Here is a 72,089-nt window from a genome sequence, read left to right as displayed (position 1 = left end):
CTCGCCAGACTAGGTTACAACCATCAGAAACGTTTCAAACATCAGCATAACTATACTTTTGTGAAAAGTAAACCAATGACTTCTGTCAGTTAAACCGAATTCTCAATCGCATGCGTTAATAATTGCCCATGCCAGCACTGAGAGGTTAGACGGAATTATGCACTGGTGCAGCATGCCTTTCTCGTCCATGATTCTCCTTTGTCGTGAGAAACTCAACACAAAATGCACTTCTAGTAACATCTGTGCACAGCAGGTTAGTACTGACACTCACTCACCTTTGTGAAAAGAGTATTCCAAATCCAGAGTAATAACCACCACAGCCACAGCGCTAACAAAATTGTGGCGTGCACTATGACTGCTGTTGACACGCGAGGCGAATCGCGAGAGGAATCTGAAGCAGAAAAGTATGTAGGCACAACATGCTATGACGTTATAGCAAATTTGCGCACTGCAGCGATAGTTCCTCCACTCAAGTAATAGAGCTACCGCGACGCCAACAGCCACTGTCATAGCTCGCGAAAAAATACCGTTCGATGCGAGGTCATCGCTTATATCTCTCGCAAGATCCGCGTTGTAACGGACGTATACACTGCTAGGACGGTTGTTACCGCATCAAAAACATTGTCATTGAAGGGCTAGTGGTGTGCTGTATCCATGGCTAATGGTCATACTTGTGGTAAGCACGTAAAAAGAACATAAACAAACGTTAACACGAAACAAGTTAACGAGGTTGACGTGACCACAGAACACCTACCACGACGCAGACTAAGTCTGTTCTGCATACTGCGCCCTCTCCGAATAACAAGAAGAAGAATAAAAAAAAAGACGTGACCTCCAAAATGGCTAGTGCGCGGGAAGCCTTTGCAATCTCGGAGGCATCAAGAAAAAAATAACTGTGGCAGTGGTCAAGAGATGGCGCAGCGTTCGGAATGCCGTGGGCATTCTATGCTTGGGGGTAATCGTTTTCTTGAAAACAAGATAAGCTCTAGTAATTATTCCGTTGATTATTGTGCAACTATTGATAAACTTCCGTTTGTCTAAGCATCAGATACAACATATTTACGTGTGAGCATGTTGTGGTATTGCCACAAAACGTAAAGAAAAGTGTACGAAAACTTACTTGTAACTTGTGCCACTACGGTCAGTCGAAATTAATCGCTATATAAGCTTGTGCGCTTTCGTAGTAGGGTGTGAGTAAACACGTGAAAGTGCAATAAAGAAAAAAAAGTAAACACGTGAAAGTGTGTGCCGCTGTTGTGAATGATGGATTGTGCTCGTGTTCATTGAGTGCGCCCTATATGCGTACTATGTGTAGTATGCGTCCTTGTGTGCATGTGTAGCTATATGCAGTGCATCAGCACATATTACGCGTCCGTTGTCAATGAGTAATCCTGCATGGGCTGAGGCGTAAACTATCCGCAAGGGAGCCGTGATGGTGGGTAACAACGTACGTCACAGCAGGCGGACTTTTTTTTTTTTGTATCGTTCAGTCCTCGAGATGGCGCCAGCTACACCTATTTCACGTCTATGGCACTCTCACACCTCCAGCTACTTATATAACGTTAAACATCTATCTATCAAAGCTGCACTACTGAGTCGGAATGGTTTCGCTGCGATCGAGTCTACGGTTTGGAGGCACATCTCGTGACCTGTGGCCTCGTAAGCGCATGAATAACGTCACTACACTATGGGAATCAGTGAGAAATAAATACAGCAAGCCTAGCGTGCTCTCTTTAGGTGAGGACTCTGCAGTATCCATGTTTTTCAGAGTGAACGTCACCACGCTGGCCGAACGAAACCTACTTGCTCCGTCGTTCTCTTTCGCTATGTTTTCATCACCACAGGTTTATCTGCTTGTTTTTATAATCATTTCGTTCGATATCAAGCTCAGCGGTACCATATATTGTAACTTTCAGTGTCGTGTACTTTTTATCAGTCGAGAATCGATGCATTTGCTAAGCCTACTCGCTTCGCTAACCTGGGGCATGACCTACTGTACTCCTGACCTGCCCAGCTGGCGGCGGTCTACGGAGCTGCCTGCGCCAGCTCGGATTCCGAATTTCACCGCCTAGGAGGCGCTCGAGTTACCCCAGCTGAGCGCCGGTGGATGCATGGAAATGCATGGGATGCCGCCAGTTAGAGAAGAGTTTCATCACGCATTGAGTAAATGTGGGGACTATCTTGAATCATTTCATTTTATGTGGCTTTGAGAATCTTCTTTTGCATTTTAGCTGACATATCAGTGCATTAATTTTCAAATAGAATCGCAAATCAGGTACAAACACATGTATCAGCCTGCAAAAGAAGAAAGAGTGACGCTGGAGACAGGTTGTAAAAAGCGCTGGCTACCAAATGTTTACTTAACTCAAAAACCAGGTATATGTGTATACTATGGTAGACTTGTCATCGGAGTACACACATCTGGCTTGCATTTACTGTCTGGGCAAGAAAGGGCAAGGACTGTGACATTTGACAGTGTCCGCGGCATCCGAGACGCACAGAAAACAACCAAATAGAGATAATTTAGCGCGTAAATACCTTCGTCTCAAATGGCTGATTTAAATCGCAGGTACATGAATAATCAATGAAAGACACTCTGCAACTGTTTCGAAACGAAACAGCACTTAAAAGCAGTTATTCAACACTAATTCTTCACACAATGGGTGTGTTTCAAAACCTTGTTGCATAGCCACATGTAGGGACATGGTTTCCATATTTGCACTCTTCTCGTCTTTTCTTTTTTTTTGCTAATAAACAGTTGTGAGTATAGCGCATCGTAAATTACTTTCTTGAGGGTCTCGTTTTTTTTTCACTATTATGCGTTTCTGTCTGTCATGCACCACCAACCAGCCCAGCAACTCACTCTTTTAGAGACATGTAGTCTTTTACAACACATATATCACCTTGATCCATTTTTCACGTACCTCGCTCACTGGAAACTCATGAAAAGTCACATCAGGAGTCTTCCCTTGCCTTGATTCGCAGAAAGGCACGCGGCTTATCACCATCGTGTTGGTTAATTTGCACCAAGAAACCTCGCTTCACTGGTGTACAAACAGCACCGACCTGCACTCTTCTGTCGCAGCTCGGCACGAGCAGACGGTAGCAAAAGATCGTCATTATACTTTTAGGTTATTCAAGAAGAGGCATTTATTCATTTTAATCGTCCAGAGTGTATGCACGCGTGAACATTGCTGCTTTTTTCCCATCGTCACGCGAGCAGACGACAAAAAAAAAGCGCGGCGACTCATGTTTTGGCCGCCAGCAACGGGTGCGGATAAGGTAAGTTCCAGCGCCACAGGGCGCATAGCGGCAGGTGCCAACACCAGAAAGGGCGTGCTGGCGCTTCGCTCGCTGGGCAGGTCAGTAAAATACAGTAGGCCGCGACCTGGGTTTAGCCTTGTTGGTTTTCATACAGAGGAACATGTTTCTCCGTGGCAAAGGGAGCAACGTTTCTTTATTTAAAGACGAACATTCCGGACATCACCGTTGCGGACATCACATCCCTAAATGTAGAGAACGTCACTCCATTTTTAAGAGTGTATAGCAACCTGGTAATTTCTACACCTTGGTTTTCTTCATGAGACTGATTTATAAACATAATTAGGGGGGCAACCACCCCTTAGTCACTGAAGAGAGAGGGGGGGCGCAATGCCAACTCCAAAGAATATTATAAGAGGGAGGGGGGCGCTAAGGCAGCCCCTACATTGACATAATAACAAGGGGGGCACTGTGGTGATCATCTCCCTCCCTCCTTAAGGAGAACCCTGGACACGCCTACGATAGACGCACAGTATCCTAGGCTTAAATTCTCGTGGCTATCTTGTTGACGGGACACAGTTTTTTTTTTCAGCCAACGATTTTCACAGTGCTTACGTTCAAATCTCGGTATACGTGAGTACCAGTAAACCCCAACAAAATCGGAAGTGGTGACCATGACCTGGTGTGCGTAATTATCTGGACACGCACTAGAGCATCATTTGTATTTCTCGTAGTTTGAAGATTGGTCCCGCATTTGACTAGACATCCGGCCTTGCAGGTTTCGTACGCCGTAAGGAATCCTTAACATGTGTTTAAGCACAATGAAACCGCGTATACAATAGCGCACCGGAGGCATATCCGCCGGAACGAAGGCACCACCGCTAAAGCAAACTGACAATGCTGAAGACGCCGTAAGAATCTCGCTGGCAGTGGCCACGTCTCCTTTCCTACTCGCAAAAATCCCGTGCACAATAGCAGACAGAACCACGTGAACCTCTGGGATTGGGCACAAACTAATGCGGCTACAGGTGGTCCTTACCCGTCGTTACTTTTCCTCGCGACGACCCCATGATTTCCGGCCCATCCATTTTCTGTGGCTTGTCGAGACCGAGGCAATCATGCGGGGACAGACATTGTCCGGAACCCTCTATTGACGTCACAGCAAATAGCCTCCAGAATCGACCGTTTTACCTGGCTATTCAGCGACGCAATTCCATCAATTTTAGATGCGGAGCATCTAATACTCGAGGCTTGTAGTGCGGCGCCGTCCGCAAGCTTCCTCCTCCTTCTTTCACCATCTGTGCATCCCTTCCTCCTCTACACACCGCGCGCGCTTCACTCCTCCACCATCTGTGCACCCTTCCTCCTCTACACACCGCGTGCGCTTCTCCTCTTCACGAACATTCGCTAGCTGTATAATGTAGCGCGCATGCGTCGTCACGCTTCGAGAACATCGGCAGCTGACGCGCGCGCATGCGCCGTCGCGCTTCGAGCACATCGGCAGCTGACGCGCGCGCATGCGCCGTTGCGCTTCTCCCCCTTCTCGAACATTCGACAGCTGACGCGCGCATGCACCGTCACCCACCATCTGTGCCGCGCGCGCTTCTCCCCTTCGAGAACATTCTACAATTCTCCTGATTCTCCAGTGGACGCGCATGCGCCGTCGCGATTCGAGAACATTCAACAGCTGACAGTGCATGCGCCGTCGCGCTGTATATATACTCAAGGTCGGCGCTCGCTCGCTCAGTTGCCGCTCGTCGGTTAGTTTGTACGGCGCGTCGACGTCCAAGGTCGCGGTGAAATGAATTCCAACGAATCCACAAACACAATGATCGACGTCCCTTCGACCAGCACCGCCCTTTCGCATACGTGTGTACGTGTTCACTCATTTAACACCCCCTCCTACAACCACGTTAACCGATTTAGCCATCGACCTAAGTAAGTCGCAATTTAACACCCCATTTCACAACCACGTTAACCAATTTAGCCATCGACCCAAGTAAGTCGCACTTTAACACCCCGTTAACCAATTATATGCTCCGAATCCTCCTCAGTGTTCCCCCGAGGGAAGCTGCGGGCAATTTTTTTGGTCATCAGCGTTCTTTTATCGCACCGCTTATGCTCTGGTTGTTCGCAAGAAGTGGTTTCTTGGCTCGTGTCCTTAAAATAAGTGAATCGGCATACAGAATGAAAAACGCAGCGTTTTTCTTCTTTTGATGACGCCATGATGTGATGGCCGTATACCTTTTCAACGTGAAACTATAAACTTAATATTCTCCTATTACCTAACCTATATATGATAGTGAAATTAATGACGTTGGTATTGTCACAGTACGATTCGTCAATCCAAAGTCATTCTTTGTTTTTCCTTAAAGTTCCCTGAATGTAACTGGCATTCTGTTTTATTAACGCAAAAGCATTTTATTAATGCAAAAGCCTTATATGGCTTACGAGGACGAATAACATCGTCGTATTGTGACGTGAGCCATACAATGATACGAAAACAAAGGTGCAGCGATCTCGGAGGTATAGTTTGGTACCCGCTGACGTGCTTAAGGTTACATGGAATGGGTGAGACATTATGTAGTCAGGGTATACCAAGTAATTAAAACTATACATTACGCACAGTGCGAGTCACACAAGAATTGGGGTAAAGTAAAGAAACCTTAGGGTCAACTGAAGTAAGTTAAGAAGAAGACAATTAGAATCGCTCCAAGCTAAAGAACTAAGACTTGGCTAGTGAGAGAATTGTTAAAGTCAGTAAATGTTACTCTAATGTTACGGAGCATCGAAGTGAATTCGAATGAATAGACGGTCGATGAACTGTGAATTAACAGCTCTGTGACTTGTGCTTCGTGTGTGGAAGCAGTGGTTGCTTCAAGGTAAACGGAAGATAACTAGTTATGCGTTGTAACTATGTGATCAGTCAAGAACATTTCCGTACTGCAATGACTGTCTCGTGAGATCCTATGAATCCCTCTTCGCAGGTTTTCACTATGGCAGCAGCTGTACTCGTCTGGAGGCGAAGCAAAATGCGCTATGCTTGCATCAACCCCCTTGCGGCGGGAGGGTAGCGGCAATGACTTTCCCGATAATAATAAAGAGTTTCGACCCTATGGTCACAGGACACTGCCAGCACTCTGGGGATGTGGCAGACACCTACCACATGGTGTGGGCCTGCCAATATAACGCAGACATTACTCCTAACCCCAAGTGCAGGTGAGTTCACTGTGAGGCGGCCCTGCTTGGCTGCTCAGATCTTCAGGCCCAGCAGACGTTGGTCCAGAGAGCCAGGACAGCGGCTTTAACCAACGGTGTCCCGAAATAGAGCAAGGAGCATTTCAAAAATTTTTGAGAGAATCCATATTGTCTGTAGGGACGTCTAAACTCGTCCGACTCCACTTTTTTGTAAATAAATGCTTTTCCCCACCGCCACCATTGCAGTGTTGCCTAAGAAGTCTGATAGTTGTAAGTTTTAAATGCAAAGCATTTTTTTGCGCACTGCGAGCACTTTTGGCGTCTATCTATCTATCTATCTATCTATCTATCTATCTATCTATCTATCTATCTATCTATCTATCTATCTATCTATGTATATATCTGTCTGTCGGTCTGTCTGTCTATCTATCTATCTATCTATCTATCTATCTATCTATCTATCTATCTAGCCACCTACGTCTTGGTGCCTTCATGATCAACCCCTTAACTTGCGATACACCAAAATTAGTACGGGAGGGTAAAATGGTTTGACCAATACGACTTACTGGTCATGACATGAATAATGTCACAATCTCGTCGCATACGTCGTCAAACACTTTCCAAAAACAGTGGCACATACAAGGGGACGGGTATGTGCCACAGGTGGGTGGGTATGTGGCACAGGTGATTCACGCTTAGTATCTACCTAGGAACGGCGAGAACACTCATGGGTAACTTAAACACTTGAACGCTAAGAAAAAGCTGCCATAGGCAGCATTGACAGGACGAACGCAAACAATAAATGACAGTGTCTGAGCAGAAATCGAACCGTAAAATTCTGCAAGGCAATAATGAAGTGTTCTACTACAGACACACACCATGCCTCGGATATACTTTTCAAATGGAACCTAATTTTTGCGTGACTGCTTTTGTGGTTCATGTACTGGCTATCAAATATTATGAACGATACATATGTACTCTTATGATACAGCCATCATGTCGGGTTGGCATAAATTGTAGTTGAGTACCATTCGCGGAAGTTAATTCGTATCACAGTGTTGAGGGCTACCGTCCTCGCGTGCACCAGTGGAAACACCATTGCTTCATTTCAGCTTACTGCTTTAGGTGTTGCTAATGCCCATGTTGTTGTTGGCATCGTCGAGCAACTGTAAACAACTGCTAATTTAAAACATATGTGCCCGTTTAACGTGTGCGTGTGCGTAGATTTGTAATTATGTTAGCGCCACTTCATAACGTCTCACTCGATAAAAAAAATAAAGCACATTCCCCCTCCTATCGTAACCTTCGCATAACATTAATTCTCCAGGTACGTGGGATCTGCTGTTTTTTTTTTTTTTGCTCTCGACCATGTTTTGCCTAAGAGGTATTTATGTATGAAGTTTCAGAGAGTGCGAGGGTGTTAGTCGGTCTCGTTTACTTGTATTTTGTTCCGTTGATAGAGTAGATTATGTGCAAAGTTGTTCGTGCTGCAAACATTGCTACGTTGTTAGTTAAAAGGGCAAGGAGATCCAGTGGTGCGAGTGTGCATAGAATGAATGGAATGAACCAATTGATTCATGACCGTTTTTTTTTTCAAAAAGATCTAGTTATGCTTCACAGATATCGGTGGCGGTGTCGTGCGTGTGAAATCGCGTTGAAGCTCGCAGACAGAACTCCCGTTCTGAAAGGGGCAGCAATCACATGCTTCAATGATACTTATAAAGGTGTACAAAACCTTTTTTGGAATGTAAATACAACCGAAACCAATGGTCCTGACGACATTCTGAACATTTTTCCTAAACATTACTCTGAGTGGAATGCATGCCAGCAACCATCTTTAGCAAGTCACTTGAGTAAGTGGTTGGCGTACGCACTAGGGACAGTATATCGCTGTCAACTCTTAAAAGCGAAGCTTAATAAATCTCATTTTTTTGTTTTTGTTTTTTATTGACTCTTGCCCGCTGTATTGTTGCCTTGTTTGCGATCAGCTGTTTCTCACATGCTATCAGGTCTTTCGTCGAGTTGATTTGTTATTTGAAGTTGTGCCATTTCATTGGTGCTTAAATGTGAAGGTATGGCTATCATCGTTGCATATAACTGGTTCAAGTGCACAGATTCCCTCATACAGCTAATGATAAAAAGTGACCTTCCCTTCCCGTAACGCGTAGGCAGATAATCAGCTTCGATTTCCTACAATCGCTAATTAATCGTGAATTATCTATAGACCATGTGTTATATGTAACAGCTCTGTCCACAAGGCCTAAATGTCACGATCACATATATGCATTAACCCCTCATTTAGCCAGAACAGACCCTTACAAATATTCATTTTTTTCCAAGGACGACGTTGGGGTGGAATTCTAGGCATGTAGTGAACGAACTTTCTTAAGTTACTTCGCTACCCACATTCAGTGTTTTGTTTTAAGTTTGTTAATTATTTTGACCAATATTGTTCAACCTACAACCTTGTATTTATATTTATGTACGTCATACTTGTGCTTTCCTGGGTTGTGAGGGTAAGTTCGCACATTATTTGTTCTAATTGTTTTATATTTTGGTATTGCATTTTCTTTTCGCGCTTATTATGAGTGCCCTTCCTGCATGAACCGAATGCTGGCCTGCAGTAGAGTATAAAATGTGTCCCGCTTAAGTGCGTGGGTGTAAGATTGATGATATGATACGTGGGGTTTAACGTCCCGAAACCACCTTATGATTACTAGAGGAGCCGTAGTGGAGGGCTCCGAAAATTTCGACCGCCTGCAGTTTCTTAACGTGCACCCAAATCTGAGCACACGGGCGCGTGTATCAAAGTCCCATTCCCGATGCGGGAGAAGGAAGGCTTAGCAAGGATCGCTGCGCGCCGAGAAAGAAATAAATAAATAAAGAAAGAAAGAAAGAAAGAAAGAAAGAAAGAAAGAAAGAAAGAAAGAAAGAAAGAAAGAAAGAAAGTAAGTAATGTAGGGAAAAGTGCGAGACAACGACGAAGCAGCAAGCAAGGCAAGACACTGCGTTGGTGATCAACACGCGCGACCCGAGCTTGCGCTTGCGTGATTTCGGACTGCTGACGTTCTTCGCTCTGCTCATGTTCCTCGGCCTTCCAGTTCGTCTGTACGTGAATAAATCACGTAAAATGTGGTGTAGGTGTGCGGAACATTGAAGATGTGTTGCATATATGCCACCACATCAGCTCTGCCATGCCTGGTAAAGAAAATATTAGGCACATTTTGAAACGTATCGGGTACGGCACCTTTGAGATGTTGCTCGCGAGAAATCCACCCACAATCGCTTTGCACGTCTCTCTCTGTCAGAGCTTCGACGAGTTGTGTAGGCAGCGCGCAATGGTTCGTCAGGCCCTCACGACGCCAGACACGCTCGCAAGCTGGCACCTACCTGCCCGTCCTGCTGATCAGCAGCCGCTGCTTTCGACAATTAAAGAGTTCGTCCGCGAAGAGGTAGCGCGCTAGCTGTCACTGCTGCCATTGACACATGAGCCCGCGCATGCTTTGGCTCCGGACCTCCAACACGCCATTCGGACCCAAGTTGCTGAGGCCCTTCCACCGATGCATCAGCAACTACCTGTCACTGCGCCTCTCACGTACGCCGCCGTCATTGCTCGGCCTACGCAACAGCGTATGCCTTTTATGCTCAACCTACCATGTCGTGCCTACAGCCCTGATTGCTGTGCCGTATCTTTTCGCGCGATCTTCAGCTCCATTTTACCGTAGCTCAGACGCTTGGAGGACGCCGGACAATTGGCCCATCTGTTTCACCTGTAGTATCGCTGGAAACGTCGCCCGCCACTGTCACCAAGCTCCTTTATTTGACACCTTGGGCAGGCCAGTTGCGTAATCGTCAAGGACGCCATCAAGGTACACCCCTGACGTTCAACGACCCTACGCGAACCATCGGTCATCATCTCCCCGACGACGCTCCCCGTCACCTATGCGCCGCCGACTTGCTACAAAAGAGGTAAACTGATCGCTGCAGCTCTGGGGGCAACAGCTGCGTACAAGTCGAACTGCTCAAGGCCACCATTTTTTTCGCTGGTAAACGTTATCGACGTCAATGTTTGGGGGACCACCACACAAGTGCTTATCGACACAGGGGCCGCTGTTTCCATAATCTACGAGACCTTATGCCGCAAGTTGAAAAAGGTGACGACATCTCTCTAGGGCCTTATTCTCCGCACGGCCAACTCGCAGTGCATAGAAGCTTCAGCTGTGTGCACTGCACGTGTCGCTTTTCAAGGTGAACTGTATGTCATTGAATTTTTGTGCTAGAATCTTGCACCCAAGAAGTCATTCTTGGATGCGACTTTCTTTCGTGTCATCGGGCCATCATAGACTGTTCACGTGCACAAGTTAATCCTACATCACTACCAACTTATCGTTTGGTGGATTTCCTTCCCTAAGCTTGCATACTTGTTGTTGCTGCAGACATGGCAAAGCACCGAACACATCTAGCCTTGTAGCCCCGACCTTTACGGCTGCCCTTGCCGGAATTTCCTTTACTCCGTCTGACGTATTTCTCCAATGCCGTAGCCTACACCTGCTCTTCGTCGTACTCACCGTGGAATGCGGTGCTCTAGCATCTTCATTGCGAATTCGCTATCGTCGCCAGTCACCTTACTTTGCGGAAAATGTTTGGGCAGGATACAAGGCGTTGACTTCCTGTGCCCTCTTCAGTTTACCGAAAGCCAACCGCACCTCCAACTCAATGCAATGATGCCATCGGTGGCCGAACTGGCCACACCAGATTCAATCCATCCTTCTGTTGCCGCTGAGATATCACCGACTCAACGACGCAAACTCTTGTTTTTTCTTCGAGACCTCCGCTCTTTGTTCGATTGCACTCAGCCAACTTTGGGTCGCACAGCGAACATCACGCACCACATTGACACCAGTTTTCATGCTCCCTTAAGCCAACGACTATATCGAGTGTCAGCGGATGTCATAAACCGAGCGCTCAAAAAAGCGCGCGCCGCCAAATTCTCGCGACGAAGCGCCGACAGGTCAACGATAAAAAAAAGAAAACAAGCATCCAAAGACTCCATGGGCGCGCGTCCCTCTCCCCTCGGAAGCGTAGGTTCGCGTCGAACCTCCTCGCGTCGGCGGCCGAGCAAACCCTAGAACGTTCTCGATGGAAAGGGGCGTGGTGATGCAGGGTTGCGTCATCCGTCGCGGACGGCCCACTTAACGTCTCGCCCTTTCCCCCAGCTTTCGCTGCGTATCGCGCCGACGAAATGATGAGAATTTTCTGGAATCTCGCGCGGAAGGCATTTAATCGAGCAGCCGAGATGGGAGATCAGGAGAAGAAGGAAGTTAGCGCCAGAGTGCGTAGGGTGTTCCGCCGCGTCTGTCAGTGAAGGTTTTGTCCTTAGTGACAAAGCAGGAGAAGAAGAAAGTATGCGCCAGAGTACGTAGGGTGTTCCGCCTTGTGGGCGAAGCCTTTTGTCTTCCGTGACAAAGGAGGAGAAGAAGACTTCCACCTGAGAGGTGAAGACTCGAGCTACAGGCAAGAGTGTGTGTCTGCCACTATCGAGCGAAGACGCATGGCAACAGCTGCGTGTGTGAAGCCGACGTGTTTCCGGCGAAGAAGTTTGAAGCCTGGAGAACGGCCAATAGAAGACGCGAGGTTTCCTGGAAGAGAAACTTCGGGGCCAGCGGAACGACGACAACGCTGGACTTTGAGTCAGTGATTCTCGGAAGAGTGTCATCCAGACTTTTGTTCCGAAAACTTTGCACTGAATAAGTTTCCTAACTCTTTAGTCTTTAAGTGCCTTGGTTGTTCGATGCATGCGACTGCATTGTAGTGTGTATTGTTGTCCATGTCCGTTGTTTCGAGTGTGGATGATTGTACTGTGTAGTACGTTGTTTGATTGGTGACGTATTGTATTAAAATATTGTCTATTGTGCATACTTGTGTATCGTTTTGATCAGCCATAATTCAGAATGTAATTTGGTGTTGTTTATCAACTCTCGGCTCTGACTTGTTCTTTGGGCCACAGCCGGCGTCCCCTGGCACGCCAAATAGGACCACTTCTAAATTGTCCACGCTTTCGTGATGCGGTCCGGGGGGGTCGATACTTCGGCCCGGCAATCGCCTCCCAAATTACCGGGACCTGTGACAATTAATCTGGCATCCGTGACAAGGACCTTTTGGTGCACAGTGTGTCCAAAGTAGTGAGAAAGAGCCTCGAGTTGTGTATAGTGCTATCGGAACAATTTTGTGTGTTGCTCAGTGTTCTCGTTAACGAGTGCAGGGGAGTGTTCCGATAGACTGATTTAGGCAGATACTTTTTGCACGCGACAAGACTTTATTTGCGAGACACCATGGATCTCGAAAAGTTGGTAGCTCTTGGTGAGAAGATGGGTCTTTCTGGCACCGAACTACGGAATTGGGTAAGCCAGAAGGAGAAAGAGGCGGTGGAGAAAGAGAGATTGGCAGCTGAAAGGGCCAAGGAAGAAAAAGCAGCTTAGTTGGAACGAGAGAGGTTGGCAGCTGAGAGGGCCAAGGAAGAAAAAGCAGCTGAGTTGAAGAGAGAAACTCGAGCCGCTTAAATTGCCAACGAAGAAAGAGAGGCAAAGGAGCGACAGCTGAAAGAAGAAAGAGAGCAGCAATTGAAGTTTGAGCTGGAGAGGGAAAAGTTAGCAGCTAAGAGAGCGAAAGAAGAAAGAGAGCAGCAAATGAAGTTGGATCTGGGGAGAGAAAAGCTGGCCGCTGAGAGGGTGAGAGAAGAACGAGAGGCAAAGGAGCAACAGCTGAAAGAAAAAAGAGAGGAAAGAGAACGGCAGCGGCAGCACGAGATGGAACTCGAGTGGCTCCGTTTGCCACAGCGAAGTGAAACTCCGGTCCAAGCTAGAGTTGAAAGCAGCAAACGAGAAGATTATGGCTTCCGTTTGAACCCAAGCAAGCTGCTCGTAGCGTTTGATGAAAGGAAGGACGACCTCGACGCGTACCTTCACAGATTTGAGACAATTGCGAGGAGCCAGAATTGGCCGGAACATCAAAGGACAACTGCTTTGAGTACTTGCTTGAGTGGTGAAGCGCTCAGTGTGTACGGCCGGCTGACGCCGACCAATGCAGCCAACTATGCAAAGGTGAAAGCTGCTTTGCTGAAGTGATTTAGATTTACTGTGGAAGGATTCCGGGACAGATTTCGGACAGAAAAGCCAGCTGATGGTGAGATGGTTACGCAGTATGCCGCCCGACTTTGCCATTATTTCGACAGATGGATTGAACTTTCAGGGACAGCGCAGGAGTACGATGAGCTTAGAGAGCTCCTTATTAGAGAGCAATTTCTTACTAGTTGCCACCCAAGCCTGTCGCTGTACTTGAAAGAGGGGAAGGCTGAGTCACTTGAAGGCATGCTTGAATTGGATTATCAATTCTCGGAAGCGCAAGGTGGAACGAATTTGGCCAAGGTCAAGAAGGAGTGTCCCGAAGATTCGAAAAATTCGGCACCCGAACAAAAGAAAGTGCACCGCAAAGTGTTCCGCGATGTTTTTTGTGTAACCGATTGGGTCATCGCGCGAACAACTGTCGAACGATCTTTACGAGCCCTACGGTATTAAAATTTTTCAAGTGTGGTCAGACTGGGCACAAACAGACGCATGTCGTAACGGAGCGAGTCAAACTCACCAGGTATCCTGTGTGCTAGCAGCACCAAAATCCGGTGATAATGCCGTCACCGATGGATTCGTAGAGTTGAAAACTGGGGAGAAACTTCCTATTGTAGGTGCTGTAATGACAAAACAGCCAACTGGTCTTACGAAAGGAATGCCAACGCTGCCTGGAAAAGTATCGGGCAAGAAGGTTACGGTTTTAAGAGATACCAGTAGCTCCACTGTTATCGTGCGGAGGAATTTGGTATGGGAAAATAAGTTAACAGGTAAAACGAAACCAGCTTGCCTAACTGACAGTACGGTTCGGATGCTTCCCGAAGCAGAGATTGAGGTTGAAACCCCGTACTTCGGCGGGAAGGTTACCGCTCTATGCATGACGACCCCCCTGTACGACCTCGTCATCGGAAACATCGACGGGGCGCGAGGGCCGAACGAACCAGGACGTTTGGGGAAAGACCCGAAGATGGAGCCCCCGCCGACACAGGGACCACGAGATACAGCAGAGAACAATCCCGTGAAGGATTTCACTCGAGCTCAAGGTGTAGCCTGGGCGCAAGAGACAGTGAATGCGAACATGATCGTATTGAATGAGTTCACGTGCTGGGCAGCTGGACTTACATCGGCACGACCGCAACCGACCGACAGTGTAAAGGTGACGGAGTCGGCCAGCCAGGCCCAATGTGACATCAACGAGCGGGTGACAGGATCGGTTGAACGTTATGAACCGTTAACGATGTCCAAAAAGACAACGATGGCTAAGACGCCGCCTCAGATACCGTCGTTGGTAAGGGCTCGCCGGAATAGAACGAGGAAAAACAAGAAGAGATCGAGCGAGCACCGGAAGAAATGGCGCAAGCGCCGCTCAAAGTACACGGGATAGGTGTTGAGGTCGAATCGGAATGTGTTTGACAGCGCTGAGTGCAATATGTTAAGTTAATGTGGTTGTTATCCTGGGTCACAACTGTATGTCGAGCGAGTCAAAATGTTTGTTACGGTGATTTGATGTATAGTATTGTACCATTGTTGTAATGAGAGAACTTTGTACAATTGTACTGTTTGGAATATGTGATGGAGTGTTATACTCATTCACCTGTGGTTATATTTCATGTGTTGTGAGATTGAATTACAATGTACGATATCATTGAGTGATCTATTGTGAATGTGACGTGTCATGAGCTACGGACTATGCTACAGTCTCTGAGGGCGTGGGGACTGTTCGCGCTCGTTTGTGTGGTTTTGAATATTATGAGATAATATTCTTGAAGTGGGGGGCAGTGTCACAAACCGAGCGCTCAAAAAAGGGCGCGCTGCCAAATTTTCGCAACGAAGCGCCGAGAGATCAACAATAAAAAAAGAAAACAAGCATCCAAAGACTCCCCAGGCACGCGTCCCTCTCCCCTCGGAAGCGTAAGTTCGCGTCGAACCTCCTCGCATCGGCGGCCGAGCAAGCCCTAGAACGTTCTCGATGGAAAGGGGCGTGGTGATGCAGGGTTGCGTCCTCCGTCGCGGACGGCCTTCATACTGTCTCGCCTTGTCCCCCAGCTTTCCCTGCGTATCGCGCCGACGAAATGATGAGAACTTTCTGGAATCTCGCGCGGAAAGTATTTAATCGAGCAGCCGAGATGGGAGGTCAGGAGAAGAAGAAAGTTAGCGCCAGAGTGCGTAGGGTGTTCCGCCGTGTCTGTCGGTGAAGGTTTTGTCCTTAGTGATAAAGCAGGAAATGAAGAAAGAATGCGCCAGAGTGCGTAGGGTGTTCTGCCTTGTGGGCAAAGCCTTTTGTCTTCCGTGACAAAGGAGGAGAAGAAGAGGATTTCCACCTGAGGGGTGAAGACTCGAGCTACGGGCAAGAGTGTGTGTCTACCGCTATCGAGCGAAGACGCGTGGCAACAGCTGCGTGTGTGAAGCCGACGTGTTTCCGGCGAAGAAGTTTGAAGCCTGGAGAACGGCCAATAGAAGACGCGAGGTTTCCTGGAAGAGAAACTTCGGGGCCAGCGGAATGACAACAACGCTAGACTTTGAGTGAGTGATTCTCGGAAGAGTGTCATCCAGACTTTTGTTCCTAGAACTTTCGACTGAATAAGTTTCCTAACTCTTTAGTCTTCAAGCGTCTTGGTTGTTTGACGCATGCGACTGCATTGTAGTGCGTATTGTCCGTGTCCGCTGTTTCAAGTGTGGCTGATTGTACTGTGTAGTACGTTGTTTGATTGGTGACGTATTGTATTCAACTATTGTCGAGTGTGCATACTTGTGTATCGTTTTGATCTGCCATAATTCAGAATATAATTTTGTTTTGTTTATCAACTCTCGGCTCTGACTTGTTCTTTGGGCCACAGCCGGCGTCCACTGGCGCGCCAAACAGGAACACATTTAAAATGTCCACGCTTTCGTGGTGCGGTTCGGGGGGCCGATACTTCGGCCCTTGGAATTAGCCCGGCGATCGCCTCCGAAATTAACGGGATTTGTGACTGCGAAAGAGCGGCGTATTATTAACGAACAAGTCGATGATATGCTCAAGCGCGGTGTAATCCAGCCATCGCAGAGCCCTAGGTTGTCCCCTGTTGTGCTTGTGCGCAAAAAAAAAGATGGGTCTATTCGATTCTGTGTCGACTACCACCGGCTCAACAAGATAACACGGAGGACATGTACATGTACCTACTGCCACGCTTCGATGAAGCTCTTGATTGCTTACAAGGAGCAGAATATTTCTCCTCTTTGGATTTACGCTCAGGTTATTGGTAAGTTTCATTGGCTGACTCTACCAATCGAAGACTGCGTTTGTCACAACTGACGGGCTGTACGAGTTTAACGTCACGCCTTTAGGACTCTGCGATGCTCCAGCTACCTTCTAACGGATGGTGAACACTACCCTTCGCGGCTACAGGTGGAACACCTGCCTCTGCTACCTTGACGACATCGTCGTTTTTTCTCCCGACTTTTCGACTCACCTTGTTCGTCTTCGTGCCATTCTCACGTGTCTCACATGTGCTGGCCTTCAACCTAATATGAAGAAGTGCCATTTTGCCACATGCTAGTTAACTATACTTGGTCACGTCGTCTGCAACGAAGGTGTTTTCCCGGATCCGGTGAAACTCCGTGCGTGACCGACTATCCGAAGCCCAATTTCATGAAGGCGCTTTGAAGTTTTATTGGGCTGTGCACTTAATTTCCTCGATTTGTGCATGACTTCTCTAACATTATCGCGCCTCTTACCAACCTGCTGACAACTTTCAAAGTCATTTCTGCTTGGTCAAAAGAGTGCAATGAATGCTTTATCGCGCTTCGGCGGTTAATATTATCACCTTACTTTAATGTTATCATTCGTTATTATTATCATTTTGACCCTGAGGTGCCTACGAAAGTCCTCCCCGACGCCAATGGTGTCAGTCTTGGCGCAGTATTGGCTCAACAAAACCAGGATACCAAGAATACGTGGTTGCTTACACGAGTCGAACTATCAATATAACCGAGTGTAATTATTCCGTCACTGAGAAAGAGTGCCTCAGAATTATCTGGACTTTGTTGAAGTTCCGCTTATACCTTTATGGCCGCCCTTTCAAAGTCGTCACGGACCACCACGCTCTATGTTGGCTATCGTCGCTCAAAGATCCGTCGGGACGCTTTGGTCGTTGGACATTTCGCCTACAGGAATACGACATTCGTGCTGTGTACCAATCCGGCCTTAAGCACTCCACCGGCTGACCCAACCTCTTCGTCACCTTCTTCATCAGTCATGACACCAACTGACTTTGTAGACATGGCAATGGAGCAACGCAAGGGTGCGTGGATTTCCCAACCCCTTGCTTTTCTCACTGATTCGTTGGCTCAGCCGGTCTCAAGATTTATCCGCCATCAAGCCACACATTTCGCTCTTCGAGACGACCTCCTCAATCAGCGGAATTACACGTCTAAAGGTCGGAAATGACTGTTACTGATACACAACCACATGCACTCAAAAATCTGTCCTGCTTCCAACAACGAGCCTCAACGCGCTCACGCCGGCGCTCTCAAAACGTACAACCGTCTGCGTCAGTGATACTACTGACGCGGCATGTACACATTTGTTCCCAAGTGCGAACATGCTTGTACTGCATACCAGCGACTTAAAGTCCCACCTCAACGCCCGGCTGGCATACTTCAGCCTCTGCCTTGTCCAGCGCATCCATTTGACCGCGTAGGTATCGACCTATACGGACCACTTCCCTCGCCATGTTCTGGAAATAGGTGGATAATTGTCGGCGTGGACCATCTAACACGTTACGCGGCGACCGCAGCAATACCCGCCGCAACCGCAAGAGAAGTTGCGTTTTTCATCTCGCGCAACTTTGTTCTTCGCCACGGTGCTTTCCGCGAACTTTTGAGTACCAGGGAACATGTTTTCCTGTCCGACGCCATTTAGGCCTTGCTCATTCAGTGCAGCATGGTTAATCGCATGACGAGCGCATATCACCCGCAGACAAATGACCTCGCAGAATGATTTAATCGCACTCTCGGTGATATGTTGACAATGTACACAGCTTCAGACCAGACCAGTTGGAACACTGTCCTTTCATTCGTCACGTATGCGTATTATAGCGCTACGCAAGTGACCACGGGGCTTTCTCTGTTTTTTCTGTTGTATGGACGTGAACCATCGTGCATGATCCACACTGTTCTCCCCTGCACACCTGACTCATCTGAGTACACCTCAATTTCTGATGTTTCCAGATACGCTGAAGATTGGAGACTATTGTCCCGGTCACTGACACCCGAGGACCAACGCCACCAGAAGCTACGGCGTGACACTGACCGACCTCTCCCTACTTTCATGACTGGTGCAGTAGTTTGACTCTAGATTCCGCCGAGTCTCCTGACCTTTCTTCAAAATTACTTGTGTGATATCACGGGCCCTACCACATTCTCGCCCGTACGTCACCAGTCAATTATGAGATTGAGCCTTTAACACCGTATGATGACTTATGTCATCGTGGCAGAGAAATTGTGCATGTTAATCATCTGAAGCCGTATTATAATCCTCCTACAGAAACAACCCCTTAATTCGCCAAGATGGCTACGCTCCTCACCTGGGGCCAGTGTAGGGAACAATGCGAGACTACGATGAAGCAGCAAGCAAGGCAAGCCACATCGTTGGTGATCTACAGGCGCAACCTGATCTTGTGCTTGCTTGGTTTTCGAGCTGCTGATGTTCTTCGCTCGGCTGACGTTTCTAGGCCTTCCAGTGTCTCTGTACATAAATAAATCACGTGACAGAAAGAAAGAGACAAAGAAAGAGACAAATAAATAAGAAATAAAAAAGGAAGAAACAAAGGAAGAATGAAAAAATACAGGGGTCAGTTTGACTTTCTCTCATTTTCTGATAGGACAAGGAGTACTACATTTTCTCTGCTTCTTCACAAATAGCGTCGGTGAGTGCATGCAGCTCCACACTCGTGCACACAATCAAGACGCTACCATGAGAGCACCTTGAACAAAAACGTTGCCAGGTAGGCGTACACATAGGGCTTCGCCACTTATGGCTGCCATACTCCTGAACTGCATAAGGAAGGCTTGACCTAATGAACAACGCTTATGGACAACGTTAACAGCACTTTCTTCCAGTGATAGTACACGTTGGTAGTGGGGAACCATGCAGTGATGCAGAAGGAAAAGCCGTGAACGTGTTCTGGGCACCCTTACTTACATGCCAGAAGGACATTTACGATGGAGTCCGCTGAGTGAGAACGCCTCTTACGTTCGTGTTCAGGTGAAAGTAGGTTGCCTTGCTTAGTTGAGTTATCCATGACAGTATTTGATCCAGTATGGAGTAAACAATTAAACAGAATCTATATAGCCTTATTTCAATAAATGTTGGGACACTGCTACCTGCTTTTCTTAAGTTTTATTGATAAATTGTCAATAATATTAATTCCCGAAGCTTTATATTCGTTACCGGCGCACGGGCCAGACACGCTGCGTAGTGAGCTGCAGTCGTACAAAAATATAGATAAACAGAAGTTGGTGTGACTTCGCCCAAGTGGGATCCAAGCTAAAAGAAAATCGCAGTATGGTGCCGGTGTTGAGGAGTTTTTACTCCGGAATTGAAATGACTCCGGAATAATTCCACTTTTTCGCGACCCCGGAATGGAATGTGAATAGATGGGGGACAATACTATGAGGAATGAAATAGTAATGGAATGAAGCGTCTTTTGCACTGAATGGAATGGGAACGAAATTACTGCTTTTTTTTCGGTAATAGAGTACGCTTTTTTTTCTTTGTGCTTTTTTTGAAACCTCATACGTGGCTAATTGGGAGCTTAGAATTTAAAAATAAAACAGCATCTTTTTAAACGGCTTGGCTGATTACAAGGCATTCTTAAACAACGCACCTACTTCAATTCTGCTCTTATATACACTGCGTTTCTCCAAATTTACCCCTATACATCGCTTGACCGCGGTTGTATGCCCTTGGTATATATTCGTCGGCCGGAACTACGGTGGTGCTACTTGCGGTTCTTAACGCATCTCATCCCATCATGTTCGGTAATCTCCCTTTTTATTGTACAGAGACAAACTCAACACATCACATACGCAGAGTGCTGACGAACAACTATTTATTCCCAGACATTTTCCTCACATATATACACAACGGAAGGCATCGCAAGGAAAATCCGAAGTATAAGGTAAAAATATTCACTCGGGCATGCGCATGATAAAAGCTAATTTGTTTTTATGAAGTTTCTTACTGTTGAAGAAATGTCAATTGATGTTGCGCTGGTACTGTCGTCGGCTTAGACCTGTGGTATCATATAAGATCCGGTTATGACACTTTCCATTTATCATCAAACTGTGAAGAAGTTGTGTGTGTGTGTGTGTGTGTGTGTGTGTGTGTGTGTGTGTGTGTGTGTGTGTGTGTGTGTGTGTGTGTGTGTGTGTGTGTGTGTGTATGTGTGTGTGTGTGTGTGTGTGTGTGTGTTTGTGTGTGTGTGTGTTTGAAAAGTGGTCTACATTACACTGTGATAGATCTTTTGGGGGATTGACTGTATGCGTGATTAGCTGACAATTACTTCAATGCACGTATCTCCTACTGCATGTCCAGAGAGTGTTGTAAACTACTTCCGTTATGCAATCTACAAGCATTCTAACGTAATTGTTACTACAGTTGTTACTCTCGCTTCTTTCCTTGCAGGCGTTTACCATTCGACAAGTTCAAGTAAGTTTTTTTTTCGGAGCCAATAAAATCAGTTCGACGTTCTGAGCGATTGCAAATTTTGTTTGGATTAAGTGAAATTGTGTGGATACCTAGCATAGCCAATGGCCTCGTTTTTTAGGTAGCCAATTCTACCCTTTTAGTAATTTTTTGGCGTCAATTGCCTTTAAAAACATCTTTTCTGGCACTGGCGGAATCACAAAATTGGGAAATGCACGGTATTAACCACGTTAAAAAGTTTGTGAATTGCCAAAAGAAAGTAACCTTCAGCATTCCTTTTGACGTGCGGTCGGAGGTATGTCGGACACACGGAAGCATGTTTAACTGCAAGACTAAGAGATTAACAAAATATTTTTCAAGTAATGACGCGTTTGGACAATCCAGCAACACACATATCGCCGTGTCAATGTACGCTGCTTTTCGATCAATAACACTACCATCTTGTCACAGGTTCATAATAAACTGGAACAAGTCATAACGTAATATTGTATGATGACACACGCCCATATCGACGAATGTGTCGGCCCACCATTTGTTATACTTTCTACAAAATTCTGTTCATATGGATTGATATGAAGCCTTTGTGTTCTGCACAAGCTGCAAATAATTTTTTTTCTAAACAAAAGAACCTCACTTTTTTTTTCAGGCGCAGACCCATACCCATGTGATTATTTTTATCTAGCCTCAGGCGTGAGGTGCCTTCATTTGTGTATATATGCAAGGAAAACGTATGGTAATAAAACGGTTGTTAGTCAGTGCTCTGGCTCCGCCGCGGTGGTCTAGTGGCTAAGGTACTCCGCTTCTGACCCGAAGGTCACGGGATCGAATCCCGGCTGCGGTGGCTGCATGTCCGATTGAGGCGGAAATGTTGTAGACCCATGTGCTCAGATTTGGGTACAAGTTACAGAACCCCAGGTGGTCGAAATTTCTGAAGCCCTCCACTAAGGCGTCTCTGATAATCGCATGGTGGTTTCAGGGTGTTAAACCTAACATATCAGTCACCGCTCTGGGTTTGGGGTGCGTTCGGTCCATCTCTGTGCGATAAAAAGCGCGATTACCCAAGATACATCACCAACTTGCTCCTGTATGTGATGACAGTAGCTTTATGGAACGTTGTTTCTTAACTCGATCGAACTATTACGATGCGATTCCTACAATGAGGAAATAAACTAATGGAATTGAACAGTCCGGTCGTTCCCGGAGCGGCAATAGGCTAAGTTTTTACATTCCGAGGAATTGAAATGAATACAATGGTGACAAGTTCCGAATCCCCGGAGTGGAATTCGAATGAAATGACGGTAACCATTCCGCAACACTACATGGTACAAGCCATGTTTTACCTAGATAGAGCAATATAAACATATATATAGTCACACAGCACAGAGAAGGGCACCTAAGTCTTGGAAAACCAAGTTCAGGCTCTATCTCTCTCATTCTTTGTCTCCTTATTTCTCATTTCGTTTAGCATCTTGTTCATGTTAGCCTTTTAACGGCAGCGCATACCAACTGTCGGGCATTGGCCAAGAATTGAGTGGTTTTTTAAAACATCATAGGTTTTAGAATAACAAAGGTTATGTGATTAACAAACTACAGATTCCCTAGAAAATTATAGTGCTTGATTTAATGTAAATGTAAACTTTTAAAAAGATTTTTTTCTTAAGAGCTAATAAAATAAAACAATACTCTTATTTTTATACGTATATAATGTTGTACACATGTTAGGGTAATAATAAGGATTAGTTAGTCAACCAATTGGTTGCATTATTATAGTCCCTGACATCCATGCTTACCTTCACAATAGAAAACCCAGAAATCATTATGATGATGAGTAGTTTTTAGTGGCGCAAGGGCCAATCGATGGCCAAAGAGCGCCATTTCAATTGACTACAGATATGAACAATGATATGGTGCGTGGCTGCAAAGGGGCCTTAAAATTCCTCGCTCTAACGCGGGTTAAAACATGAGAGTAATAAAATCATGACAGTGGCGTGACATATGTGTAGTGATAGCCGATGGCAAAATGTCATGATTATAAAACCATGATGAAGATGTAGTCACCGCAGCCACGATCATTCCATAGAGGTCGTGCTACGGATGACCTCGAAATATCGGGTGAAAGCTTTGCACATCTTTTAAAAACGTAAAAAGTGTTTGTAGGTTAACAAGCGGATCCCTACCGATGAGTATCCCATGGTGTAGAGGGAGCTGCTGTCGGTAGGGCAGTAAAAAGTGCTTTTTTCTTGGAGCATCTAGCTCATTGCACTGGACGAGAATGTGGAGAACCGTAAGGGGCTCTCCACATCTTTCACAATATGGTGGATCACCGGTTAACAGAAGAAATGAATGTGTAGAATGTGTGTGTCCTGTTCTAAGCCTTGTTAGTATTACTTCTATGTGTCGTGATTTTGATAGCGGCGGCCAATAACCTAGTTGCGGCTTAATAGCATGGAGTTTATTATATGTGTGTTTATCCCACATGCTCTGCCTATACCCCCTGAACTTTCGTTTTATAAAAGGTTTTAAGTCAAGTGCAGGAACAGGTGTTGATGCATTGGCAGTAGTGACATTGGCGCAAGCAGCCAGATTGTCAGCCAAAACGTTCGCTTGTATTTCACAGTGCCCTGGAACCCAGCAGACAACGACATGCTGTTTTGATGTGTATAGTGTGCACAGAAGTGAGTAAAGTGACACCAGCACGGGGTTCTTGTGTTTTTTAGAAGTTTTCAGGGCTTTGACCACGCTTAGGGAGTCTGTGTATATTACTGCCTTTTGTAATTTTATCTGTTTAATGTGTTTTACGACCGCCAGTATTGCGTAAGCTTCTCCTGTGAAAATGCTTGCATAAGGATGAAGAACGCCGCCCTCAGAAAAGGATTGGCCTACCGCTGCATATGACACAGAAGTGTTTGACTTTGACGCATCGGTAAAGAACTCAGGGCATGTGTATTTATGTTGTAGTTCTAGGAAGTATGTATGTATGTGTGCAAGTGGTGCGTGCTTTGTGACATCAACAAAAGAGACATCAAATAGACATCACAGTCTATAAGCTGCCACTGCCACGGTGGCGGATATGTTGCAGGAGCCATCAAACTGGGTTCAAGAGGCACACCTGTTTCTTCGGCCAGGCTCCTTACACGCAGCGCGTAGGGCTGCCTAAACGAAGGACGGTTCTCGAACAAGCCAGAACAAGACAAATCATTAATTGTTAAATGGGAAGGGTGTTTCTTGTCTGCATTCACCTTCAAAAAGTACAAAAAGGACAGGGAACATCTTTGTAGGTTGAGCGACCATTCATTCGAATCCAAGTACAGGCTCTCCACAAGGCTGGTGCGGAAAGCACCCGTAGAGAGGCGAATGCCTAGATGGTGGACAGGGTCTAGAATTTTCAAGGCTGATGGTGTTGCCGACTGATAGATTATAGCACCGTAATCTAGGCGTGTGCGTACGAGGCTTTTATATAAGTTAATTAAACATTTCCTGTCACTACCCTATGTAGTGCGTGACAACACTTTCAAAATGTTCATTGTTTTTAAGCACCTGTCCCTTAAATACTTGATGTGTGGGATGAAGGTTAGCTTAGCGTCTACTATGAGACCAAGAAACTTGTGCTCGGTCTTCACTGACAGAGGTTGACTATGCAGGTCAATGTCGGGGTCAGGATGCAGGCCCCTCTTTCAGCTGAACAAGACACAAGTGCTCTTTTGCGCGTCGAGTATGAAACCATTCTCGTTTGCCCATTGAGATACCTTGTTCAACCCTAGTTGAACTTGACGTTGGCACATTGAGATGTTGTACGATTTGTAAACAATCTGAACATCGTCGACATATATGCAGTGAAAAATATTTCGTGGGAGAGACAGGTGCATGGAATTCATTTTGACTATGAAAAGTGTGCAGCTCAATACACCTCCTTGTGGCACTCCTGTTTCTTGGACAAATACTCGAGATAAGACAATGCCAATTTGGACACGGAATGTACGGTTGGACAGGTAGCTTTCGATAACTGTCAGCATTCTACCTCGCACACCTAATTGTGGCAGGTCTCGCAATATGCCGTAGCGCCATGCAGTGTCATATGCCTTTTCTAGATCGAGGAACACACAAAGAAAAAATTGCTTATGAACAAAAGCGTCGCGAATTTGTGCATCGATACGGACAAGGAAGGTGGTCAGTGGTGGACCGAGCCTCTCTAAACCCACACTGCTATGGGTCAAGTAGACCACTAATTTCAAGGAAGTGCATCAGGCGCCTGTTAATCATGTTTTCAAAGACTTTGCAAATACAGCTGGTTAATGCTATTGGCCTGTAGCTGAAAACTGAGGCCGGGTCCCTGCATTGTTTTAGAATTGGGATAATGATAGCTTCCTTCCAGGCTGAGGGTAGCTCCCCAGAAGACCATATCGCATTATACAGAGAGAGGAGAACGGTCTGAGTTTCAGTAGGCAGGTGTTTTAACATTTCATATGCCACATGGTCCGGGCCTGGGGCAGATTTATTGCAGCAGGCAAGTGAGGACTGCAGTTCAGCCTAACAGAAAGGTTCGTTGTATGCCTCATGTGTTGTGGGCTTGCGCTCTAATCTGTTTTTCTATTGCGGTTTTTTATCGTCGGAGCGCTTCACTATAGTGTGTTGAGCTGGAGACCTGTTCAAAGTGCGCTCCGAGAGTATTTGCCTGGTCTTCCAAACTCTCCCCTTGTGTGTTCACAAGAGGAAGCGAATGTGCTCCTCGTCCTGCCACCTTACCAACCATGCTCCAGAATCTCGACTCATCTGTGTATGAGGTAATGCCCGATACAAATTCGTGCCAACTTTCTCTTCTAGCCTGTCGGCGCGTCCTCCTTGCTTGCGACTTGACGTTTTTAATGTTGACAAGATTCTCGGCTGTGGGCGAGTCTCTAAGCAACCTCCATGCCTTATTTTGTTTTTTTCGAGCATCACGGCACTCATTATTCTACCATGGTACTCGTCGTTTGCTTGACGGTCCACATGTTTGGGGAATACATTTTGCTGCTGCATCAACCAAGAAAGCTGTGAAGTAGCATACAGCATCCTCTATGCTCAATGCCGCCATGTCAGTCCAAGATAATAACGTCATTTTTTGAAACTTTTCCCAATCGGCTTTGTCGGTGAGCCATTTGGGAACTTGTGCAGGACATGTATTTGTTATTGATGTGCTGGTAACAATAGGAATATGGTCACTACCATATGGATCAATAATGACTTCCCATTTAAGTAGAGGCAGGAGTGATGGGGATATTATGCTGAGGTCTATTGCTGAGTACGTATTGTTAGCGATGTTGTAATATGTTGGCTCTTTCCGATTCAGCAGGCACGCACCGCAAGAAAAAAAAAGCTCTTAAATCAGGCGACCTCGAGCATCGCTGCGAGAGTCACATCATAGATTGCTATGTGAATTGAAATCTCCCAGGAGAATATAAGATTCTGGAAGTTCCTCTATGAGGGACTCGAATTCGTGCTTTTCAAGACGGTGTTGTGGAGGTGTGTAGAGAGAGCAGATGGTGACGAGCTTATTCGAAAGAACTGCTCGAACAGCCACCGCCTCAAGGGATGTTTGTAATGGTAGGTGTGTGCATGCCATCCCTTGATTGACTATAATGGCAACACCACCGGATGGCACAATGGCATCGTTCAGGTCTTTCCGAAAGATAACGTAGTGACGTAAAAAGTTGGTGTGTTTAGGTTTCAGGTGTGTCTCTTGTACGCACAGCACCTCAGGTGTATGTTTATGTAAAAGTTCCTGGATATCGTCGAGGTTTCTCAACAGTCCTCTGACGTTCCACTGTAGTATTTGTACCATTTTAATGTAGTGTGGTGCTGTGTGTACAGAGGTGTTGCGTTAGTTTACAGGGCCTTTTGAGGGCCCTGTGATTCGAGGTTTTTCTTTTTTGGCGCGCTCCAAGAAGTTGCGCCTATCCTTCGGTGTCTGAGGCGCCGGAGGAGTGGGACTTGTATCCATCACCCCTTGTGAGGTAGTGGATGGTGCCTGCTGGGCAGGCACATTCACTGAACTTTCAGACCTAACTGCGGCTGCAGTGGTCCGAGGTTCAGCAGACACTGGGGTCTGCCGGCCCTGTTTGTCAGGTGGCGAAGCAGTACAGGCTGCTCCAGCCGGGGCGCTGGTGGCACGACCGCGGCCACACACTGTGTGACATTCGCGGGTTCCGAGGCATGTGGCGCTGCGCCCCGGTGCGTCACATCCGCAAAGAAGGGATAAGATGGGTTGTGTATTGCGAAACGTTGGCGTGCTTCTTGGAATGTCAGATTGAATTTAACCTTAAGTTTTACGATTTGTTTCGCTTTTTTCCATGCAGGGCATGATCGTGAGTAGGCAGCGTGATCTCCTTCACAGTTTGAACAATGAGTTGTTTCTGAGGTGCAGTTGTCCGATATGTGTTAAATAGATGCGCACTTTCCGCAAGTGGCATGCCCTCTTCAACTCTACGATCCATGACCGAAACGTTGGCACTTGAAACATCGACGAGGGTTGGGAATGTATGGTCTTACACGAAGCTTACAATAGCCGGTTTCGATTGATTATGGTAGGTCACTTGTTCCGAAGGTAATTATTACGTGTTTTGTAGGGGTCAGTTTGTTGTTGCGCCTTATTGTTATTTGTTGGACTTTGACCACGTTCTGGTCCTGCCAACCTACGAGCAGCTCACTTTCAGAAAGCTCAGTAAGATCATCATCAAAAATTACACCACGGACAGTGTTCATGGAACTGTGTGGGCCCACCGAAACAGGGGTTTCCCCAAAGGCTACAAGCTTGGACAGCTTTTCATACTGAGCTTTGTCACGAACCTCCAGAAGAAGATCGCCACTTCCCATCTTTGTCACTTTATAACCTGGGCCTATTGCTTCTGTGAGAGTTTTGAAAACGAGGAAAGGTGAAATGGCTCGGACTGTCTTCTTTTCGTTTTGACTGTAGATTACATGGTACTTTGGGAATGTCGGCTTTGGTATGTTAGGCAGGAAAGTATCATCGGTGCGCCACCTTTTTAGGGAGCGATCAGGAAGGAGGGGAAAAGTTTTTGCCATAAAAATACTATAAAGATCGGCGGCGATGGTGGCCACCCACCACCGAGCCCAACAAGAAGACGCTACAAGGTTGACTAGTGAACACTTGGAGACGCCAGCCATGCATCGCCGCTATAACCGAATATAACTACCCAAGGTTGGGTAACTACACAGGGTTAAACCTCGCCGCCAGGAAATTCTAAAGTAAACAGAAAAGAGAAGATGACAGGACAGATAAAAAGTGAGAGATAAAGGCGAAGATGTAGGAAGACAGAGATAGGAAAAGGCGACTGCCGATTTCCCCAGGGTGGGTCAGCCCAGGGGTGCCGTCTACGTGAAGCCGGGGCCAAAGGGGTGTGTTGCCTCTGCCGGGGGGCCTTAAAGGTCCAATCACCCAGCATTGGCTCAACCCCCAGGATCCCCTTTTCCCCGGACACGTCAAAGCCACGCACGGCTAGGCGTGGGAGGGAGTAGAAACTACCCCGTTAGCTCGGGTCCGTGGTGTCGCTACACACCAAACGCCTACTTGCGCAGGCGCCCCTGCGGGGGAAAACCCAGAAATGGAGGCTCCCAAACCCAAAATGACAGGCATAAATAAATTCATTCCAATACCATGAAAATGAATTTCTAAAGGGTTTTTTGTTCTGTAGTAAACCACGTACAGGTAAAAAAGAAATGATCTATTGTTTACAGTTCAACACAGAATGCGCACAGTGGCGAAGATGCCTGAACGGACTTGTATTTACAAAAATACCTTATTAATGGTATTTAGGAAAATAATAGAGACAAAAATTGTGTTATTGTACTTTCTTGGCACAAGAAATGTCATTTAGGCGGTAGCGAATGTTTTATGAAAATGCGTTTGAAAATTCGTAAGATTGTTCATAGGAAAATGGTGCAACATGATTTCTCAGAATGTGACAGCGCAGTCTTCTCGGAACAATAAATCATTTAGAGCAAAATTCAGGGAACTCTTTATTATATATCTTTAAATTGACGAAGAGTTTTCCATTTTTATGTTTTGAGCAGAAATATTCATTACTGCAACAATTACTAGAGAGATAAGAATGCAAAGAATAAATATTCATACCAAAGACTATCAATGCTGCAAATATGAACAAGCTCTCGCATTCACAGAAGCATAAATCGGAACGCAACACAAGAACGTTAAATAAACAGAGCGCCTTTAATAATGTCTAAGTTCCCCAGAAGTAGAAAACATGAAGTGGGCTACCTCCCCGTTGCTTCAATTTGTGCTACGCTGAACCATATTTGTGATACATAGCTTTTGTCACTGTTCGCATGATCACAAATAGCCGAAAACGCACTCTTTGTAAACCGGCCGTCGTCACCCGACGATGCTTCTCGACTTTTTCTTGCTTGAAAAACTTGTTTTATTGGAAAACAAAAAATGTGGTTTCGCGCTGTTTGGCCGTACGTGAATGATAAAAGAGATTACATTAAATATAGAGGACATCAAGTATTGATTGATATGTGGTGTTTAACGTTCCAAAACTGTCGCATGATTGAATCCCAGCTGCAGCGGCTGCATTTCCGATGGAGGCCAAAATGTTGTAGGCCCACGTGCTCAGATTTTGGTGCACATTAAAGAACCCCAGGTGGTCGAAATTTCTGGAGCCCTCCACTACGGCGTCTCTCATAATCATGTGGTGGTTTTGGGACGTTAAACCCCAAATCAATCAATCAATCAATCAACGTTCCAAAACTACCACCATATGATTATCAGAGACGCCGTAGTGGAGGACTCCAGACATTTTGACCACCTGGGGTTTTTTATTGTGAACCCAAATCTGAGCACACGGGCCTGCAACATTTTCGCCTCAATCAGAGATGCAGCTGCCGCAGCCGGATTTTGATCCTGCGACCTGCGGGATCGAAATACAGTGTCTAGTGGCTAAGGTACTCGGCGGTGAGCCGCCGAGCACCTATAGTCTCTAGACCACCACGACGGGCAAAAACATTAGGTATACCTCGTGTTTAGATCTGTCGTGGAATGAACCTAGACCACTTACTGGTTCTCACTCAATTTAGAGCTTAAAGCGAAACCCTTGAATGGCTCATGTTCCTGTACGTCCTTCTGCCCCTTCATCCGGGCCTAGCAATGGTGACAGAAGGCAGCCGGGGCGCGCCAACGGATGCCGGTCGCTTCGATCGCGCATCGCATCTGACTCTACAGCAAACACACGCATGGCGTTTCATTCTGAAGGACCCCGTAAGGTGTTGCCCCGTCCTAATCAGCACACGTGTTTACGAAAGAAGCTTAGTAATTTACAAAGTGTCAAGCGTTTTAGGGGCGAAGCTTCTTAGGGTGTGGGTCGCTCCTTAGAAGTAGTAGTATGTTGTAGCAGTAGCCACTTATAGTTAGTGTTAAGAATTGCTTACTAGATGACATTGTGTGTATATGCCCTTCGAAGTAATATAACTAGATGGCATTACTGGTTTTTATATAGACATTCACAGCATATTCAAAGAGTGAATGGTGATGAGTGGGACGAAGCGTCCATCCGTTCGCCCGTCCGTCTGTCAGTCACAGACAGAGAGACAGACAGACAGACAGACAGACAGACAGACAGACAGACAGACAGACAGACAGACAGACAGACAGACAGACAGACAGACAGCCAGACAGACAGACAGGCAGACAGACAGACAGACAGGCAGGCAGGCAGACAGACAGACAGACAGACAGACAGACAGACAGACAGACAGACAGTTGGATGGATAGACGGACGGATAGACGGGCGCTTCGCTCCACTCCTCATCATAATCTCCGCGAATATGCTGTGAATTTTGTTCTTCTAATCATACAGTGATATTCTAAGTTTCTTCCAGAAGAAAGAGCAACTGTTCTAGGTGCCCGATGGGTGACCAAGGGCAGTCTGAAGGGGAGACGCGCTGCTTGTTAATTAGATCGCACGTCGTATCTCCTCCCCGTGCCAGCTTTGATGAGACAAAGAAACGCTATGCTGCGACACTTGTGACAAAAACGCAACGCCACGCGATAGTGCATAAATTTTTGTAGAGCTTAAGAAAGCTGCCATGTGCAGTTTTGCAACTGCATCATCGAATGACCAGAGGAAGCTACATTTCTCGTAGAGACCTCTCCCAAGACCACTGACAATGAACTGCAGGAACACGCAAAAAGCAGGCACGCCTGATTTACTGCGTATGCTACCTTTAGCTACACAAATGTGTCATATTCAGTAACTCAAAATCGCGCATTTTGAAGCGCCCCTTGACTTGTCACCGCCTTCAGCGCAGCACAAACACATTTTGAACGCACTGCTTTAGGCTGTGCGAAGACAACACAAATGCGCAAACACTCTTCGAACGCGCTGCATTCAAGGTGCTGGAAAGTCAAGTTCAAGTAAAGGAGCGCTGAATACGGGTTTCAGGAGCACGCGTCTCCCCTCTAGCCGGACAGAGCCTACCCTGTCGAGCAGCGGAGGAAACTGCTGCTTCGCGTTGCATTTTCTCCGAGCCCATTTGAATGTTGTTTCAACCCTTTTCTGTGCAACCTATACGATGCACTCTTCCCACTGACTGCAATTCTATACTGAAGTTTTCTTTGCAGATGCTTTTGAGCAATAGTTCAGACTGTTGCCACGTTTCTGATTCAGAATCACTGACCCCATAAAAAACCAGGTTGTTTCTCCGGCTTCTATTTTCCGAGTCGACGCTCTTGTGATGCAGCTGCTTAACTTGTTTTGTTATTGTCCTAATGGTGCTTTTTGGTCGCCTCATTGCTTTTTTTTTTCATCGTGGTAATTTGACCCTCTGTCGCTCGTAGTTTGCCGTTAATTTCTGCCATCATTCCTTCGTGCTTTGCCAATCTGGGGTCGATGGCCTCTAACTTACTCAAAATTGTAAACTGACCCGTTTTTAAAGTTTTAAGCAGTTCGAGGCCTTGGGCATTTAGTGGACCGGGATTCAACTCAACATCTCCCGAAAGTATTAACAACAATGCAAGGTACAGAACCTTATGCGTGAAAAAACGAAAGCGGCTGCTTCGATACATCATTGGCTTTTGCGTTCGGCAAACAGACACATCGCTTGTGGGACATGAAGCCGGCAATGCACACAATATTCTACAAACTATAATTGGGCAAATATTACTAACTTGCAGCAACAAAAGAAACGTTAGCTGCATGCCGGCCAGTGTTCCAGCTCTAAATCCCATGTAGCCAACGAGCCGCTCGATTAAATAAGGTTCGTCCGCGTCACGTGGTTGTCATCAGCCCATGTTGATGTGATGGCTGTCCTCGTTGATAGTTGCGTTTCTGTGTGGCTTAGCGCAGATAATCGTTGGAAGCATTTCTGCTCCACCAGCCGCCAGCGTTAACAATGGTGATTCCGTCGATGAAGGCACGCCACGAGCGTTTGCAATCGCTGGCCCTCCGTCCAAACCGCAACTTCACGCAGATGCAAAAACACCAGCAACCTGCAGCAACAGAAGAAACGTTAGCTGCATGTCGGCCAGTGTGCTGGCTCCAAATACGAAACATTTTTTCATGAATGAAAAAATATTTGTTTCCTTAGAACACGGACCACAACGTTACAAAGGGTTACTGTAACCACACATCGCTGAATGCCTACACCTGCTAATTTTCCGGCATGTTTAAACAACGTTCTTCACCGTTTAGCGAACCTAGTTACCGAAAAGAAAGTATACGTGAAGCCATAACATATGTTGTGGCCCACATACTTCTCGTATAACCTGTCATGGCCACGGTATATAGATATATATCGATACAATTGCGAGTAGAGAAACGAGAGCCTAGCTTTTTTGTTAGCCTCGGCCAATAAGGGGACGGACCATTGCCGCCGGAAGTCGGCATCACCATTCCCTGCAAGTTGGGACTCTGAAAAGCTGAGTAGCGTCGGCCTAACAAGGGAAGGAAACAGTCAGAGTTGTCGCAAGCGTTACCAACAGACGGCTCTCAGGCAGCGATTACGCCAGAGGACTTACTCACCCGTGGAGATCGCTAACTTGACAAACGCACACCCCAAGGGCAAACGTCTCTCTTGTAGCACAAGCCGACGCCACGTAACTTGGGAATTCGTCTGTATATTAGCCGCCAAAAGGTTCTAGCCACCACGTAAGCCACGATGGCAAGAGTTGTGTTGGTGTTGCCGCAGTTGGGACATTTTGCCAACTGCAACATCTACCACCGCTGGAATCGCTCGAGGGTTGACAAGATTTTCAAGCTTCCTCGCCACTGTAGGTCAGCTACCTCTACACGTAGCCTGCCAGATGTGAACTCCAGCCATGGGAACGTCGGTAGCGGGCTCCTTAGAATGTCTCTGGCGTATACAAGTTGTCCACACGCCAGTGCAGGATGGTTATAAAACATTTTTATTTATGAAAATAAAAGAAAAAACGGAGGAGAAAATGTCAAGTGTGGTTTCCCCATTCCAGGACACCAGTGGCCGCTGCAGCTCGACCAGCTTGATCCAGAACCCTTTGGGTCTTCAGGTCAGGTCGGGTGAGGACGGATTCCCTAGGCTTTCCAGTAGCGTGAGTATCAAAGGTGACTGAACCTCCATAGGCTTGTTCCGGCAGTTCCATGTGACATGTTGCAACGTCGGTCGTGACTCGCACCACGGAGATTGGTTTATATACGCATTGGGGTTTATGCGATGCCACCTTTCCGAATGTGGATAGGTGTTAACCTGAATTCGTCCTACCTGGCGAGCTTCGTCAAGTTTAAGCAATTTGTTTGGTGGGGTGTATACCGCTGTCTTGTCTTCCGTTGATGCTCGGGTATATCACGTGCAGTGCATGGTTCGTACTGATTATCGGTGTCAATCGTCCATGCAAGCACAACACTCTTTGAATATCATTCGGGTTTTTCCACGACCATGAGCTCTCGATAGAACAGCATGAGTGCCTGTGTTTCTTCCGCACTCGGAGGCGAAATTCCTAGTGCTCTGTAGGAACCAACACTACGCAGCGGTCCAAGGAAAAATATGACGAGTAAACATTTGTGTGCCTCTACATTGTCAAATATTTCTGATTGATATGTGGGGCTTAACGTCCCCAAACCATCATGTGAATAGGAGAGACGCCGTATAGTGGGGGCTTCGAAAATGTCGACCACCTGGGGTTCTATTATGTGCACCCAAATCTGAGCACACGGGCCTACAGCTTTTTCGCCTCCATCGGAAATGCAGCCGCCGCAGCCGGGACTCGATCCGGCCACCTGCGGGTCAGCATGCAGCCGAGTATACCTTAGCCACTAGACAACCGCGGCTGGGCTGCATACGTACTTCTGAAGCCCGAAATATTTATTACGCTACGCTGGACACGCAACGACATGAACGAAAAATAGGGTGTTTCCTGTATACTTTGCTGAAATATTCAGGTGCTTTAACTAAAACGACCCCCTGCTGATACCTACCGCCGGCTCTGAGTTCTAAAGAAACCGCCAGGCCTGCATGGAACGCGCAGCAATGACACAGCGAAAGCTGGAAGAGCAGCCTTTCAGTGCATTTTCTGAACACTCTTTGGCTGACTGCTACAAGCATGCTTGCTGGGTACCCCCTGCACCATAAATAATCGAATTCCTGCGTCGTAATTCCGCGATTGCTTTCCCGACATCAAGACTGCCTAAGGCAAGTTTGCCAACAAGTCAAAAGCACCAGTGTAGCTCAGTAGTAGTTTACTGGGCTGGCACCCAGTGGGCCCGTGTTTGAATGTCATTGAGTCCTTGTTTTTTTTTTGCTTTTTTTCCTTACTTGTTCCGATAGTGTTTACGGACACCAGCGACATTTTGAGCTTGAACAGCCTCCACCTACGATAATGGCCGCTCTCTAACCGGTGCCGCGTTGGGAAATTCTAAACTCCTTGCCAGAGTGGTGATTGGCCCAACGTATCTTACCGAAGAGCTCTTATGTGAACGTATGCGGCGCTTAGCTATGTACAGAGACAGATTTTCCTGCGCTTTTGCGATACCAGTGGCGAAGTCAGGGGGTGCTTTACTGCGGCCCGTGTCTACTCCCCTCCCCCCTAATGAATGTTTTTGTTTTTGCATTTGACCACATGGACATGCCCGGCCACCACTTCCGATCAAAGTGATACAGCAACAAATTTTTTGTTTACGCCTCTACGCCATATGACACATATGAGAGTGTCAACGGCACTCTGAACGCTGCTTCACACTGCAAGAGCATTTCACTTAGGCGTAATCCAGAGCACCAAGGTTCATTTTGACAAAGACGAGGACTCAGAGAGCATGCAATGGTTCATAATGAGAATAGTTTTGTGCCAGCTCTGCACGGCATAACAAAAATCATGACAGCTGTGCCGTAATCAAAATCATGGCATATCTACGGATTGAATGATGATGAGTGGGTCGAATTGTCTATCGGTCTATCCATCCGTTCATCTGTCTATCTGTCCGTCTGTTTATCGAAACATCTCGAACGATGTGAGCAGATGCGAGCGCCATCTAGTGAACACTTCACGTACAAGGGGCAGCTATGACTGACAACCACGGCCGACAACCCTACGCCTTAAGGAGCTTTACCCCTAAAAATCCCTAGTATCCATGGAGTGAATAATGATGAGTAGTGCGAGGAGTCGGATGGAAGCATGGACGAATGAAAACATCGATGGACAGAAGGATGGATGAAAGACGGACGGACAGATATTTGAACGAACAGGCGGAACCACGGAGGGATGAACGGACGGACGTAAGGACGGACGCATACACGGGCGAACTGACGGACGCTTGAATGGATGGACATACGGATGGACGAATGGACGTTTCGCGCCACTCATCATCATTCACTTCCTGAATATGCTCTGAAAACCACTAATTCCTTCCAGTTATATTATTCCCAAGGTCATATACACACAACGCTATCTATAGAGCAACTCATAAACTAGAGCCGCCTACATACTTATGCTAATACTACTACAGCAGAGGAGGGTGTGTCCCACGGCCTAAGGCGCTTCACCCATAAAAAAAAATTGGGCAAGTCTAACGTACCTGGAAATCTGCGTTATGCAAAGCTTGCGGAGGAAAAAGGATAATGCTGCAATTTTTTTATTTAGCAACACGTTATGAAATGACGCTAAATATATATGCAAATGTTGCACGCACAGACATATGTTGAATAGTTGCAGATGTTTATGTAACCATGCACTTGCGCAACGACGCCAACTGGAACCTGTGTAATAGCAAAACCAAAAGCTGATATCAAGCGCTGATGCTCGCGAGAATGCTGGCCCTGGGCACTGCTACATAAATAAACTTCAGTGCAGGGCAACTAACCACAATTGACGTTAAGCCGACGTGACGGCTGTACCAAAGGAGTATATATGTAATGTTTGAAAAATGGATGAGCAGCACTGCAACCCCTAGTGATGTTTCACGAAGATTAACGTTCATTTGATAAAAGTAGTCGCGAGATCTGGGGTAGCTTTGAGGTAGAATGTTTCATTGCCACGCAAGATTCTTGGGGTTCGATTCCAGCTGGGGCCCTGACATTTATTCTTTGCATTCGTGGGGTCGACGCTATCGATGTCAGGTATTTCTTAATGCTCACGCGTTAGAATTGTCCATGTGTGTCCTCGTCGTTCCTTGGTATAAACCAAGTGTCAATCACCTGTGGTACATACACGTATATCAGTGGCACACACTCGCCCGTGGGTATGTGCCACTGTCTCACGGGAAGTGTTTGACGACGTACGTGACTGGATTGTGACATTATTCATGTCTTGACCAGCGCGTCATATTCGTCAAACCATCTTACCCTCCAATGCTAATTTTAGTTGACATCAAGTTAAGTAGGTGATCACGAGAGTACCCGAACGTAAGCGGCTAGATAGATAGATAGATAGATAGATAGATAGATAGATAGATAGATAGATAGATAGATAGATAGATAGATAGATAGATAGATAGATAGATAGATAGATAGATAGATAGATAGATAGATAGATAGATAGATAGATAGATAGATAGATAGATAGATAGATAGATAGATAGATAGATAGATAGATAGATAGATAAAGCTCAAAGTCACCGAAGTCACCGAAGTTCGCTAAGAAATGCTTCACAATTTAAAGAGAAATAAGGCAGACTGCGCAAACCCACACTTCCTTCAGGCGTAGTTACAAAACTCCTTCAGTTTCTTTTCATTATTCTTTTTGCGCTGGACAAGTTAACCGCGTAGATATAGGGGGGCGCGGCACTGACGTTTTAAAAAAAAAGTGACTTTACCATTTTGTATAGCGAACACACAAAACATTTTTACCTGGCGTGGACACAGTTCTCACCACCACACAGAAAACTAAGCAGACCTCAAGCTCTGACACTCAGGCTTCAAGTCAGGGCGTACGCTAACACTGCGCTATTGCTCAAGATTTATCCAGAAATACAGCCAAGTAATACACGTTTCTTCTGCAATGATTTAGCTAATTTAGAATGCATGCTCTGGCGATGCCCCGCGTTACGCTGTGGTGATTTCATCACGCCTTGCAAACGGGAGGGTGTCATTAGCAGCTCCGAACTCAAAGTACGGCCCGCGACGCAGCAGAGAGACTTGGTCTTTCTTTTTAGGGGCGAAGCTCCTTATAACGGCACCTGTTCGTCCCTCGTAGGCGTTGTAGTGTGTAACAAGTATAACATTTTGACCTTCAAGGTGGTACCGGTGAGAGATTTCTTATGTGCGCTATTGAACAATAAAAAATAATGCTCAATGCACATGCCACTGGCTGCTAAGGAGGAATGAGAGACAAGAGCATTCAGCTTTTAGTTACCGCGCACGCTGCAATCCCCATTAGCAGCCATTGGTATGAACATTGAGCACTATCTGACAAGAAAGGGTTGCTACGTTATACTTGCTGGGTGTAACCTCCTTAGTTTTAGAAGGCTTTAGCGAGCGTTGAGCCGCAGTGCCATGAATACAATGAACTAGTATATCCCATGAACTAGAGGTGTTTAAAGGTGGGAAGTAGATACGAAGCGCAAACCGTAAGAAAGTAAAAGCCGAAATTTCCTCTCCCTCATTTTCCATTAGCAGCCATTGGCATGTACATTGAGCACTATCTGACAAGAAAGGGTTGCTACGTTATACTCGCTGGGTGTAACCTCCTTGGTTTTAGAAAGGTTTAGCGAGCGTTGGCTCGCAGTGCCTTGAATACAGTGAACTAGTATATACCATGAACTCGAGGTGGTTAAAGGTGGGAAGTAGACCCGAAGCGCAAGCCGTAAGAAAGTATGCGTGTGCCACCTCTCGTTTAGTACTTGGAATGTCCGCTGGATGGCGGTGCTTCTATATGGGGAATATATGATGAAAAGATGCGAGATGGTGGTACTTGGAGTGTTGAATAGATGGTCGAACGGACACACAGACAGACGCATGGATGGACGCATTCAGGCAGGGGCGGATACATAGACGAACGCGGGTATGGACGCATGAACAGACGCACGCACGGACGGGCGGATGGACGCATGGACGGTCACACAGACGGACGCACGGACGGACGGAAGCAAGAACGAATGGACGGATGAATGCTTCGCCCCACTCTCCATTATTCTCTCCGTGGATATGCTGGCAATTTTTTTTACTTGGGAGCGGTTCACCACACCCTAACGCGTGTTCCGAAGGACCTAATAAAGTACATCCATCTATCTGTTGTGGAAGAAGAGTAGCGAGGGCCAGGACTATACTTCGTCAAGTCTCAAACGAGGAACGAGGAATCGTATTTGTTGACGCGGCTTCCTACGCCAATGGGAAAGCGTTTGTTGCAGTGGTGGTCGATGGGGCTGGCCGTGTCGTCAACTCAGCGACGGTCAGGACGAAAGGCCCAATCATTGCGGAACAGGTGGCCATCACCTTAGCACTCAAGATGGATAACATTGAAGTCGTCTACAGTGATTCCATGGCAGCACTACGGGCGTTCGCCAATGGGATGGTCTCTGAACAAACGCTGAGAATACTGCAAGGCTAGAACATAACGCATTATCTTCTGAGTTGGTTCCCAGCTCCCTTGGACAAATCAACGATTCCCCTCCCAATCTCAATGAAGCAGCACATGAGGCGGCACGAGACCTCTCCAACCACGCCTTCACGGGGAGGCATTTTACCGGTGAAGGGGATAACCAAGAAATTCTTACAACATATACCTAGCTCACTAAACACTTCTACCTGTCCAGCAGAATTTTCCCTCCACCTCACAAAAATCTAACTCGGCCCCAATCACTTACATTACGGCTTTTGAAAACGCGGGTGTACCCTACTTTGACAATACACATCATGTACCCTGACCTATACCCAAGTGATCTTTGTCCACATTGTGGGGAAATACCTTCATTAGAACATATGCTCTGGCAGTGCACCAAATTCGCTCATTTATCGACATCACCTCTGCCAGATGGGAAGCGGCCATCCGCAGCTCGTCCTTGGCAGATCAGCTCTGGGCTGTCCACCAAGCCCGCGAAACGGCTGAGGAGCTTGGCATCTCAGTCCCAACGTGGGAGCTGCCCGCAACACAGTGATTTGTGTTTTGGAGGACCAACTAAAAGTTTATCTAATCCAATCCATCCGTTGTTTTCGCGCTGTTGCGCTTCCTGCTTTGCGGAGTCATTCGCCTTACGGTGGACTGAGCCCGCTCATAAAATTTAGGTCTTCTGCTGCTACACATCGCCGGAATCAGTAACTTAATTAACAGTACTGTGTGCGCGGATCTGGGATATAAAATGTGTCGTTTCGGGTGGATTTTCATATCAGCGATGTCTTCACGTTGGTTTAAACTCGAATCTATAGGCTTGAGCCACATGGTAGCACGCTTAGCTTGACCACTATTCATGATTCACTGGAAAGCATACTTACCTGGTGTCGGATTACCGGTGGTCAACATGGCCGGCGTCCCATGTCGAGGCCTAGCCATTGCATTGCGGTAGGCTGACACATGCCACTACTCCAAAGCGGGGTAGATGGGGCATGTAATTTTTGGTAGTCGGGCTTGGCGTACGCGCCAGCCCCTATTATACAGAAACTAAAAGTCAGATTAAAAGGGCACAGGCTTGAGCAGTGGTTTCATCACAATTGTTCTTCTTTCGATTACAAAGCTCTTTTCCCGCGAGATCTTTCCTTTTGTCTGAACAACAGTCCCACCTAAAGCAAGGAGGAGTGAAGAAGCATCCTAGACACGTATTTCAGAAGAATGCGTAGACATCCAAGCAGTCTGATAATAGCTCTGCACGTGCACTCCCAATTTTTATTATACTCAATTATTGCCGACATGCTTTGCCTGAAATAAATATCTGCTGGATTTGTATCCGCGTCGAAGTGATATCCGGCCATTCGTACATGCCATATAGTGGAGACCAGTCGACATCACTACAATTAATAGGACCCCATCATCATTCCTTATAGTGAGATACCTTATCCAATGTGAATTCAGTCGAAAATCATTCTTCATGGTCCTTCGCAAAATATCTCAAAAATGTACTCCTTCCTAACAATGCAAAATTACATGGTCTATTGTTTGTTGTTTGTTACATGTCAAGCAGTGTGACCCCCACGGTGTAAAAAAGCCCCGTTCCTCGGTGAATGTCGTTACCGATTGTGTGCCTGTGTGTAACGTATAGAAAAATGGTTTCACCCCTTCAAGTACCTGCATGTTTCCCACCCGCTTCAGAACATTCTTTCCCGGTCTTCCACGGTATATGGCCCTGTGCAATGGTACTGAAAAAATAATACCACATACATCTCTGTACAATTCTTTTCTTCTAACGCTTTCTAAATACTCCAACGAAAAACGAACAGATAAAAAGGCACACTGTCTACCACTTCCTTGAGCTTCCACGCAACGTCACGGGCTGGCTATCAGCAGTGACAAGAAGTTCTGGTAAGGCACTCCCTAATCTGAGTTGGCATACCGTACGCAAAAACGGATCACTCACGTCACGGAAAAACAAAGATCTATTTACCAATTGTCTCAGAAATATCTGCGTCAAACCGAGATCCCTGTCCTTCACGCACCTGAACAAGTTGGTCCGACTGCACAGTTCCCGTTCTAAGCCCCATATAAATACTGTGCAAAAAAAATTGGTGAATTGTATTCTGGAAGCGCTGCGTTAGAGAGTCTCGATCCGTGCAGAAAAGGCAAACGAGCGTATCGTGGCACGTTAGGCACAAGCGCCATCTGGCAGTTATCTTCGAAAACGAAGGAAGGTGTTAGCACCCGCGGAGAAAGATGCGTGACTGTCTCGGAGGCGATAAGGAGTAGAACGCAAGGCGACGGGCCGGTGAAGTGAAATGAACTTTATTTGGTCCCGAAGAACTGGTCAGACACCCCCTTAAGAGGTGTCCGCCGCAGTTGCTGGCCGCGTCCACGCCGGGACTGGAAGACCATGGCTCTGCGCATGTTTGCAGGCCTCCTGGACTGCCAAGTATTGGACTGAGAGTTCGGGGCTTTTAAGAGCCCTCTCCCAGTCTTCTTCTGTGCTGAACTTCGTGCCATGTAATGCCGGCAACTGCCAGAACATGTGAGCGAGTGTGCAGTTATGTGCCTCACAACTAGGGCATCCTGGAGTTATCACATCAGCAAAGTGGCTGAATGTGCTACAAGATGGGAACGAACCTGCCTGTAGCATCCGAAGAACCGACGACTGTGGCTGAGTGAGCTTGGAATGCGGAAGCGGGTACCTCCGCTTAGACAACTGATAATGGAACGTCACTTTGTTAAACGTGCCAAGTGGACCTTTAAAGTTATCCGCCAACCCACCTCTGTATTCGCCCGGACCGCCGCGGCACGTGATTTCTCGCGCATGGTTATGGACAAGTTCGTTGGCGTTGGGAAGAGTCGGATGCACCTCTGAGCCCATGTGAGCCGGAAACTAGGTGATTGTGTGGTGGCCTACTACACCCGTGGACATTAGAGTAGTGGCAGCCTTCTTAGAGATTACCCCCGAGGCAAAGGCCCGGGCGGCAACCCTGGAGTCAGTAAATATCTCTGGACGCTCAGGGTCCGTCCTCGCCAGGGCTATCGCTACCTGCTCTGCTACGGAGGCGGTCGCTTTCCTCCCGGAAGCTGAGTCGAGTACGCGACCGCGATGATCAATGACCACAGCTGCAAAAAGATCGGAGCAGCCGTACTGCGCCGCATCGGCGAAGGCTACACTGACCGGGGACTTAGCCACGAAATCAAGAAGAGACTTGGCCCGTGCATTTCACCGGCCAACATTGTACTGTGGATGAACGTTGCGTGGGAAGGGTGCCACCTCGCACGTGCCCTTCATTGTTTGTGATAAAAAGATCTTCTGTTTCTCCCCTACCATATGATGATATCCCAGCGACTGTAGGAGACGCTGCCCAGCTTTCGTGGAGGAGAGTCACGCGACCTGAGGTAGTGTTTGTGCCTCGGTCACCTCCGTGAGGGTGTTGTGCATGCCCAGACTCACGAGTCGGTCCGTCCTGGTGCTCATAGGTAGGCCTAGTACCCTTTTGATGCTTTTACGCAATATAGTGTCGAGTTTATCCTTCTCGCGTTTAGACCAATTAGTGAGGATACCACGTAATTAATGTGGCTCATCAGGAATGAATGGAAGAGCCGAAGGAGATTGCTCTCCCTCAGCCCTCCCCTGCGGCTTGAAACCCTTAATATTAGTCTGAGCATGTTCTCCGTTTTGGATGTGATGCGAGCCAAAACCTGCGAATTTCTGCCGTTAGATTCAAGAAGGAAGCCTAGCGCCCGAATACAATTGACTCTTGGAATCGACTGCCCATCCCGTGTGGTTATAGTAATTTGCACCTGATCAAGTGGTGACTCATTCCTTCTTCCGGGTCAAACCGGTCGATATAGAAACAACTCCGATTTAGTGGCGGATAGCTGGAGCCCTATAACCTGCAGAAAACGTTCTGTGATTGACAAAGTAGATTCCAGCGCCTGCTTCCCTTCAGCATCCAAACCGCCCATGCACCAGACTGTAATATCGTCGGCATATAAGACATGGTTGGTATTGACTACAGTGAAGAGGTGCTCCGAGAGGCCTTTCATGGCTATGTTGAACAAAAGGGGTGAAATTACCACTCCCTGCGGCGTGCCCCTCGCACCCAGGGTGAAGGCCCCCCATTTTAATTCGCCAATTATTATGGTGGCTTTGTGGTCCCTGAGGAAGGCGCGAACATAGGCGTGGAACTTGAGACCTAATCCCATGCGCTCTATCTGCTCCAGTGTAAACTGATCTGAAATTGTATCGAAGGCCTTGGTGAGATCAAGGGCCAATATTCCTCGAACATCTCGGGTGTGTCGATTGATAATTTTCCTCTTAATCAGCAGCATCACATCCTAGGTAGAGAGATCCGGCCGGAAACCTACCATGTTGTACGGAAAGAGCTCTTTATCTTCAATATACCGAGATACTCTGTTGTGTACCGCATGCTCCATCACCTTCCCCACGCAAGATGTGTGGGAAATGGGACGGAGATTCTCCATGGCGAGTACCTTGCCCGGCTTTGGAATGAGTATTACCGAGGCGGTACGCCATGCCTTAGGTACGCGACCTTCTGCCCAGAGGATATTGACCTCCTCGGTTAACTTAGCGATTGACTTTCCGTCAAGATTGCGCAGCAACCTGTTTGTAATGCCATCTGGACCAGGGGCTGAATGATTATTAAGCGCATGAAGCACCTCTTTGATCTCAAGATTCGTAAAGGGCGAGTCGATTTCCTCGACCGGGTATTCCCAGCCCCCGGAAGGGCCAAGTGGAAGGTATCGCTTGGCGAAATCCTTGAGTAAAGTGGTGCCAGTGACTCCACTGATCTGCTGTGCTTGAACTAAGCGGTCGATTGCCAACCACTGATTACTTTTGGAGTTTGTCTGATCGAGTAGTACCTTCAACAGGTTTCATTCACCTCCGGTGCGCATCTGGCCATCTACATTTGAGCTCACCACGTTCTAGTGCTGCCTAGAAAACTCCTCACAATATTCTTCAATATCTTTATTAAGGAGAGTTATGCGTTTGCGGAGCCTCCTATTTAGATTTTGTGTGCGCCATCTCTGAACCAGCGATTTTTAGCCGCCAATAAATGCGCAAGACGCGAGTCCATCGTATCTACCTGTAAGTCGGTTTGGACAGCCTTGGGGCCGAGGAGCTCATCCTCCGCGAGTCGATAAAAAAGTTCCTCTAACGTGGCATTTTCGGTCTCATCAGCTTCCCGGCGCTTCCTGAACTCGTCCCAGTCCGTCACCCTGTACTCTTTATATGGAGCCGCCCGGGTTTCCCGCGTGACTGCAATGATGAAGTGATCACTTCCGAGGCTTTCCTGAAAGTTAATTCACTGAACTTTCTCCGCATTTCTAATTAATGCCAGATCCGGAGTGGTATCTCTTGAAACAAAATTGCCCAATTGGGTTGGGAACTGAGGGTCCGTGACCAGCTCCAAGGAACAGTCCGTCATAGCTTTAACAAGGTTTTTCCCTTTAGCAATGGCCTTTAGATAACCCCAGGCTGGGTGAGGTGCGCTTAAGTCACCGATAGCTACGAGCGGTGACTTGCCTATAGGGTAGCCGCCTTTGCGACCACCGAGGAGAACGCCTGCTTGTGATTTCGAGGGCTGCTGTAAACATTCGGTACGAATATGCTGCACTTAAGCCAATTATTCAGAATAGTTCCAACCAGCTGAGCCTCCAAACTAGAGTTGCCGAGCGCAAGCGTGTGCTCTAAAAACGCACATTTGTTCGAAACCAAGACAGCCAGACTACGTTGACCCTCCTCCCTAAACGATATAGATCGAAAGCCGGGCAAGGCAACCGCCGTGTCAACGGTTTCTTCTGAGGCAATCACATGCGGCTGAACTGCCAATGAAGGACGTACTGCTGAAGGGAGGCCTTACGCTTCCTGAATCCCGCACAGTTCTACTGCCAAACGACGAACTCAGTTGCGTTAAAAGCCATGGCTGCTGCTACTGGTTTGCCAACTTAACGGCACATCCATATCGACGGGAGCCTCATCCATTGGCGTACCGGGGCACGCAGAGGGAACAAGTGAAACAGGCGTCACCGGGACAAAAGAATTCCCGCCTGGAGCGAGTCTGCTTTCGATCATGGCAACTTTACATGCTACGAGGTCAAAGCAATCCGCCTACCGTGCTACCACATTTTGTAAATCTGATTGCTCCCAAAGACGTCCAAGTCGGAAGCCGCTGCTACCTCTTCTTCCGCACCTATCTTTCTCTTAGCCGGCCGCGGCTCTACTGACGAAGACCACACCAGGGCCTGTGCTGTATTTTTGAGAGCTTCAAACTAGACCCTCATCTGCTGAATCTTCGCTTTTAAGCTAGCATTTTCTTGAAGTAAGAATGCAATCCTACGGTCTTCTTTTTGCTCTGGCAGTGCCGCGTGCGTTACCTGTGCTGGCTACTGCGCCGCGCTTGGCTTGGAGATCCGCCCAGGTCTTGGGAGCTTCCTAAAAGCGTATCCTAGAATGGGAGCGTCTCTTGGAGTGGGAGCGCCCCTTGGAGTGGGCGCGCCTCTTGGAGTGGGCGCGCCTCTTGGAGCGAGAGCATCCTCTTGAGCGGCTGCGGCTCTTCTTAATAGCTGCCGAGGGAGAGCGAATCCTCGAGATTGGAGCCACGCTCTAATCCCGTGACATCAGACCCTCTTGGTGCTGTCTGCGTTTCTAGGCGGCCTTTCTACGCTGCCTTCGTTGCCTTACCAAGTAGGGGACTTGTAATCCATGCTGGCAGGACTTGTCGGCCGTTAGATGTGCCCCCCCCCCCCCGCACAAGACGCATGTCGGCTGACATTGGTGATCGTTCGCGGGATCGTTGACAGCACACCCGTGGCACACTTTCTTCGTCGGTGTCGGGCAGACATCGGCACGATGGCCGAGAGGTGCCACCACCATGTCGTCTTAGCAAAGCGTTGGAAACACTTGCCTTTTTGAGCATCGCGTTGCACTGTCAGCGCCACGTGTTAAACGCTACGGTCCTTAGAATTACTTGTGTGTTCCTTCTGTAGTATAAAGTCACACATACAAAACATCGACGTGTTGTTATGGTGCCTCAGATATGCGCAATAATTGACCTTTATTTGACAATCACGCAGGTGTGAACGGTGAAACTTGAGCAACATTGGTGGGCGCTGCGGATGGGGTTGGCCATTTAAGGTATCGTTTGTGCCTTTAGGAGAATCCGAGATCGTTACCACGGACAAACATACAGACAGACAGACCAAAATTTTGGCGTCGAAGGGCCGCAAGAAAGACTATCGTCTTTAAAACTGCGAACACTCTGTGCAGGCTTTGCACGTTTAGCCTTGAACAGTGTAGCACCTGCATTACGTACCACAGTTTAGCGATAAAAACATGTTGCGCACAGTAGCCCTAGCAAAAACATACAGGCTCGTACCATTCCACTTGTCTGCTTTTCCTTCGTCTCCTTTATTTGACGCGACCAATATTCCTCGCTGCCGTTATAACATTCAAGGGAAACACCGATGTACCTTGTCGGTGTTTCCGTCCAGTGCACATTCGCAAAAAAATTGTGGCTTTGAAGGCCACCTTCCGTGCCAAAGCCCAAGAGATTTCGGCCAATTTACGTGGCTCCCTGTAACGCCACAAAAATGCTTCACAACACTTCTCGTTTCTTCTACGCTTTCTTTATTAGAACAATACATCATGACGTTATCTGCATTCAGTTCAGAGATTTCGGACCAATACGAAATTACTATATCGAATGAGAACAAAAAGAAGATAACGATTTATTTTGCCTACGACTAGTCTTATGCGAACGCGTAAGGGACCGAACGAGTTCTCAGCAGACGTATACGTATTGTTAATCGCCGCGACAGTCGTTGTAGCACGCTACGCAGTCACGCGTTGAGCTAGATGTAGCTATGGCGACCTATTGGCGAGGTGGCAGGGTGCTGGCTTAGTAGGCTTTTTTTTAATTATTGTTCAATGCATATATATCTGCCAATACGAGGTTACGGCTGTCCTGCCTCCACCCCTCCTACAATAGTTGTAATCGCATAGTAGAAAAGAAGCCCAAAGCTATATGATACTTTGAAAGGGTGCTGTCTGTGTCTTTGAATTTTTCATCCGTGTAATATGCGCTACACATCTGAAAGTATGAATTTTTACCTACCTGCACAACTTTCCGCACTTAACGAGGCGATAAGGCCGCGACAGAAGCGCTATCTGCATTCACTAGCGCCGAAAAGTTCGGGGTGCATTTAGAGTTGCACCGACAAAAAATTAAGCCATCAGCCACTGAAGGGAACCACGAGTTTATGCAAGGCAGTAAGGAGATGGTGAACGACGCTCACAGAAGGTATTTGCGTCGCCTTAAAAACGTGCACAAACATTCTGAACATCTACGGGACTATAGTGCCTAGAATACACTAGGCACTACCTTACGAACGCTGCCGGTGACTATGACCATAGGCCTGGTAAACAGCCGTTCCCTTAGCGCACACGCAAAAGACATCGAACGAGATCCCATGTTAAATAACCTAAGCATACGTGCTTTATCTCACTGAAACGTGTAATGCTGAAAGGCTGATGATCAACGGCTCCAAAGTGAGTTTGTCTACTGAGGAAGCGTTTCGTTGCTTTCGCCACAGACTCAAGAGAGAGGGGGAGCATAGAGACGAGAGAGAGGAGGAGGGGGATGCGCGTGCGCAATGTTTCTGTGGATGCCACACTTCTGAGGAAGCGTTTAGTTGTCTTTGCCGTCTACTCGGGAGAGAAAGGTTCACATAGGATATGCGCACGCACGAGAGAGGGATGGGGAAGAAACATGCGCAAGGGGGTGTGTGCACCTCGGGAAACAGGGAGAACAAAGCGGCCTAAATAAGATGCTTCGCGTCTAAACGTGAGTGTTGCACCACGGTCACCAGTGCTTGCGCACAGTGCAACCACGAGCGACCATACGTGGTGCAACACTCACATTTCATCGTTTTCCTAGTATCCACGTTCAATGGACAGACGCTGGTTCAGCCACTGCCACTCTGGATAGAATTAAGCGTTCAATCAGGCATGGCCGCTGAGAAGCCTACCGAATAATGAGAGAATAGATGCCGCGCGTTCAGTGTCTGCATAGCAGTGACAACCCAGTGTGGCAGACTTATGTATCACGGCACAATAATCAGTTCAGCAATATGGAGCTTACATTCGCACATATGAAGGATAGGTGGGAGTGTTCAGCCCAGCTAGCAAGCAGCTCAAAAGCTACAGTGATATCCGGGACCATCAGAAATCATAGGGCAGGGTATCATGGGGCATCGTTTTGCTGAAATCGTCAGACAAATATACTACGCGTCTTTAGAGGTACGTTTATCAGTTCGCAGCAATTATTGTCACCTGAGGTCTGGCTGCAAGATATATGGTATACATACTATATCTTACGCCATGCCTACGCGTCAGTTGCACATGCACACCCCTGAGCAAAAGAGTACGAACCAAAATTACGTGCCTAAATTGCCCTCAGCGCCTTCACGTTGTGAGCCATCTGCTGTCGAAAACACTCCTCTGACAGAATACCTTGAAAGAGCATTGCCCTGATGGAATTAGCCAGAAAAATTCTCCGGACAGCAGACGACTCGCCATTAGACAGCGCAGACGGCAAAAATACACGTGCGCCAATGGCCTGTATACTTTCGCTCATGAGTGCATGCACTGTCAATATCAGGGCAGTACCGCTTCGCCGCCTGCAAGAACACCATGAGCAAGCCTTGAGTGAAGCTCACCTTCAGGAAAAAGCGAAAAGAAAAGCCTGTCTGATTCCGTAAAAGACATAAAAGCAGGAGTTGACAACCTCCTGCTGTTCCTGTGTTACAACTTCAAATGATCATGCGCAATTCTCTTCTACCTTTCCTGTTCCTTTGTTTGTCTAGTAGTGACTCTGTATATGCATCTGTTGGTGAAGTTATTCTTGCGTGACATGCTTTTCTATTCAGTTGTCAGTCATCCACTTCACGCTTCACTGCTCTGCCAACTCATAGAAAAATACATACAAGAGAGGAATACGTACTGCATAGGCATTTGGTAATGCTCGGGTATCTAAATCAAGTTAAAGGTTCATGGTGGCGCTTTTATCTTGCGCATAGTGAAAGCACGTGGGTAATCAAAGTGCTTCACTTTGTTCTGCAATGACGTCTGTCCTGCAAGGTCCAGGCTCCCGGATGGTAAAATAAAAACGCCGTCATTTTCTAAATGCATGCAACCGCTAGTATTATTGTGAATGAGTTTTCCAGAATCCCGCAAGGTGGGGAAAGGTTTCAGTGAGGAAAATTGACGGGCATGTGCTTGTAGCACGAGGCCACAATGAAACTAATTTGGATTGTTCTGAAACTAAGCTTCCTGGCTGCAGATAAATGGGTTCTAGCCCGGGAATCGAACCCGAGGCCAGTGCTCTATCGAGGTGGTCGCAGTTCTGTTTTGGCAACTAAAATGTATGCTTTTGTAATAAGCCCTGATGCATTCTTTAATTGCCTCGTGCTTGAAACAGTTGTTTGACGATGTCCTCTCCCCCTTTTTACGCTTAGACCACGTGAAAAAAACCGCTGGTATAGTGTGACAGAAAAGGCCGCGCATTCTTTTTCCACTTGTTCTCGATAGTGGACTCAATGAAAGTGGAAAGTGCAGTTGACACGTAGCGACTGCTAGCCAGGTCTGTCATGTTAGCCAGCCTGTAGCAACATTGCCTCCACAACTTCCCCCTCCACTTCTATAGGTCTCTCGTAACCCCTGTGGCCATCACGCTGTTGAGTTCTTTCATAATTATTTTCTATCTATCTATCTATCTATTTATCTATCTATCTATCTATCTATCCAGCTATCTATCTATCTTTTTGTATATTCCTTCATTTACGAAGCTATGGACTATGTTGTGGACACTAATATCCTTAGATGGCTCAAGAAAACTGTAGGTAAAAACTTTCTGGCGCGTATTCACGAACATGATCTCTCCGCGGAGTTTTTTGACGCGTTGTGTAGCCGTATGCGATGCATTTATTTTAGTGAAACAGACACGCAGAACTACACACGCGTTTTACAACCCCATACGACGGCAGATGGCTAGCATCCAATACCTCTTATATAGATGCTGGCCGAGAACTAGTCAATATGATGTTAATATCTCGTGTTTTGAGTTCCAAAACCAAGATATGATACTAAGCGATGCCATAGTGGAGGAGGAAGGGCACGGTCTGTGCGGGATATTTACGAGCATGTCTGTGCTCCGAAATATCCCACGGCAAAGTTTAATTGTGGTTTGCAACGTTTCGTATGCAAGGCAGTCAGCACTGCCGCGAAGCTTCTCCCCACAGAGCCGTGGCCGTTACGAGCGTCGTTTAATCTGCCAATGGGTCGAAGGCATTAGCGATGGTAATAACGGTTGTCCTTTCACTAGCGGCCGGTGGTAGCAAGCTAGGACTGTTCGTCCCTCGAAGAGAAACAATGCGCAGATCTTCACCGATTTACATGTGTAATCGTGAAAACGATAGTTAAAGTACGCATCGGTAGATCTCGGAACATTTACTTGCTAGGAGAATTTTTCTACGTGTAACATTGTAAAAGTGCGACTGCCTCCGATTTTTAGTAAAAATATGCGTGCTTTGTGCAGTCCCTGAAAACATTTATTATTTCTCAGTTAATTGGCCTTTGATATCCATATTTGTTGTTTCACTTTGTGTCACCAAGGTGGTCTATCAGTTACGTGAATGGTGTTCATGTTCTTCCCAGTGCTGAATTTTAAGAAAACCATGAACCTTAACTTTGAACACCATATATGCTATCACACAACACTCCACGTGATAGTGCCATTGTTATGATATTACAAATAAATAAAAAAGATCTGATGTATCCCAATTATTAATGGGGCATTTAGTAGTTCCACTTTTATTTCGGCGTTCGTGTGCCCAGATGTATTAACTTCGCTGCTAAAGCATATCTCGGAAGCCACGTAAAATGAAGAACGGGTTTGAGATGGGCTCCACCAAGTGGATACTGATGCCAGCTGCTTAGAAAAAAAACGTTTGACCCTTTCAATCACAGCGTTCGATTTGGTTTCAATAAATGTTGTTATGGGAGGGTACACAGAGAAACGAGGTTACAGCTAAGATATATTTCGCCAAGCCTAAGCCGAGATGGCAAGCCAGAGCGTGTCCCACATCCCAGAATCACGTCGTCTTTCTCGCTGTCTGTCTTGCTTCTTGAGCGTGATGTAGTTTCGTAACATGACCTTCGGGTGCAGAAGCACCGTCTCGGTGCTTTCTATGATGTTGCAGAGTGGTAGAGCTTAAATCGCGAGACATGAACAATGTCTGTAGACATTGGAGATGACGACTTCAGCGGGGCTATCTCGTAGGTAACGTCGGTCACCTGGCGCAAGACGCGGTAGGGTCCTGAGTACCGGGAAAGTAGTTTCTCAGAGAGAACAACATGCCGAGTCGGTGTCCACAACAACACAAGGGAACCCGGGGCAAAAGAGACGTCACGATGATGTGTGTCGTAACGTTGCTTCTGTTGCTCTTGCGATGCTAAGAGGCGCTTCCGAGCGACTTCTCGTGCTTTGTGAGCTCTGGTGATAGTGTCACGGGCGTATTCAGTTGGCGAATCGACAGCTGTCGGAAAGATGGTGTCGAAAGGTAGAGTTGGGTCACGGCCAAATAAGAGGTAGAATGGTGAAAACCCAGTGGCATCGTGGCGTGAGGAATTGTATGCAAATGTGACAAATGACAATGCAAAGTCCCAGTCTAGGTGGTCAGAGGAGACGTACATGGAAAGCATGTCAGTTAAAGTCTGGTTGAATGGTTCGGTAAGCCCATAAGTTTGTGGATGGTAGGGCGTCGTAAATTTATGTTTGGTTTCGCAAGAGCGAAGCAGGTCGTCGATAACTCGGGAGAGGAAAGAGCGTCCATAATCTGTGAGGAGTGGGCATGGAGCACCATGATGGAGGATGACATCGTACAGAAGAAAATCGGCAACATCTGTGGCACAGCTGGTTAGCAAAGCCCGCGTGATGGCTTACCGGGTTGTATGATCCGTAGAGACAGCTATCCATTTGTTTCCGGAGGTAGACTGATGGAACGGGCCCAGGAGATCAAGACCAACTCGAAAGAAGGGGTCAATAGAAATATCACGTGACTGGAGGATTCCGGCAGGACTCATAGGAGGTTTTTTCGACGTTGGCACTGGTCGCATTCGAGGACTTAGCGATAAAGCCTGGGCCAACAAAATCGACGCTGCACGTGGTCGTAAGTCCGAGAGAGACCAAGGTGACCGGTTGTGGGGGTGTCATGAAGCTGGGCGATAACACTCGAACGTAGGTGGGAAGGCACCACAAGGAGCAGTTCGCGCCCATTTGTGTTTACATTGTAGCAGTAGAAGGTGCCCTCTTTAAGTACAAACAGCCGAGTAGACGGATGGGGCGTTGGAGAGTTCAGCTTCTCAATAATGTCACGCAAGACTGGATCTCGGCGCTGCTCATCACGGATGTTGAAGCAGAGGGAAAGAGCACACATGGCGGCGCTTCGTCTAAAGTCTCAGGAGGGTCCACTGGATGGCGGGACAAGCAGTCAGCGTCATGGTGTAAACGGCCAGATTTGTAAGACACTGAGTAGTCATATTCTTGGAGCCGTAGTGCCCAGTGACCAAGACGCCCAGTGGGATCCTTTAACGACGAGAGCCAGCAGAGGGCGTGGTGATCAGTTGGAAACCTGAGGCGCCTTCGTCGAGGTCGGACGTGTTTTTGGAGAGCTCCGGAATGACAGCTACAGATAAGTGTTTTTGCATGTTTCCAGCTTGCCTCTGTATGTAGCGTTATGAGAACGTAAGGCGCTAGCGTAAAGCTTGATTAGGTCTAGTACGGTGTACGTTTTTTTTTTTAGTATTCTGTACTGTGTCTTTTTTTCTCCAGCCACCTCGTGGCTGAGGCCTGCGCGTAGACCGACCACGTGCATGCGCAGGTGCTGTGAAGTGTAGCGTATTTATTTATTATTGTGCTTCTTTTTGGCTTAGACCAGTGTATTTTAGTACAGTTTTCTAACACGTGGGCATCGGTAAACTGAGCTAGCCATGGTCAAAAAGACCGTAAAGTGTTCAGAGTGCGGGATAGGGAGGAAGGTGGAAATTAGTGCGGAAGAGAAAGCAGATCGAAGATGACGCCAAGTGTAGACAGTGCGAGTTCGAGGAGAAAATGAAAAATATGATGGCGGTCCAGATTGGGCTCATGGAGAAAATCGCAGAGCTGGAGAATGCATTGGCGAAGGAGCGAGAGAAAACGTCAGCCATGGAGGAAAGGCTCCGGGCAGCCGAGAAAGGACTATCGAAGGTCGTGAAGGGGAACGAAGACGCAGGTGACGGCGGAAGCATTATGGCGACGACCCCCCGTGCAGGAGAGATGAGGGAAACAGGCATGACAAAGGCAGATACATTGGCCACAGGGCCCAGCTACCGGGAAGTAGTTTTGAGGGAGGGAGGGAGCAAACCAGCAGCCGTGACTCACGCTAGTCACCTAGTCGGCAGCCAGGTGCAGGTTTCAGAAGGAATTTCTGAACAGGTCATCATCGCCGGTGACTCAAATTTAGTCCGATGCGCAGCGGCAATCAAAGAAAGGGTGAAAGGCGACAAGAGAGTTGCGATAGGGACGTTCCCAGGACAAACGCTGGGGACAGTAATGAGTCAAGCGCGTGAACAACTCGCAGCTAAAGCTAACAATCGTAACCTCGTTGTAATTGCGGGAGGGTTAAATGACGTCCTGAAAAAAGAATCGTCAGGACTAGCGACGACCTTGGCGAAAGGGGTGGATGACATGCGCACCGTGTCCCCCCAGGTGCAAATTGTAGTATGCACAGTACCGGAAGTACCAGTACGCAACGTCAACCTGCAAAGAGCGGTAGTCGACGCAAACAAAGAGATATGGCGAATTAGTCGAGAGAAGGGTTTCGAGGTAGTGGATTTAAACAGGGAAGTGCACAGGTGGGGTGGATTCCAGAGAGACAAGATTCATTTCGATAAGAGGCTTGGACACGAGGTGGGCTGGCGACTGGCAGGACGCGCAGTAGCTTTTTTGGGGGGCTCACGGGCCCTTCGGAGTCCGGGGTAGCTCGTAACAGGGAAAACAACCAGGAGGACGCTTTGACAGGTAGAATTGTGAAAAACCAGAAAAAAGGTAAAAGAAAAAGGAAAAAGGCGCGTGTTGCAATTAGTTACATAAACATGCAGGGTGGCAGAAAGAAGGCAAAATGGTTAGAGATTGAGGAGCAGTTAAACAAAGAACAGATAGGCGTGTATGCGGTTACAGAAACACACCTTAGAGACTTGGAAGAGCCACCACATATTAAAAATTATGTTTGGGAAGGGTGTAACAGGACCATATCGGAAAGGAAAGGTGGGGGTGTAGGAATGCTAATTCACCGCGGAGCCAAATGGGTTAGAGTGAAACAGACGTGTTCAGAGCACCTCTGGGTTCTGGGCACAGTAGGTGGAAAGGAAACGTGGCTAGGGGTAGCCTACTTGTGGACGGGGAATAACTGCAGAGAAAAGAATCAGGAGATAGTGGATTGCATGAGTGCGGATATTAAGGAATTTGGTAATGGGGCCGAAATCATCCTTCTAGGGGACATGAATGCCCACATACATGACCTTGACGGATATTCAGACACCAATGGGAAGTTATTACTAGATCTTTGCGAGCAACATAGTCTGGAGATAGTTAACACGGGGCCTAAATGTGACGGCCAGATCACATGGGAAGTCGGAAACAAGCAATCAAGTATTGATTATTGTCTCATGACTGAAGGAATTTACCACAAACTGACAGAAATGAGGATAGACGAGGAAGGCATTAACAGCTTGGGTAGTGATCATAAACGAATAACATTACAAATGGGATACGAAACTAAAAATATGAGCATGGAATCAAAGCCTGGCAGCTCGTATTTAAATGACAAACAAATAATAAATATAGCCGCAAGAGTCGAGGAAGAAGTAGGCGAAATACCAGGCAAGGACTGGGAGTATAGGGAGCTGTTACATCTAATGACGAAGGAGATAGGGAAAGAGAAGAAAACCGTTTGCTGGAAAGGAAAAAGGAAGCCAAAAAGTTGGTGGAACAAGGAAATCCGGGAGGCGATCGAGAAGCGACGCGAAGCATCACGGGAGCATAGAAAGGCAAAAAAGGAGAAGCGGCCGCAGGACGAAATCAAAAAAATATGGGAAATATATTTGGAGAAAAAATCCCTTGTACAGAAATTGGTAGAGGCAAAAATTAAAGGTGAAAGTGAACGCTGGATGACAGAGATACACGAAAAAAAGGAGGCCGCGCCTAGGATTTTTTGGAGCCACATAAAGGCGCTAGGTAGGAAGTCTGTCACAACGCAACAACATATTCTAGATGAAGGAGGAAATCAATTGGAAGGGTACGAAGCGCTAGGTTACATCCAAAAGGTAACAGCCGATTCGTTTCAAAAGAGCGTCCAGGGGATCTCCCCGGTGAGTAAAAGTGTGGCGGAGAAAGCAACAGAGGAAGAGCTAGTACTAGATAATTTCAACTGGAAAAAGGCCGAAGGAAAAATTCCAAAGCGCACTGCCGCGGGTTTAGATGGGATTCCCGTTAGCCTCATTAACGAACTAGGACATAACACTAAAGAAGCATTGTTAAAAGCAGTAGAAAAAAGCTTAAAGGACGGACAAATACCGGACAGTTGGCGACAAAGTAGAATGAACTTAATCTATAAAGGCAAGGGAGAAAAGGACAAGATTCGCTCGTATAGAACACTAACCATTACATCGGTGCTATACAGGTTGGCGATGCAAGCAGTAAAAATGAAAATAGAAACATGGGCCGAACATAACGATATTTTGGGAGAACTTCAAAACGGATTTCGAGTCGACAGGCGGTTAGACGATAACCTGTTTGTTCTCACTCAGTGTATAGAAATATCTAAAATAGAGAATAGGCCCTTGTACGTGGCTTTTCTAGACATCACTGGGGCATACGACAACGTTAATCAGGAAATTTTGTGGGATATATTGAAAGGAATGGGCATGGGCGACGACTGTATACAGCTTTTGAGGGAGATATACCGAGAAAATACAGTTTGCATAGAGTGGGAAGGAATGCGTAGCAAAGAGAACGTTGAGGTTAGCAGGGGTCTGAGACAGGGATGTCCTTTGTCCCCACTGTTATTCATGCTGTACATGGTGAGTATGGAAAAAGCGCTAGAAGGTAGCAACATTGGTTTTAATCTGTCACACAAACAGGGCGGCATGATGATTGAGCAGAAGCTTCCAGGTTTATTTTATGCGGACGATATCGTCTTATTTGCGGACAGTCGAGATGATATACAGCAGCTGGCGAATATATGCGGAAGGGAAGGTGAAGCTCTTGGACTAGGATTCAGTGTAACGAAGTGTGGTTTGATGGTATTCAATGATCCCTGTGATCAGACGGTGTCCATACAAGGCCAAGAAATACCGAGGGTAAGTGAATACAAGTACCTCGGAGTATGGGTAAATGAGAGTGATAGATACATGGAAGTACAGGAAAAAGCCTCGGCAGCAAAAGGAAAGAGGAATGCAGCAATAATGAAGCACAGAGCGTTGTGGGGATACAATAGGTATGAGGTGCTTCGAGGTCTGTGGAAGGGTGTAATGGTTCCAGGGCTTACTTTTGGGAACTCAGTGGTGTGCATGAGGGCAGAGGTGCAATCGGGAATGGATGTAAATCAAAGGACTGTGGGACGCCTCGCGTTGGGTGCTCACGGGAAGACGACAAACGAGGCTGTAAAGGGCGATATGGGGTGGGCAGGTTTTGAGGCGAGGGAAGCGCAGAGCAAAATAAGGTTCGAAGAAAGGCTAAGAAATATGAAGGAGAGTAGATGGGCAGAGAAGGTGTTCCGTTATTTGTATAGGAAGAGCGTGGACACACAGTGGAGAAAAAGAACTAGAAGACTCACTAGTAAATATACGGCTGGTATTGTGAGCCATATGTCAACAAAGAGCGTTAAGGGAAAAGTCAGGGAGGCGGAGAGGATTTACTGGATGGCAGCTATGGAGAAAAAACCGGCTTTGAGTAACTACCGAAAGGGCAAAAATGAAATAAGGAGGGAGGCATTTTACGATAATTCAAGGGGAAGCGCTTTACTGTTTGAAGCGAGATCGGGTTGCCTTAGAACGCGTAGTTATAAAGCAAGATTCAGTAAAGAAGAAGAACAATGCACATGCTGCGGGAAAGATAAGGAAACGGCGGAGCATGTTCTGATTGAATGTGGAGATATCCACCCAGGTGTACGTTTGGGCACGAGCCTACAGGAAGCCTTGGGTTTTAGGGACAACAATGGAAAGCTGAACACACCCGCGATTGAAATAAGTAAGAGACGGTTAGAGTATTGGTGGCAGAAAATTAGAGAGAAAGGACAAAAATAAATATTGGAAAAATAAAATATGGACAGTGTGCCGTAAATGGCAGAGAACTTAAGCTGAAAATTTACCTTTTTTCCATTAAGATAGAATTTATCGAAGTAGAGGCATTAGGCCAACATAAAAAAAAAAGAAAAAAGGTTTTTTTTTTTGTCGAGCCTGGTGGCATACTTGTCACCACCCCGTTATAAAGGGGACGCTCATAGCATCCATCCATCCACAGTGAAACGACGACCATGTAAGTAGGGCCGAAATTCGCCAACCACCCAAGCTAGAGCAAGGCATTCCCGTTCAGTGATAGAGTAGTTCCGCTCGGCCGCAGAGAGCAGACGGCTGGTATATGCGATAACACGGGTGCAGCCGCTTTGATGCTAGATAAAAACAGCACCGATTATATGGCCGATAGCATCAGTGCGGACTTCTGTTGGGGCAGACATGTCAAAATGGGCCAGAATAGGTGGTGTTGTGAGCAACGCGATGAGATTGGAGAACGCCGAAGCCTGCACAGCGCCCCAAGAGAATGAAACATCCTTCTTTAGCAAGTCCGTAAGAGGTCGGACCACGTCCGCAAAATTGTTTACAAAACGTCGGAAGAGCATAGACCTAAAAAGCTTCGGACTTCCTTCGTGCTGATCGGGACGGGGAAGTTTTGCACAGCTCTAACTTTATCAGGATTAGGGCGTACGCCAGAGGAGTCCACAAGATGGCCTAGCATGATTATTTGTAGGCGTCCGAAGTGGCACTTCGATGAGTTCAGTTGCAGTCCTGCGTTACGAAAAACAGAAACGATGGAGGAAAGGAAGGAAGGAAGAAAGGAAGGAAGGAAGAAAGGAAGGAAGCAAAATAACTTTACTTTGGTCGCGTGGTGTGCGAAGCGTTACGAGATGGCTCCACATGCTTGCGAATTTTCGGCAGTTGTGAACATTGTGGGCTGACTAGACACGTGGACTACAGTGGCTCCTAAAGAGTTAGTTAATGTACTGAACTAGTGTCAACACCACGCTGCCACAGTCTTCGATCTCTCACGTCGACTGACACAAGCTGATACTTAATCGACCCCGAAATGGTACTTTAACCATAAGCAAACTCGGCTAACGACGACCGCGCTTTCCTGCAGGGGTTTCTGCATGTTGTCTTCCCAGCGTCCTTGAATCCCACGAGAACTTGTAATAAAAAAATTGGTTCCAAATCTGCATGTTACACCGCAAATGTCGTCTAAAAACGATAGTCTTGCGTCTAGAGAGAGTGAACAAAATATTTATTTGATGTTCTGCGCAAGAAAATCCGTGAATGGTATTCTGGAGGCGCTGCGTTAGAGTACTTCGAGCGTGTAGCGGAGGCGAACGAGCGCATCGAGGCACGTTAGACACAAGCGCCATCCGCCAGTCTCGGAGGTGATAAGGTGTAGAACGTAGAGCGACGGACAGGTGCCACCACCCTGACGTCGTAGCAAAGCGTTGAAAACACCTTTTTGAGCATCGCGTTGCACTGTCAGCGTGGCGCGATACACTCTACCTTCCTTAAAGTTACTTGCGTGTGCCTCTTATAGTTTAAAGGCAGACATACAAAACATCGAAGCGTTGTTGTGGCGCATCAGATATGCGCAATAACTACTTCCTAATGGACAATAGCAAAGCTATGATCTCAAAACCGTGAGCAATATTGGTGGACGCTGCGGATGGAGTTGGCCGTTTGGTGCCGTTTGAGGTAGCTTAAGGACAGACAAACAGACAAATGTACAGACAGACAGACAGACAGACCAAAATTCTTCAGTCGAAAGTCCCCAGAAAGACTATCGTCTTTAAAAGAATGCCTTACACACACAGTATAATCCACATGGGTTAAACCAACACCACCTAGACTATTGACAAGGCCCCTCCAGGGAGAGCGTGACGTCACACTAGTTGCCCACCTGCACCCCGGCCGTCGTCGCCACCCATTCTCATTATATCTGCTGTGGGCACTTATTGAAAGCCGATGTTTTCTTTTTTGTTATTTTTTGTTCCTGCGCGGTCTGGATTTGTTTACGCCTGGCTTTACACTTAAGTGATCAAACTGTAGTAGTCAGAAATGCATTTGTAGAAGTGGTTTTATTAGGACGAAAGGCTAAAACCATCCTACCTCATTTCTTGTTCAAGGTTTTGATTTTTCTGTCAGCTGCCTTTTTTGTGCGGTGCTTTGAATGGTGTCATTTCGAAGTCTACAAAAGTTGTTCAGAGCGACATTTGTTGCAACACGCACTACATGCCGCACCATAGTCTCAGAGGTACGGCCATTTTCACAAGTCTCTAGCTCAACATCTCCTAGCAGTTATGTGGTAATGGAGCTTACAATGCCACGTTGGTTGTTCGACACGAGGAACGCTTTACATTTTCTCCCTTGGTGAGCTTTTCGACAACAAGCGTTGTCACCAGCACCATGTGCACAGTACATGGCTGCGGAAACTTTAAGCTTCCTCTTGACAAGTTGTCAATCATTGTGTTACCTTCCACCTCTATGTTCCTGCTCTCCAGGACGAGCACGCTGCCGCAAAATGCGCATGACAGCTTCTTCAGAGCTGAATGAGCACAATATCCAGCGATATAAGCAATGACCTCCATGTCATGCTTTGGGTTGTAAATTTCATCATTTGAGATGTGCACAGAGAAGTTATGTTGCGATACTTCTGTGTCACTTTCGCTGCTGATGTCTGGCTGCGGAAGAATCAGCAGCTTTTGCAGACGAATTTTCTTTTCAGACTCCAGAAGCTGCCTCACGGAAACATGATATTGTGCACCAGCAAGCTGACGGTAGCGACCGAAGCGATCTTCAAGAGTGTCAGTTTGAAATTTTCCCAGCAAGACATACTTGAACTTCAGTTCTTCTAAACAGTACCGCGACAGCTCAACAAGGGAGTAGCAAGTGAGTCTCAACGCAGAATGTGTTTCCCTTGTCAAGCAGCCACGGCTCATGTTGACGCTGCTCCAAGCATCCAGCCAGTTTACCATGCCACTTAGGAAAACCATCTGTTGATCCCCCGTAGAATTCACTGGATTTTGAAGGGTGTCGTTCAGTCGGTGACCTTTCGAAGGGGTCTTCACGTTGACGATTTTCCACCACGTCGATATGATGTTTATGAACAGCGCTGTTGAACTGGCACATGTGGTTTCAAGGGCATCGCCACGCGTCTCAAGTGTGTTTGATACAAACGAATTAATGACATTTAACACCAACTTTACATTTTGTCTCTCCATAGGTGTTGGATTGATTGCCTTGGAATTTAGCTTGTAGCCAAGCTTGAGAAGCGATGTCTGCTCCAGTGCATACAGCTGCCGTATGGCATCAAATGATGCTGCTTTCATTCTGGGCGGCTTGTTGGACAATATTCCTGACAGGCTCACTTCAGGAAAGTAAAAGCATATTCCTTCGTTTTTTTATTCATCCAGTTGTTCCTGATGCATTTCAGTATGTGCACAGGGTCTACGACATAAAACAGAGGCCGATTGTTGTCGGCTGGATGAGGATATACAATGCTTACTTCCTGTTTCTCTGAGAAAAACGACATCATTTTCCGGTTGAGGGAATTGTTGTCGGTAATTACAGCAATGCCCCTGAGGCCCATAGATTCCACTTCGAAAATTACTTTCTTGCAGAACTCATGTAGAATTTCGGCAGTCATTTTAGCAACAGGAAGAACGTGAAGCACATCTTTGTTTGATGACAAGAGCGACAGAAGCATGAAAACATGAGCGGTTGTGGCTGCCTCTTGAGAATTGGCTGCAGATCCAACTATGCTGCCCCCTTTATAATCGAAGTATGGCTTGATATGAATTTCATCAACCATTAGCGTCACCGTCTTTTCGTGCAGCTGCATGCACTTCACTCTTTCTCGAATGTAGGAGAGGAAGTTCGCTTCGTTTTGCTCCTTCAGTGGATTGCCTCCATACTTGGAACAAACGCGGCGCAGGGTTGAAGGATGGGGTAAAGTCAACGTCGACGCTGATCTGGCAAAGTTATAGGCGTGCGGAGATATGGCGAGCAGGATGCTAGAAAACACAAATGTTTCAGCACTGTAGCGACGAATGGGGGCAGCGAGTGCGAGAGCTATTTGCTCATTTAGCAAACAAAACAAAGCACTGTGTTCTTCGGTCGTGTCACTGTCTTGGTACAGTTCATTCAATAAGGAGCCGATATGCTGCAACACTGATGCTGTTTTCGACGGACTTGCAACTTCAGGCGTCTCAGTCATGTGGTTTTTTAGCTGCTGGTGCAGTGAGGACAACGTCCGGATGTCGCGCACTGCGTGTGGAACTGCGCCTCCGCAAGGTAATGAAACCAGCTTGATCATACCTGCTGAGACTGCAAGTGAGAGATCAGCAAGCACAGTGACGGAAAACCTCACGTGCGGTGAAGGATTATCTTCGATGCGGAGAAACATCACACAACGATCGTTGGCCTTGATGGTCCAGAAATCATTACTGCATACAGCAGAAAGCTTGCCTCTTAAGAGTTCGAAAGAGGACACAGCATTTCTCTCCTCTTCACATTTTTTTTGCGCATATAGAGTCCTTAATCGCTTTGCTCAAGGCCTCGTCTTCCATTCAAGCTCGTTTCGAGACAGGAGATTCTCGACGATTGCGATTCGTGCTCAGGTAGGACGGACAGTTTGGAAACACCAATGGTATAGCATCTGACACTAGGCGCACCCTCTCACTGTCGACTGTCAATGTCCGTCCCGACGCTGCGTTAAAATGTGACAGCTTTGTGATGAAGTCAGCCTCGAGGAAGTGGAGTTCACAGACCTGCGCCAAGCATAGCAGTGACTTCATTACTTTCATACAAAACGGGCTAATGGGAACTTTGACACGAGCCTGAGTATTTCTGCTCTATTTTACCGCACTGCCCTACCTGAAGCGCGACAAAACTACCATCACCACTCACGATACTCGCTCCATTCAACAGTAACAGAGCCAGAACGCCAGTAATGCGATAGAGCCGGTAAGACAACAAACTTCAGCAGTTTCTCACCTTGGAGTGTATGCTTGGTGTGAAATTCTTTCGCGGAATGGCTTTTATCAAAGACTTCTTCCGAGCTTCATCCTTGGGGAATGCGAAAACACGCACTTTGGGACCACTCTCATAATTGCCGCGGCACCCGGGAACACAACAACGTCCCATGTCGCACTGATCGATGTGTGATCACATACTCACAAATACAACACCAATAAAATAGGACACGTGGGAACGGATGAAGACTCAGAGCAGTGCGATGCAGCACCAAGCCTGACGCAGTCTAACCAGCGAAGCAGGTAGCGATGAAAGGCAAACCTGTCGTAGCTTGTCCGCCGTTCGGGATAAAAAAGTGCGCGGGGTGACCAACACCACCACCTGAGCTACGCGTCCTCGGCCATTGGACAGTCGGTGATATGCCCGGGGAGGGGTTGAGGCTGCAATCCAGGATCCGGCGAAGGACGACTCTTGCGATGCGTCTCACGAACAAGAAGAAGATACGTTTAATTTACATATTTGCAAGAGAGGTACATTGCAACGAGAGCGTACAGACGCGCCTTTCCATCACAAGGGCCCAGAGCGCACTCGAGATGAGCGGGCCAGCGAAATCCAGAGAGAGAGCACAGCGCATTCCCAACACGCTCCTTTTATAGCCGTCCGTGCACGCGCTAGACGCCGACTGCGTGTCCCAGAGACGCTGATGTGCATTTCCTGCGGCGCACACAGACGCCTTCCGCGTTCCTGCAGGACGCGGACAGCGTTTGATCGCTACGCCGATGAGCGTCCTTTGCAAGCCACCTTCTTGCTGTGCCGGTCATAACATCGGACAACTAGCGTGACGTATGCCGTCTGGGGAGAGGGGTATGAACGGGCCTTGTGAATAGTCTAGGTGGTGTTGGTTAAACGCGCGAGTCCATCTGTCAACGTCGTCATCCTCTTTCTTCAGCTTTCTCCGTTCACTTGCCTCTCGTGCGTGTGCTTACATACAGTAACTGCTTGCTTATTTTGACAATCATTAAATGTTCCAGCAAGAGGTTATTTCGTTCTCTCAGTTCACCCGTTTGAAGTTCTTAAGCGCCTGAATCACAGCACTGTGTATGCGTCTATTACGATAAATACATCGCATCGGAAAGTATTATATTTCAGCGCTGTGCTGGCATTAGCTGAAATCAAGCATCATTGGCCTTGAGCCAGGCATTAGATCGCTTTGAATGCCCTAGGTTGAAAAAGCAACGTTCTGCGTCTTACTTAGTGTCGGACTTACGGTGTTCACTGAGGCCGGAGTCCCGCGCCGAGGCCTTCCGCTGAGGGCTGAAGCACACCACTATCCCAAATTGAGGCAGATGGGGCGCGTAATTTTTTGTAGTGGGGCTTGGTGGTCACGCCAGCCCCAGCGCATTTCTTGCCGAAAACAAAAAAAATTGCCCGAAGCTTCCCTGGGGGGAACACTGAGGAGGATGCGGACCATATAATTGGTTAACGGGGTGTTAAAGTGCGACTTACTTGGGTCGATGGCTAAATTGGTTAACGTGGTTGTGAAATGGGGTGTTAAATTGCGACTTACTTGGGTCGATGGCTAAATTGGTCAACGTGGTTGTAGGAGGGGGTGTTAAATGAGTGAACACGTACACACGTATGCGAAAGGGCGGCGCTGGTCGAAGGGACGTCGATCATTGTGTTTGTGGATTCGTTGGAATTCATTTCACCGCGACCTTGGACGTCGACGCGCCGTACAAACCAACCGACGAGCGGCAACTGAGCGATCGAGCGCCGACCTTGAGTATATATACAGCACGACGGCGCATGCACTGTCAGCTGTTGAATGTTCTCGAAGCGCGACGCCACATGCGCGTCCACTGGAGAATCAGGAGAATTGTAGATGTCGAACGCGGTGTGTAGAGGAGGAAGGGTGCACAGATGGTGGAGGAGTGAAGCGCGCGCGGTGTGTAGAGGAGGAAGGGATGCACAGATGGTGGAAGAGTGGGCGACGGCGCGACGGCGCATGCGCGCGCGTCAGCTGTCGAATGTTCGAGAAGCGGTGCGGACGGCGCACTACAAGGCGCGAGTATAAGATGCTCCGCATCTAAAATCAAGCTATGAAAGGTGATGCAAGACTGGCGGGCAGTTAGGTATACCTACAGGGGATGTACTACAAAAAGTGCGGCCATACCGGTTACATAAATATATGCAACGATAAGAAACAAACCTGTTGAGCACTGCTTGGGTAGTAGGGTCATTGTGAGGCAGTTCATTTGCCTTTAGCAGCACATTCCCCCTTGACAATTGTAACCTTGAAAAACTGTTAATAAACATAGATGAAGCTAATCCTACGTATTATGAGAATAAAGTTCATACGAAGCACACAAATCGTAGCAGGCTGCGCTGCGTAGCCAAATGGTCTGGCGTATTCGGGTAGATGAGTAGCTGTGCACATACGGTGGGTTTGCAAGGCACGTCATGCAAAAAGGTGGTTTGCAATCCCTACCTTATAAATTTTGGTACTATAATATTATATGAGGTTTTACGTCCGAAGACTGCGATATGATCATGAAAGATGCCGTAGTAGAGTGCTGCACAAATTTTAACCATGTGTTCTATAACGTGCGCTGACTTCGCACTGCACACTGCCCTCTACCTTTTCGACTACCCCGAAATGCGACTTTGAACTGGTATAGCGCATTAGGGTTAAGAATAAATGGCTGAGAAGACTGGCACAATAGGACAGAGCGCTAACTTCCAACTTAGCTTCATTGGCAAATCGCAACACAAGTGTACACTTGTGCAAACATACAAAAAATGGCAGCATATTCACGGGGTGAATCATACAGAGTGGGGCGAAGCATCCGCCCGTCCATTCGTTCTTGCTTCCGTCCATCCATGCGTCCGTCTGTGTGACCATCCGCCCCTCCGTGCATGCGTCTGTTAGTGCGTCCGCACGTTCATCCGTGCGTCCATCCCGGCGTTCGTTTATGCATCGGCCCCTGCGTCCATTCATGCGTCCATCTGTTCTTGCAGCCATCGGTGCGTCCGTCTATGCATCTGTCTGTGTCCATTCGTCCACCTAGTCAACGCTCCACGTACCACCAACTCGTATCTTTGCATCATATATTCGGCATATAGAAGTGCCGCCCAAGGACTAAACGAGAGGTGGCACACTGTTACGCCTGCAAGTCCACACCGAACCTCAATGCCTCTGAAAAAGCCAATCTGTGTCAAGGCCAGCATTCGAGCCCGCCTGACGCTATCAACTCAACGACGTCATCAAGTGGCGGCGTCGGTCTGTCACGCAACGCACCGCGAGCTCCCTCAGCCCACGAGCCCATTGAAGCAATCGGCACCTTCCAGTCTGGCGAGTCTTACGCAATTCGTGGGAACGTCACCCGTCCTTGGCTGCAACCACGCGCAGCAATCGGCGCCTTCCAGTCTGGCGAGCCTTACGCAATGCGTGGGAACGTCACCCGTCCTTGGCTGCAACCACGCGCACCAATCGGCGCCTTCCAGTCTGGCGAGCCTTACGCAATGCGTGGGAACGTCACCCGTCCTTGGCTGCAACCACGCGCACCAATCGGCGCCTTCCAGTCTGGCGAGTCTTACGCAATGCGTGGGAACGTCACCCGTCCTTGGCTGCAACCACACGCAGTAGCGGGCCCCATTAGAGTGTGACCATCCGCCTCTCCGTGCATGCGTCTGTTCGTGCGTCCGCATGTCCATCCGTGCGTCCATCCCGGCGTTCGTTCATGCATCCGCCCCTGCGAAGCGGCGCTTCTAGTTGGACATTTGTTTACTCAAAAGATCCACCCGGTGCCTACAAAAAAAAGCCCTGCGGCGCGTCACCAACAGTAGACCTATGTGTCAGAGAAGACATCTCGGCTCTTCGGGTCCCTAAGCTGTCGGCCCCAGTGCCGAATTTGTAACGCCTCTATCTCTATGCTGTACATAAACCTTGCCTTAGCTCACCGTCGACTCGTCCGCTCGTCTATCAGCTCTGCGCAGAAGCAGTCGCGAGCTGAGTAACACACGCTACCAACGGCTGGTGACCGTGTCGGCGGAGTTCGGAGAAGTGGCGCCTTCGGGACCGTGTTGCCATCTCGTCTTTGTAACAGCACGCACACTTTCTTACGGCTTGCGCTTCGTGTCTACTTTCCACCTTTAACCACCTCGAGTTCATGGTATACTCTAGATCACTGTATTCATCCATCTGTCCATTCGTTCTTGCTTCTTTCCGTCCATGCGTCCGTCTGTGGGACCGTTCATGCACCCGTCCTTGCGTGCGTCTGTTCGTGCGTCCGCACGTCCATCCGAGCGTCCATTCCGGCGTTCGTCCATGCATCCGCCCCTGCGTCCGTCCATGCATCCATCCATCCGTGCAGCCATCCATGCGTTCGTTCATGCATCCATCTGTGTGTCCGTTCATCCATCTAGTCAACACCAAGTTCCACCATCTCGCATCTTTTCATACTATATTTCACAAATAGAAGCACCGCGATTCAGCGGACATTCCAAGGACTAAACGAGAGGTGGCACACGCACACTTTCTTACGGCTTGCGCTTCGTGTCTACTTCCCACCTTTAACCACCTCGAGTACATGGTATATACTAGTTCCCTGTATTCGTGATGCTGCAGCCCAACGTTCGCTAAACCTTTCTAAAAACAAGGAGATTACGCTCAGCGAATATAACGTAGAAACCCTTTCTTGTCAGATAGTGCTCAATGTACATGCCAATGGCTGCTATTGGGGAATGAGAGGCAGGAGAATTCGGCTTTTAGTTGACACGCACGCTGCGAATTTTTATTGTTCAGGTATACCCACCAATGCGTCGAACGAGAATCTCATGAGCTCAAGCGTGCACAATACTATGCAAGAAATGGCTGAAGCGCAGCAGACGGTGCAGCAGGAAAGACTAACTAGGACACGTGCGGGTAGGCTGATACTCAGGGCAATTGGATCAGCCCCCAATAGATCGAAGAACCCGAAGGAGGTCGAGGTCGAACTGAACGCGAAGCTTAGAAACGTGGTCAGAACCACTCCCCTGCCGAGAAACATGCATCCGAAACACAATGTCAGCACTCGAAAAGCGAGAGCGAAAGTTTTATTGAAAGAAATCGAACAGGTAGGACAAAAGGCGGCTGACGTGGACGCAGCCCGGGTGAAAGGCCAAGATGCCTACACGGCTGTGGTGGTCGACAGCCTGGGAGAGGTATGAAATGCCCTGACTATACTCAACAAGGATTGCACAGTTGCGAACAAGCCGCGATTGCTTTAGCTATCAGGAACAGAAAATGGTCATACGTCTACAGCGACTTCAAAGCAGCAATTACGAGCTTCGACAAGGGCTATGTCGCTGGGACTGTGGTTAAACTTATGAACAAAGTCAATCCTATCGATACCGAAATTTGATGGTTTCCTGAGCATATGGGACAAGTGGACGAAACTCGGGTCAGCCTCAATGAGGTGACGAATGACCTGGCACGAGGACTCGCTTGCCGAGCCAGTCAGACCCGATCCGATGCCCACTATCATTCCGGTGGCTATAAAGATAATGTAATCACTTACAACATCACAAAATAATATTACTTGGGGCGTAGGCAATTCCCACTGCCACAAGCAAAATTGAAGCGGGCTCAGGCAGTCAAGCTACGTTTACCGCAAACCAGAAGTTACCGCACCTCCGTATTTCCTACATAAAATTCTCCCTGAAAGTGAAATTCAAGACAAGTGTGACGCGTGCGATGGCATCATTGGGATCAGACACATGCTGGAGGGCGGTCCCGTGACTCTCACCGACCCCGAAGAATAATGGCTTCACTGGCAGACGACGGTATGAAGCGCGTTTTATCAAGACCAAGTACGGGCAGTCCAGAAGGTCCACGATGACGCCACAAGGCTCAGCTTTACGGTACCGACGTGAACGCGGCCCGCCTCGGTTTGATAAGGCCGGGCTTCAGGACACAAATAAAGTTTTGTGAATGAATGAACAACGCACAGGAGAAATCTCCCACCCGCACCACCTTGCAGGTCAAAGCGTATGACAAGGTACGCACTACTATGAAGGATGAACGGGGGCCGCTTTGAGGAGCTCTGCCCCTAAAAACAACCGAAGATATTGTCATGATTCCACACGGCCATCACCACGTGAAGCACCTAATATTCATTAACAGCTCACTTGATTGAGGGAGAACATTTCATGTTCAAATAAAGCCAACAGTACCTACGAATTCAGCCTAATGCGCTATACCAATTTGATGGAAGAACCGTAAAACAGAGGTTGTGTTGGATTTCTCATCGCAAGCTTCCATATTCCCCCTTCTACTACTTTTTTTTATTTGTACCGATTCAAGTACGAAGAACCAACGCGGCCAATCTTCAAAACTTGTAAGATGCAACCGTCACAAAATCCGCGACATTCGGGTCTGTATCCAAGTAACGCAGCCACTGATGCACCATGGCGAGCTTAAATGTTGTGACCATCGCGCGCTAGCTGAGGTGACTCTGATATTCTTCACAGAAATACAAATATAACGGGCAAATGTAATAAAGAATAATGGGCAAAGAAAACACCAAATTGTAATCGGCAGAAAACATCTATAAGCATTTTCATCGTTGTGAGGGTCAGTTTGTCCAAGTCAATATCACAAAAAAGATCCTCATCGCGATAACTATTCATGCAATCTGCCCAAATCCTGCATCAGAACCCTATCCTTAATTGCAAATTGAGGAGCAGTGGCATAATAGTTTTGATCTACCACTGCCAACATATATATAGGGCACCGAATTGGATAGTAAACTAGAAAGCCCGAAACAAGTACAAGCCAGGCCTATTTCTTAGAAGGACGAAAAGTGGTAGGAATCGCATGGCACATAAGACCACAGAAAACTGACCAATACTCTAATACAACTTCTGAGCAATAGTGGGAGAGACTAAGGCAAGGTCGTATAATGTGAATTGCCCACATGACCGATAGTCCACTGCAGTAACATGATGGCTGACGGTCAGTCATGCTGCATGACGATTTCAGCAATTTCAAATTCGAACATTAGCCCCATGAAATGAATGACTGTTTTAGTTGGTGATTACCAAAATACGAGCTCGAAGTTCAGTGTCCGTGAATGAAAAAATATTAGGCCTATTGACCACAGTCCACCGTTTGGTTGCAATGTTTTCACCTGGACTGACAGGTGGGCAGATTGTGTAATCAGACCTTACTAGAAATGAAAATACAGTCGATTATGGTGACATATACCAGCAATGGTTTCGTGTTCTGAGTAGGATTTACACTTTTTAATTGTTTTTAAAAGTAAACAAAAATTAGTATGCGGCGCAGTTTAGTAAAAGGGCCCAAAAGGGCTAAAAGCGGGATTTTGAAGTTGATCATTTTTCTAAGTGTATAGCCATGTACTCTGAAGACGCTACGCGTTCTATGAAGAGTACTCAAAATTAAAATATGTATACGGTCAGTCGCTCAGGTTTGTTCTGCTCAAGTACCGCAGTAAAGCATAAGATGCTTTCTGCGCTATTGAAGCATACACCCAAGGTCCCAAAATCTTCTCCACAGGGAATTGTCTAGAGTCCGGTTGGTTCAAAATCATCCGGGTACGACTTCGCTGGGTGTCATAGCAAGCGAAGTTGCACAGGACATGTTCGATTGTCTCTTTCAGCTGCGCAGGAGTCGCATGTATAGGTGTCCGCCATACTTATGCGAAAAGAGTACGGCTTTGTGAATGCAACACCCAACCAGAGGCGGCATAACAGTGTCGCATCAGAGCGGCTAGTTGCGATGATAGCAGTAGCTTGATCGAAGGATTCAGTTCACATAAGTGACACCTTCGGAAGCTGGTAGACGACCAGAACGTGCGTCTAGGATTTCGAGCTATCAAGTAAAGTTGTCTTGTCGCATCAGACCTTGATAAACGAATCGGGAGCACACTCGTTCGAACCTTCATGGGCTGAGCGGGCTGCATCATCGGCTAATCAATTTCCAGTAATACCAATATGTCCAGTAGCCACTGATATATAATATCATGGCCTTGTGCTAGAGCTTGGTGATGGCATTATCTTATTACGAACACCAATTGCTCATGGTTCCTCTTACGCATGGCAAACTGCAAACACTGCAGTGCTGCCTTCGAATCGCAGAATATGACCCACTTTCCGCAGATTGAAGAATTCTGATAAATGTTTTGTGCTGTTTTTCACGTTACCATTCGATGATTTGGCCCACTTGGTGGTGAGCTTTTCGTTGCACCGAAGAAAATATATACCACAGAAATTGGTTGCCGGTCTTTCTAAGATAACACGGCAGTTAAGTTCACCTAACTGGACCTTAGCTCGAACAAGCCGGAGGACAGTGCACTGCACCGAACACATACTCCGATTGTTTAGTGGCCTAGCTGTTCCAGACAATTCGCCGCCACTGTTCGCTTAGTCGGATAGTTTTGCTGCTTTCCGGTCAAATAAACGTTAGTTTGAAGGACGCGTGGCCTTTCCGCCGCCTGTGTACATACAAGAAACTGCCTTGAGTGGCCCGGGTGCGGAAAAGGAGCCGCCTTGGCGGCACGCACTGTTTGCAATTTCGAAAAGGTAACAGAGAGAGAGACAAGAGTCACGCATTTCGTGGCGTGGAAGATGAACTTCCTTGCTCATTGCTAACTACTCTCAGACCAGTATATGGTTTTGTGGTTGATGTCGGTGCGCCAGCCCAGCTGCACTAAAGAAATTCCCGCATATCCACGAAGTAAATGATGATGAAGGAGCTTATACCAGAGGTTAAATCCGGTGAACCGTGAATCCTCTGTACATATGCCCAATCATCATCATGTAAAGACGTTACCCGAGAGCTACTTTGGTGTAATTGTATATACAAGTTATATGCACAATGTGTTTTTTTTTTTAAAGCCACGCCACACGCTTTGGTGCCAGCCCACAAGCATGATACAATCCGTTGTCTTGGACAGCCGTTCCCCTATACGCATTCGTCGTCTTGTTGCTATTTGATGGCGGGCTGTGTCAGTTATATGCACAGCGCCCGACTCGTCGTTTGTGTAGAACACATATTGATCTGTCGGCAGACGGGCCATTCTCGGCACTCAAGAAGCGGCAACGCGCGACGCCTGGAGTGGCATCGGCCATGGCATTCCTACCACTTCCACCACCAGCATTTCAAGCGCGCGTATCTTCCTTGCTCGCTGCTCATAGCAACGCGCAGTCATCGTGATCCTCGCCCGCAGTGTGGAGCCAGTATGGATCTCGCCAGCTGGGCTCAGGTAGAGTGTACTGGAAATGTTGAGTGGCGTCACCACGCCTCGCCGCCTGATACCTTCCGCGTTGCCCGTAGCGGCAGCGCTGCAGTTGAATAGTACTGAAAGAGCCGCGCGCTGCGTGCAGGAA

General features: G+C 47.3%; 1 non-coding gene and 1 pseudogene across 1 annotated transcript; both read left to right on the top strand.

Annotated features, from left to right (window-relative positions):
• The first annotated feature begins 40,162 nt into the window (after positions 1–40,162).
• On the top strand, positions 40,163–40,325 carry LOC119180464 (U1 spliceosomal RNA). The gene has a single exon (XR_005111052.2). It is a non-coding gene; the product is annotated as a U1 spliceosomal RNA (small nuclear RNA).
• Positions 40,326–63,942: 23,617 nt separating this feature from the next.
• Positions 63,943–64,096, top strand: LOC142767968 (U1 spliceosomal RNA; annotated as a pseudogene).
• The last annotated feature ends 7,993 nt before the right edge of the window (positions 64,097–72,089 follow it).

Source organism: Rhipicephalus microplus, chromosome 7, assembly GCF_043290135.1.
Source record: "Rhipicephalus microplus isolate Deutch F79 chromosome 7, USDA_Rmic, whole genome shotgun sequence".
Lineage (NCBI taxonomy): Eukaryota > Metazoa > Arthropoda > Arachnida > Ixodida > Ixodidae > Rhipicephalus > Rhipicephalus microplus.
The sequence above is the reverse complement of the archived record's forward strand: the minus strand, read 5'-3'. Positions and strand labels throughout refer to the sequence as shown.